At 40.7% G+C, this 72,089-nt stretch overlaps 1 long non-coding RNA gene across 1 annotated transcript; it reads left to right on the plus strand.

Moving 5' to 3' along the window:
• Positions 1-20,462: 20,462 nt before the first annotated feature.
• Positions 20,463-28,845, plus strand: LOC144377992 (uncharacterized). Its single transcript, XR_013439376.1, has 2 exons — positions 20,463-23,000; positions 28,241-28,845. It is a non-coding gene; the product is annotated as an uncharacterized LOC144377992 (long non-coding RNA).
• Positions 28,846-72,089: the final 43,244 nt, after the last annotated feature.

The following is a 72,089-nucleotide window of genomic DNA, read 5'->3' on the forward strand; positions in this document are numbered from 1 at the left end:
TGTGGCAAATAAGGTGTGATCTTCAACTGAAAGCTTTGCTACAATTTTTACATTTGTAGGGCTTCTCTCCAGTGTGAGTTCTACTGTGGAAAATAAGGTCTGCTTTTTGACTAAAAGCTTTGCCACATTCTTTACATTTGTAGGGCTTCTCTCCAGTGTGAGTTCTGCTGTGGCGAATAAGGTGTGATTTTTTACTGAAAGCTTTGCCACAATCTTTACATATGTAGGGCTTCTCTCCAGTGTGTGTTCTGCTGTGGTGATTGAGGTGTGATTTTCAACTGAAAGCTTTGCCACATTCTTTGCATTTGTAGGGTTTCTCTCCAGTGTGTGTTCTGCTATGGTGATTAAGGTGTGATTTTTGACTGAAAGCTTTGCCACATTCTTTACATTTGTAGGGCTTCTCTCCAGTGTGAGTTCTACTATGGGGAATAAGGCTTGATTTTTGACTGAAAGCTTTTCCACATTCTTTACATATGTAGGGCATCTCTCCAGTGTGAGTTCTACTGTGGCGAATAAGGTGTGATTTTTGACTGAAAGCTTTTCCACATTCTTTACATATGTAGGGCATCTCTTCAGTGTGGTTTCTTCTGTGGTGAATAAGACCTATTATTTTACTAAAAGCTTTGCCACATTGTTTATATTTGTAGGGCTTCTCTCCAGTATAAATTCTCTGGTGGTAAACAAGGTCTGAATTTTTGTATGACTTCTGTTGTTCACTCTCACTTGTAGTTTTCCATATTTTCTTTTGTTGTAAATAGTCAATATTACAACTTCTATATTTTACACTTATCACTTTGTGAAATATATGTTTTATGCCATTTTCTGGTGAATATTCTTGGGTATCTTGAGGAGTCAGAGCTGAAATAAACAAAAATTTAAAATAAAACAATATCTTCTAGAGTGAAATATATGTTTTATGCCCTTTTCTGGTAAATATTCTTGGGTATCTTGAGGAGTCAGAGCTGAAATAAACAAAAATTTAAAATAAAACAATATCTACTAGAGTGGGATAAATATACTTTGCATACATAACATGATATTAAGGTAAAATAAATACAGCAGGAGTGTAGCAGATTAGTAGGTTCAAAGTCATCATAAATTCAAAAATTTGAATATCAGTTCAATATCAGTTCAATAAAAATGTACAGACACAATTACCTTGAGAATATTACCCAAATTATTGTAGAAATCACAGTATCCAAGAGGAGTACATCATTAAGAAGAGTAATATAGTAAAGAGAAGGAAAGTATGTTACTTTTATCATCCACAGCCTTTTGTCTTCCATAAGGTAGCATTACATATTTAGGAAATATCTACCAGCTACCTTCTCTCTCTGTAGAATAAAAAAAATGTAAATCATATACAAACATTTATGGCTTTTTCAAAGAGTGTCCAAAAACTAGTTTTTTTCTACCATGACATAGAGATGTGAAAAAAACTAATAGATTTTGAGTGATAATACCACAAATAGTCAACAAGGGTAAAGAGGCTATGGACTCTTAATAAGAAATATGAACAAAAAAATTAATAAGAAATATACACACATATGTCTATAAAATTTTCCATGAAAACATTTCAAAGACTATAAAAACCTTGCATAGTCCATGCCATAATACTTGGGTTAAGTCAACACATGACAATCAAGTATAATAAATTGATTTTCATATTTTTAAATTCATGTGATATGACGATTTCTTTCATTGAGAAATAAAACTTTGTTTATTTACTAAATATATCATGGTATTTTATACTATATATAAAAGGTAAAATGACTAAACAATAAATTAACACAATCATTATTTTATATAATTATTAGTTTTGTTCTTACAAGGTATTGTATTCTTTCTACTAGTATTTATGAAGAACATAATACACTCACCATTTGGTAAAACAAAACTCTTGACCCTCTTATGCTCAATAAAATAAAAATATGGAGACTTTGACTATAATATGAACCCTACACAAAACATAGTACCTGGTGAGCACAATTTTACTCACTAAATTTCTGACTTCCACATGTGAATCAAATGCTCCTGCAACTTAATCTCTGCCTGCCACATTTCACTTGATGCAAACTCCTGCATGTATTTCTTAAAACACTTTATGAGACAAAATATTTTTATAACTAAATAATAATAGTATATAAGTATAATATTTTTACTCATTTGATCATTTATGGGCACATAAATTGAGTCCCTAGCTTTAACCCTGGAAACAATGTTTGCACTAAGTATAAAAGCAGAGGTATCTCTTCAATTTTCTGATTTAATTGTTCATGCATACATATTTAGTACTGGCATTTCTGGATCTTTAGGTCATCCAACTTTTAATTTTTCATGTGTGGTGCTTGAGATTAAGCCCCCAAATTCTATATCACTGAACTGCAACACAATTCTTTTTAAAATTGTTTGAATCATGCTGTTTCAAAATTTCTATGACTTTCTTCAAACATGAAGTACTTTTGCATGACCTTCCAATTATCAAATATTGCAAGGATACAGCACTGTTCTTGCATATTTTTATTTATTTAAAAGTTTTTATACTTTTCCCCCCAAATGGACTATATAATCTACTGTTGGATTCTTTAATGAACAAATAAACAACAGTACAGCAAATATAAACAAAGAGAAGCATGGTTTAATCCAAGTAACAAAAGAAGAAAAAAAAACATTAAGAACTGAACATTAGGATACTGACAGTTACGAATTACTCAAAGAACACTAAATAACTATTTAAAGAAAGTTTAGAGAGTAAAATTGAGGCAAAAAAATATTAATGTATAAGCACAAATTTTGTATGTAAATAGTTTTTTAAAAATAAATTACAGGGGGATTCCTAGTGTGCAAAGCTGAAATTCTACCAATATGGTAGAGGCTTATCAAGCAGGACCAAGGTTAAGACAAGCCTAAGCAACATGTTAAATTCTGTAAAAATTAAAAACTTATAGGATATATAAAGGGAAGATATATATATATATATAAAGGGAAGTGTGAAAAGAATCCAAGCATGCCACAATAAATAGCAATGATCCAGAAATTAAATAATTAATCAAAATAGAAAAAAATTAGAAATATAGAAAACAACTTACAAAGTAGAAGTATAATGAGCTATTCACTTCAAAATATTTATGATTATTAATGCATTATTGCAAGTCACAAAACAAAAAAAAAATGACTAACAGAATTGAATCTAAAAAAAAAAAACTGCCAAGTCAGTTCCAGCAGAGAGCATGGAAAGAAACCAAGCATGATCTTCTCCTAGAAGCCCTATTTATTTAAAAATGAATGATCCCCCTGCCTTTACATCTCATCCTTTTGCACAATTTTTAATCAATGAGATATAGTTTTAAATAATGAAATTTCTCATAATCCTTTTGGACAAGCTTTTGTTGAGTGAGCAAATTGTATCCTTATACTTGCCTTTTATAACAGAGACAAATAAAGATCTAGCATCTCTCATATTAATATACATTAAATATTGTTTTATTTACACTTATTGTGCTCAATATACAACATAAAGTTAATACTCAAAATTGGTCATCTGCATTAAATAGATATTTTATTCTCAAACAGCCATTACCAAAAAAAAGTATGTAATACATACGATTCCACCTGACCAGCATGACAAGATCCTATGCCTTTGATCACCTGGGGAAAAGCATGGACTGCTACACTGATGCCAACATTTCCTGTTTGGACTCTAGCTTGATTTATGAAATATTGCAATTATAAACATACATCAGAGACTTCACAAGCTGATTTGTAAGTTTCATTTAACCCTGGAAGAGAGGAGTCCCTTCAAAGAAAAGAATAATCATTCTCCTCAAAAGAGGAGAAACATTAAAAGAGGAATCCAGGATACTATAATTCCAGTTACTTGGGGGGATATAAAACCATTTACAGCCTCAGCTCGAAAGGTGTTGGCTCAAATAGGTTAGAATGTACTCTGGATAACTTAGTTACTACTTTGATTGATTGCTAAACTCACACAAAACTCTGTAAATGTTTTGGTGTTAATAACAATGTTGCTCTTTTTTTGTACACCAGCTGTGGGAAATTCAGTACTGTAAGATCCTGGACTTCTACAATCCTTTACAATATCTTGACTCACTTGAATGAAATTGTTATATACCTGCAAAAATTTCTCATGGTATTAATTGTTGTCTTAACAGAATAACTGTGTCCTTATCATCCACATAGTATTTAATAGGTCACTGTCCTGTGCAATTTGTTTATAAAAGATCTATTCCTCTTGATAAAAACTGTGATAATTCAGTGAACCTTCTCTCTATGACAGAATTTGATCCTTTGACATTCTCCTTAGAGGGTTTCCCTGGACTAGCTCTATGGGCTTACAAAACTACTATGAATCTCGCCTATGCTATTATAAAAAGTATTAGCCATGCCTCCATGGCTGTTAATATGCTTAAAGAACAAAAACAACATTGTCAAGCCATACTTGACATTCATGCTGCAATTGATTGCCTGATATTGTTACATCATAATGGATACCAGAAGTTTAATAATGTGTTCTTTCAATTTAAGTGATAATAGTAATTTTATTTCAAAAGAGTTAGATTACATTAAAGATATCATTAATAAGGCCCAACAAGATGATTGATGTTTATACTTGTTGGATTGGATAATTTCATGTTTACTTAATTTCATCTGGGTCAAAAAATATTCATACGTGGGTGTTTTGAGATGTTGGCACTTGCTGTTGTCTATGGCTGCCTTATTTTTTGCCCCCACCAGCATTAAGAAGATAAGTAATATTATTTATTCAAAAGACCTTAAAAAAGGAGGGGAGGCTGTAGGTATTCTGACTTGAAAATAGACAGGAAAGTGTGGGGGTGATGATAACTGGCACCCTGAATTCCACAATAGTAATGCCTAGCAGTTTCTTCCTGAAGCCATTAAGACAAATCTACAGGGGCATATCTAGTTTCTGTGGTAATATCCTTAGGGAGAAGGGGCTCTATGTTTGTAGTAACTGTACCTTATCTTGGTTAGCTAGCACTTGGGTTAAAATAACACTAGGATAGAATGTAGTCATGGTAAAAGAAGCTATGTAATTTTGGGGTATACTATGTGCAGCCATGAAGAGGAGTGACCAGTTTTTTTTTTCTTTTTTCCTTTTCACTGTAAGTGTGTCTCTCTCTTCTGTTTGCTTCTTTACAGGTTTCCTCACAAGATTTGTAATAGATCATGCTGGCCCTCAGAAAAAAAGGTAAGTTTTGGTGGTTAATCTGAATTAACTGGGACATTAGTAAAGAAGAAAACAGAGGACTACAAAGAATTTGAAAATGTAATAAATGTAGGGCAGGATGTGTACAATGATTACAATCAAAAGGAATAAAGCTAAGCTCTGAAAATTTTTTCTGCTGAATAACTACTTTGCCAACATTTTTTAGTTTGGTTTTCTCCATTTGAATGTCTCAACTGTGTCCCCTGCTATGTGTAGGCTACAATAGTTTACATCATTAAATTATGCTAGGTACTACTTACCTAAAGTGAAGGATGTATAACACACCAAGAAAGAGAGAGATTAAAGAGCAAAATAATATATATTAAAGAGTGAAATATCTATACTAAAAATGCCCTTTTTCTTTGAAACACAAATCTGAAACTCATTCTTATTGAGAAGTTTCCAGAAAACACAACAGAAGTAAATTAAATAAAAATTATGAATTAAAAATTTTAAAGGGAAATTAAACTTACCGAGGAAGGCAAAGTTTCTATAGTTCTCTAACATCACATCTTTATATAAGTTTTTCTGAGCAGGCTGAAGGCATTCCCACTCCTCTTTAGTAAAATCAATGGCTATATCCTTGAATGTTAGCAGTACCTGAAATAAGAATAGATAAACAAATAACACATTGACCACATGAACATTTGCATAGTCTGTAAGGTATTTGAAGTTGAAATGAGAGTTAGTAGACTATCATGTAGGTGGTGTTTTGGAACACAATGATACTATTGTCTACTTCTACAGATAAAAGAATTTAAGTCCAAAAAAGTAGATATACTCTGCTTTTATGAAACACAATATACAACTCAGCATTACTACAAAAATATATATTTTGTAATTTTTTATATTATGATCTAAATTATACATATTGTTCAGATGAGAAAATTATAGTAATTAAGAAAAGGAATCCTCAAATTTTAATTGTACAACCACTAATCAGAGATTTACTAAAGTGTACAATCTTATTTGTTATTTCTCTGATAGTGCTGGCTGTTCTGAATATGTAGTGATATCTCTAGTAATTCCAATACCAATGGTATAAGAGAAATTTTGAAATATAACAAGGTAGACAGACCACTTAATGGAAATATTTAACAATGAATTTAAGTTCAAATATTTTATGGTATTTATGTATGTTATTAATTAACAAATAGCAAAAACAATCCTGTTTGGATTTTCCTTTTTATAATTTTAACAATTTATAACATACAAAATAATATATACATATATATAAACTTTGATTGATGTATATATTGTATGATGTTTATAATAAAATATTCATATAGCTTTTAAAACAAATGTAATTTGTTTTTATTTTATTGGTTCTTTCTAGTTCTACCTGATAGTAAAATTTTTATGGCATTATGCAAGCATGTGATACATCTTATCCTAATTAAAATCCTTTTCTTGTTGGTGGCTATCATGGTAATATATATATATACATATATATATCCCCTTATCTTTTATTTATTTATTTATTGTTTACCTTTGTGTAACCTGCTGATCTTTTTTCTTACCCTTCCTTGCTTTATGAGCTTTAGGTTTCACATATCAGCAAAAACTTTCAACCTTTGGTTTTAAGGAAATGGTTTGTTTTACTTAGCATAAAATCTTCAGATTCATCCATTTACTGACAAATGACATAAAGCCATTCTTCTTTATGGTTGATTCATAGTTTATTGTGTTCATAAGCAACAATTTTTTATCCTGTCATCACTGAATGGACTCATTCATCATTGAATGGTTGGCTTTATAGCTTAGCTATTGTGAATTGTGCTGCTATAAACATTAATGTGGCTTTGTCAATGTAGTATGCTGATTTTATGTTCTTTGAATATATACTGTACAGTTGAAAAACTGGGTAAAATTGTGGTTCCATTTCTTTAATAATATCCATACAGGTTATTATGTTTCACTTAGATCTCCATACAGCTGCAAGAAAATATTGGAATTCATCCAAACCTGGGGTTGAAATAAAACATACAGAAAAAAAAAATAGTAAGGCATAAAATGACTAGAATTTATTATCAAATCATCCATCAAAATGAAAAGTAAATTTTATAAACTAAAAGTAAAGAAAAATCTTAAGCAAAAGAGCAAAATTAGAAGCTATTAAAGATGAACATAGCACAGAAAGAGTTACCAATATCAATGTAATTGTAATATCAAATGAGCCAGGTCTAGTGATAGACAACTGTAGTTCCAGAGACTGAGGAGGATTAAAAAAAAGAATCATAAATTCTAAGACAATAATATTGTTATATACATTGTATTGAGCAACTTAGTGAGCACTTAGCAACTCAGCAAGACTCTGTCTCTAAATAAAATATAAAAAACGGACTGAGGATGTGGCTTCATGGTTAAGCACCCCTGAGTTCAATCTTCAGTACAAATTAAAAAAAAGCAGATACAATTTAAAAAGCACTAGCAAATTTGAAAATTCAACAAATAAAAGTTATATCAATTATGCAGTATATAATTGCAAATATATGCATATATAATGATTTCTCACTTGATAGAAATACGCTCTGGAAAACTTATCCTAAGAATCTTCTGCAATTTTTCAATTCTCTGAGTGTAATGACAAGAATCTAGAAAGTATAGACTAGTACATGGCTAAGACATTTGCTCTATCCACTGTTGTACATAAAGTCTCCTGCTGACCAAACTACCATTATGCCACATGATTCATGTTATGAAGTTAAATCAATTCTGGTAAACCTCATAATAAAATAAATGGTGGAACTACAGAAAACAACAGAAACAAAATTCTTAATAAGTCTCTTGTTATTTAGGCAGTGATACATAATGAAGATTACAGTGCAGGGAAGAGAAAAAATGGCATTCATTTCAAAGAAAGATGCTAGGGTATTGGGAAAACAGTGTGATAATAAAATGCTATTTTATCCCTTCATGCATAAAACATAACAACATATTTTGACACATTAAATGCTGAATATGTTATTAATAAATAATACTGAAATACATAAGAAAGTACAAAGCTCAAAAGTTTTCATAAAAAAGATAGGGTGCATATGGTGGTGCACACCTGAAACATCTTCTATTCTGGAGTCTAAGGCATGAAGTTGAAAATTTAAGGCCAACTGAAAAAATTAAGCAAACCCCGTCTGGGAATAAAATTTAAAACAGATCTGAGAACATGCTCAGAAATAGGACACAATCCTTAATATCACAAAAGAAAAAAATAGTTTATTTATTTTCAAAATTATACAATATAATAGGTTTAAACTTATGAATTACAAAATATTAATACAAAAAAATCTATTCATTAAATGATTACATTAAAAGGTGAAAAAGTAACAAGGTAAAAAAACTAATTTCCTCACATATAATCAAATGCTTATAAGAAGAAAAAATAAAACATATTGCAAAAGAAAAACAGAATAAATTATTGAAGAGCCACTTTAAAAAGATATATCTACGTGTTCAATAATTATAAAACTCAAAATCTTTAGAAATAAGGTAACATTGAATAAAATCACATCATATAGATGAATTAAATAGTATTGATAAATATGTGGAATAAATACATTTACAAAAGAGAAAAATAATAACTTAAGCTTTTATTATCCATTTATAGAAACTGTTTTATAATCAAATGTATATGATACACTCACACAAGAAACAAAGACTAAAATTACACCAACTGTAAATGAGAATACAGCCATATTCCTCCAGAGTTGAAACCCAGGGGCATAATAAAAGAGGAAGAAATAATTATTAAATTTTATAAAAAGTGAATTCTAGGAGCTAGAATTTTTGTAGATATATTATATCCAGTTTGACAAATAATATAAAATACAATGTATGTTTTTTGCTAATGTCACATGAATATTGCATTTCATATGCAAATATATTTTCAAAAGGAATATGCAGTATTTGAGAAAATTAAAAGTCAGAAAAGCACATAAAAGACTCAAATATTCAACATATTTACAAAGGATAAAACTATTATAAAAATGACCATTTTCCCAAGTTAACCTATAATAATAACTGGTCAAAATTTTATCATGTTTTACTTTTTGTTAAAGAAGAAATCAAAGCAAAAACTTCTAAGATTTTCCTGGAAATTTAAATGTATATAAAATTAGCCAAGAACTCTCTCATATATAAGAGCAAATGTACTAGTGATCATTACCTGACACTAATACATGTTATAATATTACAACAGTGTAGTAATTTTATTTTTTATTTTTTTTATTTTTGAGAGAGAGAGAGAGAGAGAGAGAGAGAATTTTTAATATTTTATTTTTTTAGTTCTCGGCGGACACAACATCTTTGTTTGTACGTGGTGCTGAGGATCAAACCCGGGCTGCACGCATGCCAGGCGAGCGCGCTACTGCTTGAGCCACATCCCCAGCCCAAGTGTAGTAATTTTAAAATAAAGAAATCACAATACAGAAAACAACATAGGGTAATTCATATGTATGCAAATATCTTTTAATGTTAAGTATTATAAGTATATAAATCAAAACATATCAATAAAATATCTAACGTGAGTGAATGCTACAATCCAACCTCAAGGTAGATGTTAGAATCATAGGCACAGATCACAAGTAGGGATTTGTGTGCAGAATGTGTGTGACACTGGAATTATACACAAGCATCCACTAAACAGCAGATATAAAGAGAGAATTAAAAAAATAAAAATAAAAGCAGAATATAAGCCTCCCTCCATTTATGAATACAACAAATAAATATTTACACCTGTTTTGAGTCCTTCTTAAAACTGTAAATGAATTAGAGGCACACACATTGGAAAACTGAAAAAAATATATATACCAAGAATGAGTAGAATGCACTTGAGCATTCTACTGATTTGAGAAATATGCCATATTACTGGAACAAAATGGCCAAATCCAGTGTTAATATGAACAAAGGAAGATTGATTAGGGTTTGAAATATATTATTTAACTCTAAATTGCCTGTAGTTTTAATGCTAATTTATCTGTACACACAGAGGAAGGAATAAGATATACATAAGTATGAACTCCAGGGGGGGAAAAATAAGTGGTTTTCTATGGTCATGAAAGATCCATAGGCTTTATTCCATTAGACCAGAGTGGAAGAGGTGTTAAATCTTAAGGAAATCCCTTAATCTCTTAGAGGGATTTGCCTATATTCTCTAAAAATGCAAATAGCTGTTGCTGACAGTTCAACTTTTATCTAGACAGTACCAAAAAAAATTAACAGGGAAATACAGACCACCACTGAAAGCCAAAGTGGCAGTTTAGCACTTCCTGAGCTCTCTTGCACAGCTCACTTAACTAATAACACCAGGTCTAACCAATTCTTTCTGTAAGTAATTTGTCTCTATATTAACTTTTTCTATTCAATGGACTACATCTGAAACCTCAAAGCATTGAAAGCACTGGCAACTATGCAGGTGCAAATCTCCCTAGATCAAAAAAGAGTGGTTTCACATTGGTATACAAACATTGTAATGGGCTAAAGTCTCAAATATTAGTGAAGAAAAATGGTTACAATCACAGATCCCTCTTTATTTCTAAAATAGGTGTACACCATTTTTTTTCCAGGGAGCATCAGGCACCCTAGAATCTAAAAAGTTTGCATCAGAATTTTAGTCCACCAGCAAAATATAAGATCTTCGGCAGCTTGAGCACAGCTGTTAAAATAGCTACTCTCAAAAAGTGGATTACTAAGTAGTACTCCAATTATATGGATATGGAAGAAAGAAACACTCTGCTAGACTATAAAATTAGTGAAGACACTTAAAAAAATGGAAGTTGAGAGTTCTCTCAGTTACTTCTTTGAGAAACTAAACCCTCTACATCTATACAGCTCTTGAATGAGAAAAGCCCCAAGTACTGGTCTGGAGTTATGAGAGGCATTAGATATGCCAGCTGTGGGATGCTCATATTACATACTTCTGAAACACAATTCCAGGAAAATACCAGAGTAGAGAGTGAGAATGCTCTCATATACATTCCACAAAAGAAACTCTGAGCATAAAGACACTCTGACAGCTTGTCTGCCCTTGGAGACACAAAGAAAGAATAGAAACATAGGATTTTGCCAAGATCAAGGGATTCTTCTTTACTTTTCAATCATGTAAAATGCTCATAAACAACAACAACAACAAAAAATTTTGCTTTTGATTTTTTTTTCTATGGTACTGGGGATTTGAAACAGGAGCATGTTAATTCTGGGATACATACCCAGGCATGTTTTAAAATTTTGAGACAGATTTTTCTAATTATCTAATTGGTCTACCTAAGTTCCTGATGTTTACCTTGAAATTGCAATCTTACTGACTTAGGTACTTGAGTCTCTGGAATTAATATACATGTATCATTGCACCCAGAGATAAAAAAAATGCTTTAAAAGTCTCATCTAGTTTTTTTTTATAACAATTGAAAATACCATGTTCATTTGAAATATAATATGGGTAAAGTAACTGATAATACTGCAAAAAAGTAACTGATAATACTGGGAAAGGGGGAAGTTGTCATTGAACAGGAAGCTAAAATTTTATATATAAATACAACTCACAATAATGGGGAACAAATTTAAAATCACACTTAGCAACTGTCTGAAGACAAAAATAAATAAAAAAGTACCAGGTATGAGGCTAAGTGGTATAGTACCTCAGGCTCAATCCACAATACCACAATCTCCAAAAAGAAGGAGAATGAATTCAGGAGGAAAGAAAAACTGAGATATCTATAGAGTATCTCACCCCCTTCCTGGAGGAAAATTATACATGGAATTCTGATTCTGATGATATCCCCACTCCAGAATACACAACAAAATCTGAGAAGATTCTGAAATGTTGCCACAAATGTTATCAGACAGAACTTAAGGTAGGTGCTGAAGATATTCTATAGGATACTATAGGACTTATTAATATATGCTCCAGTTGACTGGCCAGTGGAGATTCATGGCTGACCTTTCTTAGAAGAAGACACAGGACAGCCGAAACTGAAGATTACATCAGGGTTTCTAGCCAACCATTGCCAGTTCCCACCAGAGTCAGTGCAGCCAGTTTCAACCACACTCACCATCCAGTCTCAGGATTTCTCTGCACACTCATCATTTACTGTATTTGTAGGAACCAAGTGTCCTCCCTATAAATCACAAAGTACCTATACAAAAGATAAAAATCAGGTTCACTGAACATAAGTGAGGGAGCCTAGAAATGGATGCACACACTGGCAGGCTTCACACCAGATGGTCAAAACTTGCTTCTCTTTACTGAATGTGTATGGATTGGACAATGCTTATATAAGGGCTCCTGTTGGACACAGCTTATGTCTTCATATGTTCAATCTGAGCCTAGTGAAGTTTTTTAGTGACTGGAGATAACCTCAAATCCACAAATAAATGATGTCACAAGTTCAGCATCTTGTCTGTACATTTATTTATTTATTTTTTTCTTTTGAGACTCTAGGAATTGAAATCCAGATCCTCAGGCTGCAGCTAATTTAAGGCAAGGTATCCTTGGAGAAGTAAAATCCAGCCAACCCAGAAAAGCATTTGCATTTAATTTTGCATATGAGGCCTTTTGAATTTGTAGATTATATATATAATTCATGGATGAAAATAATACAATGACAATCCTGTAAAATTTCAGTTAACTTATCTTGTATGGAAACAGTTTGAACATTAAAATTATATGATGTAGAAAGATAATTATTTTTTTAGAATACATATAAAATAGTAAAAATTTAATTTTATAGCATAACCCAAAATATCCACTATGAGAAAATTACCATTATGTTACTAAAATATTACTAATGAAGTATATGTATTTTTGAAACAGCGCCATCATAACTATGTCAAGACTCCAGAAAACCTCAGTTCACAGAACCATATTTGAGAGTTATGCTTGTCCTGAGTTCAGGAAGATGAAGGACATGACCACTTCTTTTTATGCTACAGGTGAAAGATACATTTTTTTAACCAATATTTCTCTTGAGTTATTAAAAAAAAAAAAAAACTAGAGAGAAACTGTCCTGAGAGCAGGGAGATTTAACCAGAAAGTGTATGGTGTGTGTGTGTGTGTGTGTGTGTGTGTGTATTTGTTTTTTCCCCAGATCCAAAGATTTGAGTCTATTATTTAAATTGATTAATGGTATATTCCTAATTTTATGACATGGCCTTAGACACAATGGCCTTTCTATAACATTTTCTTTTTATTCCTAGGATGAAAGCCCCTTAAGAAAATGGGCTTGAAATCAAGATGAATTGTTTTGCTATGCATGATGTCATACACCTGTAATTAGGAGATTTGAAATTTTGCTTCTTAAAGAATACTACTAAAACACAAGAAATAGAAAAAAGGGTCACTAAATGGGATGAATTCAAACTTAAAACAGTGAGGCAAAATGTGATACAGGAGAATGGGAACAAATTTTTACCACATGCACATCAGATAGAACCCTAATTTCCAGGATATATAAAGAACTTAAAAAACTTAATACCAAAAAACAAATTTCCCAATCATTAAATAAAATGGGCTAAGGAACTATGATAAACAATCAATCAATAAATAAAAGAATATTCAACATCTCTAACAATTAATGAATTGCAAATCAAAATTACTCTAAAATTTAATCTTACTCTAATCAGAATGACAGTTATTAAAAATACAAGCAAAAATATATGTTGGTGAGGATGTGGGGAAAAAGGCCCACTGTTACACTGTTGGTAGGACTCTAAATTGGTGACACCAATCTGGAAAAGAATAAGGAGATTCTTTAGAAAACTTGGAAAGGAACCAAAACTGACCCAACTATCCCACTTCTCAGTTTAGACCAACAAGAGCTAAAACAGCATAATACAGTGGCATATCCACATCAATGTTCATAACAAAATAATTCATAATAGGTAAATTATAGAACCAATCTACATGCTCTTCAATAGATGAATGGATAAAGAAAATATGGTCCATATACACAGAAAAATATTACTGAGCATTAAAAGAGAATAAAATTATGGAATTGGGAAGTAAATGAATGGAGTTGGAGAATATCATGTTAAGGCAAGTAAACCAATCCACTAAACCAAAGACCTAATGTTTACTCTGCTAAGTGGATGCTGATCCACAATGAGAGAAGTGGGAGGTAGCATGAAAAAAATGAAACTTTAAGACAAAGAGGAGGGAGGTGGTAGGAGATGGTGTAGAGGTAGGTAAGATGGTGGAATGAGATGGAAATCTTTTGTACACAAAGTAGAGTTAACTATACTTTCTGTACAACAAGAGAAATAAAATTTTGTGCTCCATTTGTGAACTATAAAGTGAAATGCATTCTGCTCTAATAACAAGTTAGAACAAATTCATATATAAAGTTTTGAGATGAAATTAAATTTCCCATTTGTTGGGAAAACATATAACAGTGTCAGCACCCCAGAAAAAAAAAAAAAACCCAACATGGGGTCTAACGACCCTCTTTCCCTCTTTGTTTCTTTAACTGGCGTGAAACTTTCCCCGAAGGTGCCAATGTTTAAACCCTGCTGGTAGGAAACCTTAGTCCCAATTAGAATTAACTTCTTGGGCTCTGGAACTGACATATGGAAGAGCTTGCCAATAAACGGGGACCTGTTATCTACCTCAGCCCCTGCTACCTCTCCTTAGACCTATATAAACACACAGCCTTTTGTAATAAAGCAGAAACCTCTTTGTTGATCTGTGTCATGTGTTGTGGTGTCTTCCAGGCTTACACCATTTAACCAATTATCTCTGGGATCTTGTCTTACAAATTTTGAAGAATAAAATCTATGGACACTCAGGGAAGGTAAGAGTAAAAAGAATATGATTTATTTTAGCACTAAGAAATAAAACTCCCAAAATGGGGGACAGGGTGTGGTAGCTGAAAAACCATCTTTGTGTGCCATCTTCAAAGTTTATATATGGTATTTGGAAGAGCATGGAGCAAAATCTATTTAAAATGGGTATTGAAAAGGCATCCTGACGACCATCTGGGTTCATGTTTGTCCTTTCTGTATCCCATCCTCCTTCCAGTGACTTTCATATGGATTTACCCCTAATACAAAAGAATTTTGTAGAAGGTGTTCCCACAAGTGATCCTCAAGGTTTTTTACATTTAAGATCAGCCTTAATGGTGTTTATTAACATATCTATCCATTAGCCTCCAGGTATGGTTGAAAGATGCCCTTTATACTGCTGCCTGGTCATTTACTATTTTATTTTTTTTTCAATCAAGGTGAGCAGGGAACCCTGGCTTTAAGAATGTGAAGGGAGAGCTGGAAATTTAGGGATTTAATCTCATGCCTATGGATAGCTAAACTGAAGTTCTGGATATCAGATAGCCATTCTGGATTTGAGATACTGCTTAGCCTACATTTAGAAAGCTCAGGGGGCATGAGGATGTTTAGTTTAAAGCCAGTCTCAGCAACTTAGTGAGATGCTAAGAAACTCAGTGAGACCCTGTGTCTACATAAAAATATATAAAGGTTGATAATGTGGGTCAGTAGATATTCACCCCTGGGAATAATTCCTGGTCTAAAATAAACAAACATATTGTAAGGGTCCAGTGAAGAGACCACCAAGAGACCGGCTCATACAACAACAAAAGGGGATTTATTGAGGATTCAATTCAGCATGCTTGGGCTTCGCGCTCACTCAAGAAGGGAGAGCAGCCCAGAGCCCCAAACAGGGGTTGAGCAGTGCTTAAGTACACTTTTTTAGGGAGGGCAGGGACTTTGCATACATCCGAGCAAATTATCATGAGGCGCGGGAAAATTGAACAACAATTCCCAAACATGATTAGTACATTCATTGGCGGGAACAGGTCGGGTGGGAGTGATAGGTCAGTCCTAAGAAAGAGGGTACATTCAAACTGATTGGTTGGGCCCTGAATGCCTACATGCCAAATTGCACAGGGTCCAGGTTATTTAACAACTAAATGGTCAGTACTGGGCATTGTCTTAACTGCCTCATGAATTTCAGGTTCTGTGTGAAGTTCAGAAACTTTACAATACCTAGTCCTTTACATTTTAACTCAGGCTTTGCAGCTTAGAAACTTTACCCTTTCAATATAAACAATAACAATAATAAAAATAAAAATAAAAAAACAGAAAGAGCAAAAACAGGGGTCCCTAGCTTCTCTCATGCAGGAAAACAGCTAATGGAGTTGGGGTCCTCTTCTGATGATTATCCCAGTCTTCACCACACAATCTGAGGACATGCTGAGTTAATGGCACACAGATGCCCACATAGGAATTCAGGAAGTCCCTGAAAACACCATACAATATTGGAACAAAAGACCTAGGGTCTCAAATACTGATCTAACCTCCACTAGAGTAGTCAGAGAAAACTGAAGGCCTACGCACCATGTAGAGACCCACTGGCCACCAGACACTGAAGATAATAATGAGGAGTTTCTGGCCAACAATTCCAGTTTCTGCCATTGCCAGTCCCACTGGCTTCAAACAGCCTCCCTACCCAGTCTCAAAATAAGAACACACCCTTACCATTTTCTGGCTTTCAGGATGCTTAGTGTTCCCCCTTAGTGTTCTTCCAGCTCCTGGGTACCACAGAAACCTGGGGCTACTGATGTAGGACTGGAAGCATAGAAATGGATTCAAAGAATGGCAGCCTCCAGAAACAAAGGAACCAAAGATTGTGGAAGCCCGCCCTCTCATCGCTGCGTGTGTGAGGATTGGACAGTTCTCACCTAAGTGTCAGATTGGAAAGGGCTTCAGGCACTTCCTCCAAAATTGAGCCTGGTAGCCTACTGTTTGAGTTACAGTAATTTGCATCCATACCAAAAACAAATAAGGTCACAAAAAACATGTTTGGGGCTGCTCTGTTTTTGTGGATAAAATACTGGAGATCAACCATGTGCAGTGGTACATGCCTGTAATCCTAGCAAGTGGAGAGGCTGAGGCAGGAGGATGGTGGGTTCAAAGCCAGCTTCAGCAATGGCAAGGCACTAAGAAGCTCAGTGAGACACTGTGTCTAAATGAAATACAACAGAACTGTGGATGTGGCTCAGTGGTCGTGTGCCCCTGAGTTCAATTCCCAGTAAGAAAAAACCCAAAACACTGGGTATCAGACCCATGGGTATTCACTACAGAGCCCCACAACCACACATGAATGAATTAATAAATAGATAAAAACATAGAGTTCTGGGACAGGGTCTCAAATTCTCTTGTTGATGGCTTTTCAAGTAACTGATATTACAGGAATGTTCCACAGCCTTGGAATCTTTTTTTTTCCCTGTGAATTGCATTAAGTTCCTCAGGATGGAATTATTCATGGCAAAGTTTTCTCCCAACACATAGATATAGCCCAGACAGTAGTAAATTTATATTTGTCACTGTATAGAAGGTTAAATCAATTTGTGAATGTATTATAAAAATGAAATATCACAATTACTTTAAATTTGTATTTAATATTTCTGTTCTCTGGTCTTATGAGTTAATTTTAACTCATAAGTAATTCCCTGAGGCAGCAATGTCTCCACTCCCCTACAACAAATGAGGCACACGTAAAATTTTAAAGTTTCTAGTAATAACATTTAAAATAAAAAAGAGGTGAAAGGTGCCAGGTCTCTAGATCTCTCAGTATCCCAGAACCTAGAGTATAAGCAATTAAAAAATAACTTACTTGCAATTTTGCGATGAGCCTAATGATATGATTATGATATCTGGTTTTTTTATTTTTGGTATGGGGTACTATGAGAATATTAGTACAAATCACAAGCATATATATCTCTATATATATTTTCTGTAATTCAATGCAGACCATCAACAGAGTCAACTTTAAATTTAAATGAAGAAAAATTAAATTACTATTGCCAGAGTCTAGCCCCAGGAGGGATCCAGTGTTCCTAAATTATGAGTGGCACTGGGTACTGAGGGATAAGAGGTCTCAGTGAAAGAAAAGAAGACAGGATTATGGGTTGCAATTTACATGCAGCCTTCAGAAGGATCTGCTGCCCCTAGAGAGGCCTTTATTTTTTACCTTTTTTATAGGTGTTTACTTTTACAGCAGCAAAGCCCAAAACTTTTTTGATTTACACAATATTCAAGAGCTGCAATTTTTCTGAAATATATTAATTATCTTAGATATTGAACAAATTGTTTAAAGTATTTTCCTATAATCTTTGCCAATCATGATTGGGTGTAAAAGTCCAGCTCTGGCAGGGGGTCTCAGGAGACAAATGGATGGTGAGGAGTAAACAAAAAGCTGCAGCGAAACAACACAGACACAAGAGTGAAGGTGCTGAATCCCAACTTTACTTGTAAAGTTAATCATATGTACTTTTCATTTTGGCAGACTCACAGTATTTTGTGGTTACAAAGCAGGAATCATTATTCAAAGAAAAAAAAATGTTACATAGCTACAATTAGATAAGAAGAATGTATCTTGGATTATGCATAAGCAAACATTTTTACTTTTAGTTCAGGTTTTGCTTTAAGCTGTTTCTTCTTAGTTATCTTTTAATAAGAGTTAGAAATGTCCCAGACTATTGGTCTATATCTTGACTATTCTTTCTTGACTAGAACCGGTGTCGCGGTTATGGCAAGTGGTTAACTTGAAAATAGTAGCTACTAATTTTAACCAAACAAGAGTAAGAGCACTAAACCATTGTGCTCAGGAACAAGAACAAGTTTCCCAATACTGTAAAGGTAAAATTTCCAAGCTGATTCTAAGCCGCAGAGCCTGAGTTAAAGTGTAAAAGACCAGGCATCCTAAAGTTTCCAAAGTGCAGGGATTGGGTTAAAAAGTAAAAGACAATTGTTACAATCATACAAGTCTATTGTTACAATTCCTCTGCTATCCCCGGAACTTGTAATCCCTGTAAAGTTGTTAGAACAATGAGGGAACTGCCTAGTAAATGTCTCCATTGATTCCCTGGTTGATTAATAGCTAAGGGCTCTAGGTAGCATGGCACGTACGCATCTAGGCCCCAGAACCAATCAGTTTAAATGTGTACCCCACTTAGAAATGACCAATCATCTCTGCCCTAATTGTTCCCGCCAATGTATGCACTAATCCTGACTCAGGGTTGTTGTTCAATTTTCCCGCGCCTCATGATGATTTGTTCTGATGTATGCAAAGCCCCCCACCCTCTCCAAAAAGTGTACTTAAGCTCCACCTGACCTCCGCTCTGGGCTCTGGGCTGCTCTCCCTTCTTGAGTGAGCACAGAGTCCCAGCGCGCTGGAACAGGATCCTCAATAAACTTCCCCCCTGCGATTGCATGAAGTGAGTCTCTTGTGTGGTTTCTCCCCTCCGACGCTCTGCTGCACCCCAACAATACCAAGCACTAATCTGTCTTCTTTTTTATAAGAGAGAGAGAGAGAGAGAGAGAGAGAGAGAGAGAGAGAGAATTTATTTATTTATTTATTTTAAAGAGTGAGAGAGAGAGATAGAGAGAAATCTTTCTTTTAAAGTTTTCAGCGGACACATCTTTGTATGTGGTGCTGAGGATCAAACCCGGGCCGCACGCATGCCAGGCGAGCCGGCTACCGCTTGAGCCACATTCCCAGCTCAAAAGAGAATTTTTAATATTTATTTTTTAGTTTTCGGTGTACACAACATTTTTATTTTATTTTTATGTAGTGCTGAGGATCGAACCCAGCACCATGTGCATGCCAGGCGAGTGCACTACTGCTTGAGCCACATCCCTAGCCCTAATCTGTCTTCTTAATGTTAATTTTTCTTCTCTAGGTTTTAATTTAATTTCTCAAAAACTTCCTTGACTGTTTTTCCTACAGTCAAGGAAGTTTTTGAGAAATTAAATAATTTACATTTCACAGCTGAATCATTGCATTTAGGGCAAAAAAATTTATTCTTTATAAGTAGTTGCATGAATTGGGAAAGTCATGTGTTTGTTTTTTTTATATACTTAATGGTCATATTGTTACCGCTGTTGACCAGTGACAAGTCCTTGCTTCCCCGATGTTGAAGAATAACACCAAAGAAGCATGCCAAGGCAAGGTCAGAGTAGAGATTGGAAATTTATTAAAGGACAGAAGAAAAGACTTCTCCAGGGGGAAGAAGGGGACCCAGGAGGTGGAATCCAGTTAGTGGGCAAATATGTTCCCCTTTTTATAGGTTTGGTGATGGAATGTAGGTTGGAGGTTGGAGGGCCCGAAGTGTGGGACACCAGTGGGCCAAAAGGGCAGGAAGGACTTTTGGGATGGGCTTATCACTTCTCTGGGAAGGGCTATCTCCAAATCTGTTGGGGGCTGTTCATTAACACTTCTTTGAGGTGGACTTTGGCCTAGGGCCTTTTCCGGACTTCACTAACATTTCATGAATTGTCCTGAGTTTTCCCTGAGTCATTCCCAGCATGGCCTCCATTTTAGATTTCACTCGATATTAGACCCGATTTACCTAACTACACTGACTATCTAACTTTAAATCTGGCTTCAATATTAGAAGTTGCAATTATACTTATTAACAGGAACACAAAAACAAACCGGCCTATTTCCAGAAACATACTGCATTCCTCCAGAGGATGGACGCCTTGTGCCATCCACCTCAGTAGGGCATTGCCTTAGCCTGAGTCAAGGGAGGGGCACAGCACTTCTGTCTTATAAAAAAAGAATAATTTATGTTTTAAAAATCACAAGGAATTACTGGATGCTGTAACTCTTAAATGGTTCAAATGTCAATTAAACTTTTATGTGATTTTATTATCAATCTAACTAGTCAAGGAGCTCATTATAACTAAAGGATTTAGGGATCTGTAGATTCTGTTTAGTTAGAAGCATTAAAAATGCACTGGGCTCAACTCCCACCACAGAAAAAAATTGGCCATATTTGTATAATTAAATAAAAAAAATAATAATCACTACTTTTAGGAAAACATGTTGAACCTGAAATATAGTTGTGTAAGGGTCTGGCGAAACGTCGGAGGGAGAGACCACCCAAGAGACTGACTCCATGCAATTGGCAGAAGGGGATATTTATTGAGGATCCATTCCAGCGCGCTGGGGCTCCCTGCTTACTCAAGAAGGGAGAGCAGCCCAGAGCCTGAGCCAAGGTCAAGCAGAGCTTAAGTACACTTTTTGGAGAGGGCGGTGGGCTTTGCATACATCAGAACAAATCATCATGAGGCACGGGGAAATTGAACAACAACTCTGAGACGTGATTGGCACATTTGGGTGGGGGTGATTGGTCATTCCTAAGCGGGTTACACATTCAAACTGATTGGTTCTGGCCCTGTGATAAACTGCACAGGGCCCTAGGCTAAATGGCCAGTAGGGCATTGTTTTAACTATCTCAGGAATCTGGGTGTAACAGAGGAACTTAATACCTGATCTTTTACATTCAAGCTTTCCAGCTTAGAAACTTTACCCTTTCATTTGACATTATCAGAATCAAAATACTTTCCTCACATTGAATTGCATAGCTATACTATAAGGAATGGCAGTGTAACATTGTAGAGTATGTTTACATTAATAGCATACCACCAAAACAACCAAAAAAGCTTTATTGACTTCTGGGAAATAAAAAAATAGGCATAATATAGCTTAGAAAATTATTAATACACTAGGAACAGGATACTGACATAAATCCTCCAGGACAAACCAGGAACTTTGACACTGTCTTGTCATCCCAGATACTTGGGAGGCCAAGGAATAAAGATCAAAAATTTGTGAACTACCTGGGGAATTTATTAATACTATGTCTCAAAATACACCTTATAAGAGGATTGGGGACATATGTAGTTCAGTGCTTGCCTAGCATGTGAAAGGCCTAGGGTCCAATCAAAAAATTTTCAAGCTGATATATCTGATCACAGACAACCAGGGAAGAAGTAGAATAGGGCAGAGGCCATTATGTCAACTTCCAAAACATTTATTAAACTATACCAGCACTTTGTTCAGCTCACATTTAACTTGTCTAAATGCTGCTTTCACTAATTCAAAAAAGATAATCTTTTAAATATTATAAAAATATATGTTGAGGCTGGGGTTGTGAATAACTGGTAGAACACTCACCTAGCATCTGTGAGGCACTGGATTCAATCCTCAGCACCAAATAAAAAATGAATAAATAAAATAAAGGTATTGTGTCCAACTACAACTATTAAAAAAACTGTATGTGCTTTTCTAATGAATCCACCAAATACTATGTATGTATACTCAACTCTTCTCTAAAGCTACCTTCTAAGCACATGGAGGCACCAGCATAAGGATAAAATGTTATCATGGAACTTTCATGAGAAATAATCCTAATGAAGCCAGATTTAAAGTTAGGTAGTTAGGTAAATCGGGTCTAAAATCGAGTGAAATCTAAAATGGAGGCCATGCTGGGAATGACTCAGGGAAAATACAGGACAACTCATGGAATGTTAATGAAGTCCTGAAAAGGCCCTAGGCCAAAGTCCACCTGGAAGAAGTGTTAATGAACAGCCCCCAACAGATTTGGAGATAGCCCATTCCAGAGAAGTGATAAGCCCATCTCAAAAGTCCTTCCTGCTCAGACTACTTCTTTGGCCCACCTGTGTCCCACCCCTCAGGCCTTCCAACCTACATTCCATCACTGAAAGAACTATAAAAAGGGGAGACAACTGCACTTCCACGGATTCCACCTTTTGGGTCCCCTTCTTCCTCCGGGAGAAGTCTTTTTCTTCTGTCCTTTAATAAATTTCTAATTTCTACTCTGACCTTGCCTCGGCGTGCTTCTTTGGTGTTATTCTTCAACATCGGGGAGCAAGAACTCGTCACCGGTCAACAGCACTAACATATTGGAGGTCCCATACCGAGATATTCTACACCGAGGTAAGCGCCTCTCTACGCGCCCCATGTCTGTTTGAGGTGCATCTTTCTCTCTTTCTTTCTGGAGGTAAGGTGGGCACCCGACGGCTACTTAAACGCAACTAGTGCAGCCGCCACTCTACAAGACTCGGGTGAGAGGTTTCTCGGCCTAAGCAGCTCTCAATCACCTGTTCGGTACAGAGCAGGCATGTTGGGTTCTGCCAAAGCCGTTTCCAACTTTTCTGTCTGGGCCTGGAGAGCAATTGGCGTGAGTACACAGTGTCCCGAATCCCGATCTGCTTCGGATGCGTGGAGGTGGAGGAAAGAGTTTGGAACAACTGCGGAATCCCGGTCTGGGCTACTCTCAGACGTTTCCAAAGGTTCCTTTCTCTTGATCCCTCTCCCGACAGCCCTCAGGGGTATCTAGGGTGATCGGTAGATGAATGACACTGAGGGAAAGCTCCAATCACATTTGCCTCCGTATGGGCCATGCAACACTCCCAACCCCGCATCCATTCCTCCTGGATGCCTCCCTTCCTTCATAGGTCAGAAACATTAGCAATTCAGGTTGTAGGACTGAGAAAAAGGCATGGGATAATTAGTAAGATCTGCCCAGGTTCCCTAAGGTGCATAGGTAACTTTCAATAGTCTGTTTTACCACCCAATGTTTAAAATGAGCTGTGTTCCTTAAGCTGCTAAGAGAAGCATTTTTTAGAATCAACTCTGGTAATCTGCTAGTCTACAGAGCAAAGGCGACAAAGAGCACACGATTCAATGGGTATTTAGTGGTCGGGAGGAAAGCAGTAAGGCCCTTAAGTCTGAGTCCTCCCAGGGTCTTTGGCACAGGGCAAACTGAGACCCTAGCACTTTGCTAAAGGGGACCAGAAACCCCTTGGCAAAGCCAGGTGAGAGACGGGTTTTCTGGACCGTTTAGGAAGCTCAAGGTTAGGGAGACGTCCCTAAGGAGAACAGTTTTCTCTGGCGCAGCGTGGGCGCCTGAGTCCTGTTTTCTTCTCACTCAGACAGGAGCTTCTCTCTCCAATACGCCAGGTGCACCACTAGCCTGCGTATTGAAAAATTGGGATAAATTTGAACCTCAGATGCTCAAGGAAAAAGCGCCTCATTTTCTTGGCCTGGCCTCAATACAAACTCTCTGATGGAGAGACCTGGCCACCAGAGGGAAATATCAATTTTAAGTTTTACAGTTTGATAAAGTTTACAAAAAAGGAAATGGTGTGAGGTGCTGTATATTCAGATTTTCTTTGCTCTAAGGGAAAATCCTAAATTATGCCAACAGTGTAAAGTAGACTTAGCTATGATATCTGCCATGGAGAGAAAAAATCTTGGACTCACTGAGGAAAAAGAATCAGAGAAAAATTTGGGCTGATCAAAGTACATACCCCCTCCCCCTTCAAGACCTAAGGCAGATAAAAACTGACTATACTGGAAGGTTAGGAGATAAGCCAGATTGCCTGGGATTGGATCTATGCAAAGGAGCTAATCTTGCAAATGAAGGGGAAACTGAGGAATCCCAGCAGCTGCCAAAGCCATTTTCGCTTTGGGGAAATTTCCTCATAATTTCCCTGCACTGTAAGAATTACTCCACCTAAATGCAGTAAAGTCAGTCACACTGAGACCCTCTGTGAAAACATCTGGTCCACTCATGGGGAAATCTAAGGTGCCACTGATAGGAGTCATAATTAAATGAAGTTAAAAACCTGGAGAGATTTTTTTCTTATCTGGTCTGTTTTAAAGGTTATTATAGATTGTTTCTTAGGGATAATCTAGGCTAAATGTGTGTCTAAAAGATGTTTCATTGTAACATCTGGTATCTAAATGAGTTTGAAGCATTGCATAATCTTGCAGTTAAAAGTTAGGGTTAGGTAATTGTTAAGTTTGTGATTTCAGATAATTCATGCCAGAGAACTTAAATACTTAGGATAGAAAATTAAAAGAACTCTACTTCCAAGTTGGCAAGTAACTCCCAATCATTGTTTTATTTTTACATCAATTTTGAACTGGGTAGCCTAAGGAGATTTCACTAGGTATACAGTGCATTGATTTGGGCAAGGATAGTAAATTATGATTTGGTATCTGTTTCTCTCAGTGTGTAGGATTTAGGAAAAGTGTTGAATTAAAACATTGGTCTGGCTTACTAAAATGACATTAATTAGCAACAGTCTTGGGAATTTTCAAAGCTTAATTTTAGATATACATGGTAGTGTGTGGATTTTTTCCAGGTGATTTAATGTAACTTTAGGAACTTCAGAACAAAGAAAGTAGCTTAATGATCCTGAAGGAACTTCTTCTGATGGTGTCTTTTATATTATCAAAAAAGATCCTATTTTCAGTTTTGTGTGAGCAAGTTTTTCTAGTGTAGGAAGATATAAAGATGAAATTTTGTAAATTGTATCTTATTTCTATTTCCAAACCTGAAAATTGTGACTTATGGTTAAAATGCCTTAGGCATGAAATTTCTGCTCAGAATTCCGGTTTTCCAGGTCCTTCCAGACCTCAGCCAGGGCTTACGCTGATATGCAAACAGAAGCAGCCTGGAGCTCAGGCCCCAAAAAAAAAAAAAAAAAAAAAAAAAAAAAAAAAAAAAAAAAGAGTAAAAGTGTCTTTTTATGGGAACTCAAACTGGATTAAACCAAAGAGTAAATTGTATGGCATTTACTAACTACTGCTGGTCAATTTTTTTCTAGGACTTTTGCCTTTTCTTAGATTCTATATTTTTTTTGAGCTCATGATTTTGTTCCTACAGACAAGTTAATGTTTTTCTGATAAGTTCTATTTTTGATCAACTGGAGTATTTTTTAAACATTGCAATGAGATTTCACCTGAGAAATCTACAAGGCCTTTTGTGTTACACTTGTGTTACGTGTTGTGTGTCGGTATGTCTGTGTGTATGTCCATATATCATGCAGTGATATGACAATTGACAGATGAGGAGCGCTCAAAAAAATTAAAAATGGATCCAAATATCTTTGATTCATGTGATTCAAATGGCTCAATTTAAATCTGGTAAACAAATTAAAAAAGGAGATCTTAAGCTTATAAGTTATTCTAGGTGTTAAAAAAAAGGCCCTAATAAATGTCTATGAAATAATCTGCTCAGATTCAAAGGTTTACAAATATTGTTTCAAGATGTGAACAGAAGGAGTAATTAAGAGGGTTTAAGTAAGTGATAAAGAAGGTCTGTGCAAGTTGGTTATAAGTGTAAGTTTTTGAGCAAAGTAATCTTAAAGAAATTAAACAGCTGGTTAAACAAGTGCTGTTTTAGAGAATTGTGCTATGTTATTCCTTTAAAAGCTAAACTTGATTAATATAAAAACATCAATGTGCCATTAATGTGTTCATATCTTCCAAATATACAAGTCTGTAAGGTAGAAGCTTTAGAAAGAGCATTATATCAAGCAGGTATTCTCAAATTGTATGGTAATTTTAGGCTTAAAAGAAAAACATGTTGGAAGTTTATCATTTGTGTTCTATAACTGGACTTGTTATCAATAAGTTATGTAAAGTTCCATGTTACTTTTTACATTGAGATACAATTTAAATGTATTTTTAAGTTAATGAAAGCTTAATGAGAGCCTAATCTATGTGAAGGTTTTATTGCAAAACACAAAAGTACTTTGCTACTTTTCTACAAAAGGTTAAAAGCTTTCGGCCTTTCTTTAATTCTTGTTTTAGATGTGACATTATGTTGTGTTTGCTCAAGTTCACAACAATTTATGTAGGCTTTGTAAAATGATGTCCAAAAAGCAAAGATCAGCTTCAGAACTATAGTATTTAAGACTGTTTCTGTCAAGTATGTCTGTATCTGCCAAGAGAGACTGCATGAAGAGCCCCACCTTGAGATAAGGCTCTATGTCCCATCTCACTGTATGTGAAAGTGACTATGAAAGAAGTAGGCCAGATTTCAGTACATTTAAAGTTGTGTCCAAAAGTTTTTTTTTTGTCACGATTGCCAGGATCTCAAACAAGGGATTATAATGTATAACTCTGCCAGAATTCAAGGTAGCTATTACATAAACTAAATATGTTTTTATCCTAGTTAGTTTTGTTTTGTAGTTTGCTTTTAGATGGTCTAAGGATTGCCTGTTAATGTTTTAAAGAGGTACTGCTTTAAGAACTCACAACCTGGGTTAACTTAAGATAAGGAGTTATCACCTACAAGATAGAGAGATAGGTACTAAAGCCCAGTACTTAGTATAAGGCTGTTGAAACTTATTTGCTGGATGTTTAAGATTAAGTTTTAAAGTTAAAGTTAAAAGGGGCCAAGAAAACCAATGTTTGGCTCTTGCCCTCTGAGTCAGTCTGAATCAGGGGATAGGGTCTTCTCCAAAGGGCTCTGCAACTCTAGGCCACATAACCTCCTGATCAGGGAGATTAATGAGACCAGTGGAGGACAGAAAGCCAATCAGTGCATTTGCTGTGAAGAGGAGGGTCATCAGAAAAGGGAGACATTCCTGATGCTCCCGAGGGAAGACACATGGTCAAGCAAGGCCTGGACCCATCCTAGCGCAAATGGCACTAGCAGAACTGAGAAGCTGCTGTGAAGTTCCCAAGGACTCCCAGAGACTCAGCTGACTCTTAACAATAGATGGGAACAAAGTCAGTTTGACTTGCTTCATCTTAAACACTTAGCAAAGATAGTCAAAGCCAAAACATAGCTATTCCTGGACATTTTAAATAATAATAGTTAAATGTAACCTCCAACAATAAGTAAACTGAAGGCTGCAAAAGAGATTCTTAGGTAGGAATGCCTGGTAACTATCAAAAGGAACTGCCAGAGTAGTTTTTAGTTTTAAGGCCCACAGATATTCCTAACCTACACAGGTAGGCTTGGTGTTTGCTAGTATGATTATCCAGCCCTAAGTAACAGAATTAAAGATTTCTCTTAGACACAGAAGTCATACTAGTAAAAGGATTTTGCAAGATCAGATGATATTAAATTATTAAACTATATCTTAAGGGAAGGATAACTATAACCCTAAAAGTTAAATGTTGTGTTTACATCGCTGACATTTCTGGCAATGTGACAAATATCCTTAAAGATTTACATGCTCAGACAGAAGTCATGTCCTCAACAACTTTGTCATGGAAACAATATCTTAGCTTCTGGTTCTTGGTACTTCCTGGTGGAAAACATTGTTAGTCTCTGTCTTTGCCACCATACTCATTGGCATATTCCTGTGCTATGGCATTTATTGCTGCATCAATATGGTTCCAGTACTAATGAATTCTTGTTTCTCTTATAGACCACCCATCACTCAAATGGCCCTCCAGCCTATCATGGACCACTCGATAGACCCGATTTTTAAAGGGGGACTCCAAACTGCTTGCCCCACATCGTCCCTTTTCAGCCTGAAGAAGCCAGAAAGATCTTTTTCGCCCCCTTTCCTTACAGCAGTAAGGAGTTCCCAAATTAGAGGGGGGAATGAAGCCAGATTTAAAGTTAGGTAGTTAGGTAAATCGGGTCTAAAATCGAGTGAAATCTAAAATGGAGGCCATGCTGGGAATGACTCAGGGAAAATACAGGACAACTCATGGAATGTTAATGAAGTCCTGAAAAGGCCCTAGGCCAAAGTCCACCTGGAAGAAGTGTTAATGAACAGCCCCCAACAGATTTGGAGATAGCCCATTCCAGAGAAGTGATAAGCCCATCTCAAAAGTCCTTCCTGCTCAGACTACTTCTTTGGCCCACCTGTGTCCCACCCCTCAGGCCTTCCAACCTACATTCCATCACTGAAAGAACTATAAAAAGGGGAGACAACTGCACTTCCACGGATTCCACCTTTTGGGTCCCCTTCTTCCTCCGGGAGAAGTCTTTTTCTTCTGTCCTTTAATAAATTTCTAATTTCTACTCTGACCTTGCCTCGGCGTGCTTCTTTGGTGTTATTCTTCAACATCGGGGAGCAAGAACTCGTCACCAGTCAACAGCGGTAACACTAAGACTAATAAACACACGGTCTCAAAGAAGAAATTCAAACTTCTGACACCAAAAGTACATTGGTACATTTTTAAAATAATACTTTGAACAGAAATGAAGCATAATAGAGTTCTCTAACAATAATTCCTGATGTCAATAACGTTTGATGCTTATCAGAAAGCCTGTCCCCTTACTTGTAAGCAATAAATAATTAACTTTCTGATGAATGTAGATTTTAATAATATATAAGAATTGAAATGGTAAAGTTTCTAAGCTGGAAAGCTTGAATGTAAAAGATCAGGTATTATTAAGTTCCTCTGTTACACCCAGATTCCTGAGATAGTTAAAACAATGCCCTACTGGCCATTTAGCCTAGGGCCCTGTGCAGTTCATCACAGGGCCCGAACCAATCAGTTTGAATGTGTAGCCTGCTTAGGAATAACCAATCACTACCGCCCGACCGGTTCCCGCCAATGAATGTGCCAATCACGTCTCAGAGTTGTTGTTCAATTTCCCCGTGCCTCATGATGATTTGTTCTGATGTATGCAAAGCCCACCGCCCTCTCCAAAAAGTGTACTTAAGCTCTGCTTGACCTTGGCTCTGGGCTCTGGGCTGCTCTCCCTTCTTGAGTGAGCACAGAGTCCCAGCGTGCTGGAATAGATCCCTAATAAATATCCCCTTTTGCCAATTGCATGGAGTCAGTCTCTTGGGTGGTCTCTCCCTCCGACGTTTCGCCAGACCCTTACAGAAAACACTTTTAAATTTGAAAATAAGAAAAAAAAATTTTTAAGATTATTTAGAAAATATATGTAAATTACAAAATACAGATAGTGACTTATCTCTTACATATTATAATAGTTTGAGTCCTGAGGAAATTTAATCTATAGTGGTTTTAAGTATCATGCATTATAATAGTTGACATGAAAAATATCACCATCCTAGGTAGGAAAGTTGGTGGAATGAAATGGATATCATTAACGTAGGTACATGTATGATAGCATGAATGTCATTATCATAGCTTGTGTACAACCATAGAAGTTAAAAAGTATGCTCCATTTGGGTACAATCAATTGAAGAGCAATCTGCTATCATGTATCACTGATTAGAACACATAAATAAAATTTAAAAAAAAATTAAAAAAAAAAATCATCCTGCTTCTATCTTCTAATAGTGATATGAAAATTTTGCTTAGAATAATTTCACCCAAATATGCAAAATATATTGTGGATTATGAGCATATGTATAAGTACATGATTTTTTTAACCATACCTGTGGATACCTCTGATGCTTGAGTCCTTTCAAAGCTATATTCTGTGTGAGTGAGTGGTGGTGGGGTTCAACCCAGAACCTCTCACATTTTAGGCAAGAGCTTTGCCATGAGCTGCATGCCCAGCCCTCAAATATGTCTTAATAAGCACAACTTAATTAAAATAAGTCAATAGTACCATAAGAATTTCCCCCCCAAAAAAATTCCTTCAATCAAATATAAAGTAAATTAAAAGTATGTTTTAAAAATGTTATTGATGAAAAACAGCAGAAGTTCACAGGATTCTGTTGAAAACTAGAAAGAGAAGAAAATGTTGACTACAATCCTGTTGGACATGGGAAATCTCTGAGTAAAAACATACATTGCAAAATGACTCTAAAATGAGGAAACCATAAACTGACCAATTAGCAAAGAAAACCTGGACTTAAGCTAAAAGATCTCCCACTGAAAAAGACCACAGGATCATCAGGGATCAGAGACGAGTGTTACCGGACTCTTGAAAAATTCTGATATTATTTTTTGTAAAATATACGTTTTTTAGCTGTTGATGGACTTTTATTTTATTTATGTTTATTGCAATGCTGAGAATTGAACCCAGTTCCTCAAACATGCTAGGCAAGCACTTCGCCACTGAGTCACAACCTCAACTGATTTTATTTTAATATCTGTGATCAACCAAGTGGCTATGTAAGGGTCCAGTGGAACGTCGGAGAAAGAGACCACACAAGAGACTGGCTCCATGCAATTGGCAAAAGGGGATTTACTGGGGATCCATTCCAGCGCGCTGGGGCCCCGTGCTCACTCAAGAAGGGAGAGCAGCCCAGAGCCCAGAGCAGAGGTTCAAACAGAGCTTAAGTACACTTTTTCGGGAGGGCAGAAGGCTTTGCATACATCAGAACAAATCATCATGAGATGCAGGAAAATTGAACAACAACTCTGAGACGTGATTGGCACATTCATTGGTGGGAACAAGTCGGGCGGGGGTGATTGGTCATTCCTAAGCGGGTTACACATTCAAACTGATTGGTTCAGGCCCTGAGATAAACTGCACAGGGCCCTAGGCTAAATGACCAGTAGGGCATTGTTTTAACTATCTCAGGAATCTGGGTGTAACAGAGGAATTTAATAATACCTAATCTTTTACATTCAAGCTTTCCAGCTTAGAAACTTTACCCTTTCAGCTTGAAGCCTAAGGCAGGAGAATAAGGAGTTCAAAGCCAGCCTCATCAAATTTGCAAGATCTTCTCTCAAAATTTTTAAAAACAAATAAATAAATAAGTAAAAATCGCTGAGTCAGGGGCTCAATAGATAAGTATCCCTGAGTTCTATCACAGGTACAAAAATAAATAAATAAATATTTAAAAAGAGAAAAAGTGGATTTTCTTAAATTTGGTTTAATGCATATGAAAGCCTGAAATACTTCATCCAATGCAGGATAGATGTGAAAGAAAAGTGACCACAACACTCGGAGCAACTGATAGACTCAACCTGATCTTTTCTTAAAATTGGGCATCTCGCCATAAAACAGGAAAAGATAATTTCAGCTTTAGTATAAATTACTGCAAATTCTGAACCTACTTGGAATGCCTGCCTGTGCCCTAAACTCACCCATGTGCAGTTTTCCCTGACCAGATAACAACCCTTTCCTAAACCTTAGTGATGCCTCATAAATTCTGGCCTTCCCTGGCCGGATAACGACCCTCTCTGAGTCTCTAAGATCTCCATAAATTCTGATGCCAGGGCCAGCAAAAATGTAAACTTGTGTTATGCTCCTCAGAGTGTTGTTATCTGTAACCCCCCTTTGTGTAAATTTTTGGGCTATAAAACTGGGCCACAAAGAAGCCTCGGGGCTGTCTTGTTCCCACCGTTTTGGGAGGGAGAGGCAGCCTGGCTGGTTGAAATAATAAGCTTGCTTTAATTTAATTTTAATTGGAGTCAGTGGTCTTTTCTTGCTTCCTGGTCTAACACAACCAAGAGATCTTTATTGCAGCAGTGCAGAAAGGAAAGAAGGAAAGAAGTAGGAGGGGGCAGCTGGGGAAGGCTTTTATAGCCCTTCTGCTGTGCTGCCTAAATCTAACAGGGTCTCTGGGTTTTCAAGCTGCCTTGTTGGCACACAAGGGGGTTAAGTGCTTGGCCTTGAGCAGCGGGCTATGTGTTCTGCCTTGAGCAGGGGGACAAAGCGCTCAGCCTTGAGCTGAGGCTTTGGCCTTTGGGCTTGAAGCAAACAGGTGATAAAGAATCAGACAGAGGGTTTGAGCGGCCAGGTCATCCTTCAACTAACTTTGTTTGGCATGCACTGCAGACAGCTTACTCAGCCTGTCCTGCACCTAACAAGATGTTCATTAAATAGGCATTATTTTGTGTACCATTGAAAAAACTTCCAATTAGTGCATTGAGGCAACACATCCTGAAGCTGCTCCACCTGGCCCAGCAGGGGTGGTGCCTGGAGCAGGGTGGGACCTGGAGGGAAGGCAGAGTCAGGAGGATTCTGGGTCTAGAGGAGAGGTGGGCCTGGGAAGGGGTGGATTCTGAAGGAGACTAGAATCTGGCGGAGTGAGGAGGGGGGTGCATCTGAAGGAGAGGTCTCTAGATATGCCAGGGCCTGGAAAAGGGTGGGGTCTGAAGTAGAGGCAGAGTCTAGAGGAGGGCAAGGCATGGGAGAGTTGGGGTCTGTAGGAAGGGACATGTCCAGAGAAGGGGTGTAGGGTAGAGAGAAATAGGCTCGATCTGGGTGGGGTCTGGATGGCGGGATCTGGAAAAGGGCTTGATCCTGAAACAGGAAATTTCTCTGGAGGTGGTTTAAGAAATTGAGGAGGGCTGGGGTCTGGGAGAAGAACAGGGACTTAAAATTTGACAAGATCATAATAAAAGGTGAATATGAAAGAGTGGGGGGGATCAGCAGAAGAGGTGGGGTATAAAGAAGTGGTAGGGCTTGGAGAATGGGGTCGGGGTCTGTAGGAGGAACAATATACGGAGAAAGGTGGAGAATTGGGGAGAGGATCTGAAAGATCGGGAAAGGGTCTGATGGGGGTGCGAGATCTGGAGGAAGTTTTGGGTTCCTGGAGCTGGGAGCAAGAGGGGGAAGGAGGTGATGATGAGTAGAGGCCTTGGTGGTCACTAACTTTCAGAGCATCTCAATCTTCAAACTTCCATTCTGAAATCCCACCCTGGGTTAAGCTGTGGCTGAAGCTGGGCAGAGACAGTGAGAGTATGCCATACCCACCACCTGCCATAGCACTAGGCATCTGTAGCCACACTGAATCCAGGGGCAGTTTTCCCTGAGCCACCAATAAAAACTACCTATACTGTTCTAGCTGCCTAAAGATGCGAAGGAAGTGACAGGTGTTCATTGCATAATGTTAACAGTAGAGGATGCAGGCATGGTGACAAATGCCTGTTATCCACCTAATAGGGAGGGTGAGGCAGGAAGATTGCAAGTTTGAGACAAGCGTGGAAAATTTAGCAAGATTATGTCTCCAAATAAAAAAGAACTGGGAATGTTGCTCAGTAGAGTAGCACCTACCTAGGATACATGAGGTCCTGAACTCACTCACCTTTACTGAAAATAAACAAACAAACAAACAAATAAGTAAATGGAAAAAAGAAAAAAGGCGGGGAGGGGGGAGAGGAATGCTTGGCTATTTTAAAGTCATTTTTTATTTTTCTTTTTCTTCATCCTTTTCATGCATTTTAATACTCATGGACAATGAACTATTTGGGAGCAGCTGTAGAGCATTTGAAAAGCAAAATCTAAGATGCTATTTACTCTGTGTGATTCAATTCAAAATAAAGGTCTTCTAAAAATGAATGTGAAAGTTTAAAAAAAAAAAGCCAGATTGGGCTCATAAAAAACTGATAGTTCAATATATTGTCACAGGCTCCAACTTTCTTGAAAATACCCATAAAGATCAAGCAATAAAATTAAGAATAAATAAGTGTCATGACTTTAAAGTAACACGATTTTTGCACAGCAAAAGTAATAGAAGTATGAATAAAGTCTACAGAATTGGAGATCTTTTTCAGCTTCTCCTCTAACCACATATTAATATCCAGATAAAAGAAGAACTCAAAATACTTAACATCAGTAACAAAAAACTCAATGCAAATGGGCAAAAGAAAGAAATAGTCATTTCTCAAAAGAATAAGTAAAAATGGCCAAAAAATACATAAAAAATTTTCGGTAAACACATGAATGAAAATTAAAGCTACACAGAAATTTCATATTTGTTTAGTTATAATGGCAAACATAAAGAATACAAATAATACTAGATGCAGGTGAGGATTGGGTAGACACACTTATATGTTGGTGGTGGAAATGCAAATTAGCACAACTCTGGAAAGCTGTATTGAGAATACAAAAAAAAAAAAAGCTAGGAATGAGGGCTGGGCTTCTCCTGGCCCTGAGACCTGAGGGGAAACTAGCTGTGATCCCAGCTCTCTCCTTCAATATTTTATACAGTATCACTGTACAGAAGTACCTTTTCTTGAGGCTGTGACTCTCATCATTTTAACACAATGACCTCACATGGTTTCTGTGAACCTGGCAGGGAATAAGTAGGAATGCTGAGGGAGGGTCCTGAGCCTGAGGGGATGGAGCCCAAGTGCACTTCATTACCTGTTTTCTTTGATGTTTTAATGGTTCTTTTTTTTTCAATATTAAAGTATTAAAAAAAATTTAAAAAATGTATTTAGACCACTAAGTTATTTGTTACATTGTGATGGCAAAAATAGACTTGATTGGGAAATAAAATTGTAAAAATACTATGGTAAGAAATTTACTCCTAGGGAAGGGGTCAATTCCATTCCCATCTCTCAGTCTTTCTCCAGGAAGCCTGATTGACTGTAGGTCCCAAACTTTTGGATTGTAGATACTTCTCTTGGGAGTCTGAGTATTCTCCTTTGAAGTGTAAATGAACCTGTGGAAGCTTCAGGCCCAAGGCCAGATGTTTATCAAAGTCCTGAAAGAATGGCCAGTTTTTCTCCTAATCATACTCTGTTTCTCTAAACAAGTTTCCCATTAGAAACACTGTGCACAATCATATATTGGGTGGACTAGAAAATTTATGATGCTTGATAGCCAATAAATCTTGTGAGAAAGTGTGAATGGGTACTCACAAATTAGAGTTTTGTTTACTTTTGGGACCCTCTAGAGTAAAATAAAATTTGGAGTTCTTCTTCTCTCTGAGTGCTGCTTGCTGTTTCTCCACTAATGTGGTTCCCCACCCCCACATCCCCCAAAATTTATTCTTAATAAAATCAGAATTTATTTAAAAATTATTTTATAGCTTTTATGGAACTATGCACATCAATTACATTATTCTTTGGTTGAGAAAGTCCCAGTTAATTGGCAGTGTATGTATATTTTTTCTAATTTCAAAATATTTTATTAGAGCATATTAATTATACATAATAGTGAGGTCCATTTTGACATGCATACATGCATGGGATATAATTTGCTACATTTCATTCCTAGTGAAAGGGTAAAGTTTCTAAGCTGCAAAGCCTGAGTTAAAAAGTAAAGGACTAGGTATTGTAATTAAAGGGTAAAGTTTCTAAACTGCAAAGCCTGAATTAAAATGTAAAAGACTAGGTATTGTTAAGTTCCTCTGCTACACCCAGAACCTGAAATTCCTGAGATAGTTAAGACAACGCCCTACTGGCCATTCAGCCTAGGGCCCTGTGTAGTTTGTCACAGGGCTGGAACCAATCAGTTTGAATGTGTACCCCGCTTAGGAATGACCAATCACCCCCGCCCAACCTGTTCCCGCCAATGAATGTGCTAATCATGTCTCAGAGTTGTTGTTCAATTTTCCCGTGCCTCATGATGATTTGTTCTGATGTATGCAAAGCCCCCCCCCCACCGCCCTCCCCAAAAAGTGTACTTAAGCTCTGCTTGAGCTCTGCTATGGGCTCTGGGCTTCTCTCCCTTCCTGAGTGAGCCTTGAGCCCCAGCATGCTGGTTCAATAAACTCCCTCCTGCCAATTGCATGAAGCCAGTCTCCTGTGTGGTCTCTTCCTCCGATGTTTCGCCAGACCCTTACCTTAAAGTTTCTGAACTGCACACAGAATCTGAAATTCCTGAGGCAGTTAAGACAATGCCCAGTACTGACCACTTAGTTGTTTAATATCCTAGGCACTTAGGCATTCAGGACCTGAACCAATCAGTTTTAATGTATCCCCTCCTTAGAAATGATGTATCACTCCAGCCCGACCTGTTCCGGCCAATGAATGTGCTAATCATGTATGAAAGTTGTTGTTCAATTTTCCTGCGCCTCATGATGATTTGTTCTGATGTATGCAAAGCCCCCACCCTCCCCAAAAAGTGTACTTAAGCACTGCTTAACTTCTGCTCTGGGCTCTGGGCTGCTCTCCCTTCTTGAATGAGTACGGATTGGATCTTCAATAAATCCCCTTTTGCTGATTGCATGAGCCAGTCTCTTGGTGGTCTTTTCCACTGAAGTTCGCAGGACCTTTACACTAGTACTTTTACTTTGCTTTTTTTCCTTCTTCCCTCTACTACTTGCCTCTTATTTTTCTTCTTAACATGTATTTATTATTTTATCAAATTAGTGCTTTATAGATATATGTGGAGGTGGAATTTACTTGGGGTCTATTCATACATGTACATATATCATTTGGTCAGCCTTGTCCCTCAGTTCCTCCTTTTTCCATCCCTCCTCACTCTTTTTGTAATTATGCTGCATCCTATTTTGCCAAGGACATAGTCTGACTGGTACTGTCACTGATTTACTGACAAACATAAAAAATGTCAAAATTGAAGACTTGAAGTGATAAGTACTGTTATGCCAGATTTGTGGGACCACCAATAGACCTCCAGGAGCTGAATCTGATGCAATCACACAAGAGTCTTTATTACAAGCTCGACCCTGGACTCACAACCATTCCCAATGCAGTGGTCCCAGAGAGTGAGTCTCGGGGCTGTGTTCAGTGAGATTTTATAGATTTTGGGGGGATACTCTATGCATCACAACATCACACAGCAAATCATTCAATACCATGGGAAAATCAAACAACAATTCTTAACATTGATTAGCACATTCAATGGCAGGAACAAGTTGGGTAGGGCTGATTGGTTAGTACAATAGGGGGATTCCTTTGAACTGATTGGTTTAAGCCATGAGGGGTGTATGTGCTAAACTACATGGTTTCCCAACATGTCATCAACCACCATAAACTACTTGGGGGTCATCTGGCAGTCCAAGTATTTTCACTGTCTCATGCTGATTGGAGGTTGCTAGGGGGTTGCTATGGGTCCTCACTTAGCCTAACTGAGTCAGGGACACCTGGAGGCTGGTTTCTCAAAAATGGGGTCACCATAGTTTCTCAGTACAACTGCATGGGAGTCTCCCTGAGGATTGTCTATATTCTGAGTTCACATGCTTCTATTGTATAATTGTTTTTAACATTTGTTTTAGTTGTAGTGGACACACAGTATCTTTATTTTATTTTTATGTTGTACTGAGGGTGAAATGTAGTGCCTCACACATGCTGGTGAGTACTATACCACTGAGCCACAAACCTATCTCTAGTGGGTAATTTTTAAGTTTCTGTGTATTATAGCTGACTGTGAGTACCAGGGCAAATAATATGGACTAACTACTTGTAAATTTTAGATTTTCAACAAACAAATGTGTATGTCAATCCACATCATTAAGTCTAAATCCATAATGAAATAAGGCCAAGACTAAAATACATCTTTCTACACAGTCACATTTTCTATTCTGCAATGAAAACAAAATTGCTATCTATCAGTCATATAAAAGCTATTGTGTTTAGCTTGTTATTTTATTCAGTTGATTATACATAGTATAAATAACTGTGATAAATCTTGAATTAAGTGATATATATAAAATATGAATTACCTACAGGAAGAGATAGAGGCATTACAGTAAACGTCAAAATTATTTTATCTCAGTTTTTATTAGAATTATATTCCAATAAATTATATTCATATCCTTATATCTTACATAAAGTTTATAAAGTCTCTGATAATCCTAGTTCATTTATAACATATCCAAACCAGACATGATTCTCACCAAAACAAAAATGTAGTTACTCCAGTGATATAAAGAATAACAAAGAGAATTATTCAAATACTGAGATTTTTTAAAAACTAACTATATTACTTATAAAACACTAAAATTCCTTCAAGTGGGTCCCTGAAAGCCAAGACAGTATATTCTAGCCAGTGTGATGTCTGTCTGTCTGTGTTTCTTATATCATAAGTTCTGCATTTTAATTTTTCTTCTTTGAGAGCAAACACATGGCCAAATATTCCCCATAACCCATCATGTACAAGTTTAGGAAATATTTCCCAGCAATCATCTGTTACATAATAATAGTCAAAGGACAGATATACTACCAAAAATAAAGTCAAAATTTAGAATTGGAGACAAAAATAATCTTTAGTGATAAGAATCCCTTAATTTGATACTTTAAAAATAGTGAGGGGACAAAATTGTGACTTATGCAGTTGGGAGAGAAATAAAGAATGTCCACACACTTCTGCCCCTTTCAATGCTTTATTCACTCAAATTACACAATATAATTTCACTCTATAAGTTCTTAATAAAAAAACAGCAATTCTTATTGCTAGGCACTGCAATAGACATAATCAATTCACAGCAAAAAAATTAGATTAATTAATCACAGCAAACAATTCTAGATTATTTTGCAGTTTTATTCTAAGAACTTCAAAACACACTTAATCATGACAGGCTAGTGACAGACATTTCTCTGCATGCTAAGTTCAAGAGTCTTAAGCCTAAGGCTTTATGTCTAGCAAATGCACACTCACTCAAACCACAATAATCAGGTCCAGAACCAAGGCAGGATTTCCTAGCATGGAGTGGATGCCCTGTTGAGTAGAGGGTCATAGGAAGAAGTTGAGGCTCTCACTAAGGTCCAGATGAGGTTATAGAGTTTGAGAGAAATGATGATCTCACAGAGGGTCAGGAGAATGATGACAAGTAATTAGATGTCAGTCCAGTTTCTCATCAGGCTCTCCATCTTGAGTGCATCCTTGTTTCAGTTGGCTTAATCCCTGTTCATTAGCTCTATTTTTTCCACTAAATTTTGGGGCTTTATGACTCCCCTTGCAATCCCTGTCAGCTACTACCAGATTTCTTCAGGACATCATTTACTCTGGGGTCAGAAACATCTGGTCTGGTGGTCTCCACCCTTATCTTCTCACTTTATCCTTTTTTTCAGGAGAGGACAGCCCACCAGAAGCTTCACTCTGTTTATCAGAGTAAGGGGAAGTAACTGACTGAGGCCATACTGGAGGGATCTGTGGGTATGCCTGGTGAGACTGCAAGTTTCAAACTGGAGTTTTTAAAATGGAGTTGCTTAGGTGCGCAGGTGACAGGGTCCTACTGCCTCCCCATGCCCAGGTGTGGGCAAGAACAGAGTTGTATACTCTGAGTAGACTTTATGATCTGATTGTTATACCTTATATACACATGCTAAGATGTCATACTGTAACAAATGTATAATTGCTTTGTGTCAGTTAAAACAGATTTTAAAAATTTTAAAAATGAGGATTTTTCATAATCTGGTGAGTAGTTCCCCCATTGCATCATATGTCAAAGTGGGAAAAGTAGGATCTATAACTTTTGTATTAACCTCTGGAATAGCTAAAGTCCCTAGGTGGCTAAGACTTTGTAAACAAAAGGACCAGCTGAAAACACAGTAAGTTCTTCCTATGGTAACATAAGAGAGTCTAGGGGTAGCATCTTATACCTTGAGATTTTGGGTGGCTCCCAAAAGCATAGCCAAATGAGTGAGTAGCCAGATGAGAATGAAGATGACCAGGGACAGCTCTCAGTCAGATACCACTATAACAACTCTGCATTGCAGGTGGCCCAGCACACGGCTGGTCTTGGTTTTCTCTGTGCTGGCTCTGGAAAGGATGAGAGGAAACAGGGTAAAGACTGGAGATGTCTTTACCAGGGGCCTCACATCTTAACAATTAGTTCCCAGTATTTTTGTTTGCTTATGTTTTTGGTATGGGAGATTTAACCCAGGAGCTCAACCACTGAGCCACATTCCCAGTCCCCATTTTTTATTTTTTTATTTTGAGACATTCTGCTGAGTATGGCTTTGAACTTGTGATCCTCCTGCCTCAGCCTCTGGAGCCAGTGGAATAAGAGGTATGCACCACCATATCCAGCTACATTTCCAGTTTTGAAGAAAACACCAAAAGTACTGATTATTCCAAGCCTACACCACCTGACCCCAAGTCCTTATCTTCAGACCCTTCCTGCTGGCTGGCCAAACCCTGAAACATTCTCAGTGTTAAGTGGCTGTAGTGGGCCTGTACACTCCAAGTAGAGTTTATGATCTGTTTGTTACAGATCACTAATGTGGCCATTAGTGCAAGGTGTCAGGATGGAGGCCAACACTTCTCTCAGAACAGTGAGTTTGGAGCGTCTTTAATACACATGGGGGTTGTCCACATTATTCTCAATTTTCCCAAATCAAAAACTGGGATACACAGTCTGGCAACAATTTTTGAGATTCAAGGACATTGATGGCTTATGGAGATAACAAGCTAGATTATTTTAAGCTTTGTAATAGAAGAGTCAGATGTGTGATGACAGTAGAAAGTCCTGGCATATTAAGGGAGCACTGCTAGCCACAGTCATCTCAGGATCAAGCATGGGATTATGAGATCAGATTTTTATTTCTGGTTTTTTTTTTCAGTTCTGGAATTGAGCTGAAATGTTCTCAATTCTGGGAATTGAGTTGGGTCCTCATATGTGCTAAGAAAGCATTCCATCTCTGAAATATACCCCAAATCCTTTGTATTTTTACTTTGAGACAGAGTCTCACAAAGTTTCCCAGGCTGGCTTCAAATTTTCCATTCTCAGAATGTACTTCTGTCTCCCAGAAAGGTTGAGACCTCCTTCCCCAGGCCCTCCCTCCCACCCCAGATGGGAATGCACAGTTTGAACCTCCCCAAACACCAAGACTCACCTCTCCCACAGAACACGGATGAACATTGGAACAAACTATTCAAAGAACAACAGGACACATGTTAGTTAACAAGTCCACCAAATGACAATTTCCCTATGTGGGAAGAGAAATTTCTGCCCTCCTCTCTGGTCCTGACTAACAGGACACACAGCCCACATCCTCAGCACCTCACCCAAAGCTCCGAGTCATGCCATCAGCTAAATTACTTGACATGTTCCTGGAGCTAACTGAACACATGCCACCAGTGAAAAGAGTCTGAATTTGGCTTTACATAGCAGACAGAGGTTATATTCCAGACACATACCAGGGATAACTTGGTGGCAGGAGGGATAGTGTTTTATATCTTTCTATTGTCTTGGATTTATACTTTTTTCTTTTTTTGGCAAGAGCATGTTTTAGAACAACTTTAAAAACTAGTTTTAGAATATTATTTACTCAAGGCAACAGCACATATAGTCATGGGTTATATGGCTGTCTCCAAGGTTTAGACTATAGGACCTCTCTCTGGGTCCCAAAATCTATGGATTGTGACTGGCCTTTAAATGAGCCTCAGCATGATCCCCAGTGACATATTCTGCAGAGCAACAGCGCAGCCCAAAGGGTCTTGTCCCATGATTACACAGTGAAATGATTTCATCATTTAGCCAGCAAAGTATGTGGCCCTCGAGCCATCTGGCTCTGCCAACTGCCAAAGGCCGGGAGAGGCAGGTGACATGAGCCTTCAGTAGAACCCTGTGAAGCCCAGGTCCAACCCCAGGTCTGGCATGGCCGGAGGATGACCTTCCAAGCTGAAAGGAGTGCAACCCCTCCCTTTACACCCATACTCACTATACCAGTGGATGCCTTCTAGACCCTCCCACTTCTGAGCTTGAGCCAGGAAGTCTTCAGGCATTGTTGGAAGAAAAGCATTCTGAAAGACCAAGAGAAGAAGTGGCACTGCTGAGTGGGCCTGTGGGCTGTGACTGCTGCCCAGCAAGAGGCACAGAGTGTGGAAGTTTCTTCTCAGCTGGAGAGCTATTTATAGAGGATGTACAATGCCTCTGTGTGAAACTGCAAAAGGCAGGGCGCGTTTTCACCAGGACTGTGCTGAAGAATCAAATGGGGCAATGGGGCAGAGAATCTAGAAGGTGGACAAATTTAAGAGTTCCCACAGCCATAGGCCAGGTCTCAACATGAAAAATCACTAAAGTTTCACTGCAAAAACAAAGTTATCCTAGTGCAACTTTCTGCCATGCTGGCAGGGGAGAAGGCCAAGTTCCTCAGGGGCACCAAGACTTCACTCTGTCCACACAGAAGGATAGCTGCAGTGTGAATGGCCATTTCTGTCACTGTTCCTTCAAGACTGTCAGCACCAGGGCCAATGCTCAGCAAAGGCAGAGTGTTGGCCATGAAGGATGCTTCGAAAGGCCTGACCCCCCGGAGGAGACAGGATCCTGCTGAATTCAAGTAACCTGCTCACAGCCTCGCATTGCTGGCACAAAAGACGTTTTTCATGTTAGGATATTTCAAAAAGGAATACTATGTGAATTTAGAGTTTTCTCTTTGAAAGTCACACATTTCGATACTGAGTACACATCAAATGTCAAGGTAAATATAATTAAATGATCACCAATGGAGGGGAAATGCTTCAGGAAATAGAATTTTTATATAGAAATACAACACCCACATTCCTGAGTATAGATCTTGATACTCTGTTTTGGTAAACATTAGGTAACATTCCTGAATCTGTAAGGTTTGGGTTAAACAGAAAACAGTGCTTCCATATTACAAGGGTACACCCTCTATCCTAGATAGGAAATTATGGAAGGTCATAATTCCTATTATCCTGATAGGAAATAAAAGTTTATGACTTCTACTGTGCTCAGCAAGTCCCTCTCAATAATAAGACTGAACAAGCCCCAATGTGTCACTCACCTCTGGCTTAGGGTGGAGGCTCGCATTGTGGGAGTAGTGGAGAGCAGCCACTTCTCTGAGCAGTGCCAGCAGCAGGTAGATGGCCTGTTGAGCTTCAGGGCTTCTGCAAGCCTGCAAGCGGAGTGTGGAGTGGGCATTCAGAAGCTACATAGCACTACTGGAGCAACCCTCCCTGGGCCATACACTATGGGCCTCCACGCATATGACTGGGGCTATAAGTTCATGAGACATGCTCAGGTTAACCTCAGTGCACAGGGGTCAGGCAGCCATGATGGAGAAACAGAAGTCAGAACCTGTTCTTCTCTGACTACTTCACTAGTCTTAGAAATGTTTCCTGAGAAGAGTCAGGATTTTTCATTTCCTCTTTCCAGATAACCTGGGACTCAAAAAGGAAGCAAGACCAGAACAATTTAAAGATCAGAATCCTGAAGCTGGGGTTGTAGCTCAGTGCCTAGCATATGTGAGGCACTGGGTTTGATCCTCAAAACCACTTAAAAAATAATTAATTAAATTAAGGTATTATGTCCCTCTACAACTAAAAATATTTTTAAAAAAGATTAGAATACTAAAACCCTGTATCAACATCAAAATAAGCATATATGTGGATTGTGAATTACATAGTTATAAATTTTGCTAATTGTGCGGACATATTTCATTCACAAAGGACGCCATGGGAATCTGCCTCATGGCACGTAGTGTCACTCTAGGGGCTATTCAGAGGCTCTCTCCACAACACCTGTATCCTTTGAAATATCAGGGAAGATGCAGGTGTGAGAGGTGCCACCTGGCATCAGGGAGAATCTTTGAGCCCATCCTACCATCAAAGCAGTCTTGAGGCCGGAGGTCTTGCACTCAAGCATGGCTTTGCCCACTGCATCACGAAGTGCCTTGTACTCGTCCCCATGCACCAGGTATCAATCCATCTGGCCTGTGTGGTCCTTCTGCAGCACAGAAGAAGAGGGTTAGTCATGGTGGGGTGGGGTGGAGTGTTCTGCAAAGACCCTTCTCCTTAAGTGAAGAAAGACAGCAGACACCATTGGAAGCTAGAGGCACCTGAGCTGGGACTCCCTGTGGGGCCCTGGGGGGTCTTCAAGAGCATAGCCTCAACAAGGATGGAGAGCCCAGGGAGCAGGGAGGCTGACCCTGGAGCTGCTTGCTTTCTCTATACATGGCACCACACTAAGCAAGGTGACAAACATATGTCAGCTCTGGGTCTCAGTGGTCATCTTAAAAATGCCAGGATTTTAAGTGCCATTTTTTAAACCTCAGGACAGTAAGAATTTACCAGTTTCAGAGCACTGGGAATGTAGAAGCCTGAAAGCCAAACTCATTGGACTTGTCTCAATTCTTACCTGCCTCTGCCTGGCAGAGATGCCAAGACACAGCCTGCAAGCTGTTACCTTTCAATTTGCTGGAAGCAAATATTGAAAGAAATAATACTCATTCACTTTCCCTGTGTCCAAGTCAATTAGAAGTGAAGCCTAAATAAAATGCAGGTAAACAACAAACCAGGCACACATGTGAGTATGCACACACATGTGTCCATGCTAACCTTTGCCCTATGGCAGGTGGCCTAAACTCACCCTGAAGCAGAGACCAAGGGCCATATGCCTGCCTGTGTCCTGCATGTAATGAGGGCTGTCAGGGATCTGTGTCTCACCTGCTGTGCAACCCCCTTGGGAAACACCCACTGGCATCGATGGCCCTGCCTGGAGAGGCTCTGCACAAATTCCAACCCTCGCGGGCTCGCAAGCCTCTGGACCAGGTACACGCGGTGCCAGTCGTTCCCTGCCTGGGTGCAGAACTGCTCGACACATCACAGGTAGTACTGCTCCTCCACAGCCAGCTCTGACAGTGCAAGGAGAAAGCTAGTCAGTGACTGGGGACTAAGAGCCTAATTCTGGGAAACTCAGTAAAAAACATCCAGAACAGGGGAACATGGTAAGGGCCAGAAAGACCCTAAGGAGAGTTCCTGTCCTTCTGAACCTGTATCTAACTTCTCCAAGGTAGAGAAGACCTGCATTGAGCCCTCCTGAGGCTTCAAGAGGAGGTCAGAAGCTCTGATAAGACACAGGTGGGTCCTGGACACTTCCTGCAGGTACTTGACCAAGGCCACAAAGACTCCCTGAGGAGCAGGTCTGTAGAAAATGGCATTCGTCCCTCGGGCTGTCGAGTTCACTCCTTGTACAGTAAGTACAGGTTTTCTCATGAATTGAATCCTAAGGAACAAAGAACAAGAAAGAAAAGAATATTATTATTTGTACCAGGCAAGTCCCCAACCTTCTAAAACTGCCAGTGAGAAAATAAAGGGAAAATAAAGGCCATCATTGTAAATCTGATTATAAATTTTTTGAATCATAGAAAACAACTGGGAAAAACAAATCTATAAGGAAAAAAATGTGAATAACCTTAAAATTTTGGAAGTAAAAATATGAAGACATTAAAAATAAAAAGGATTCATCATCTTGCCAGCTGGGAATGACCATTGCTAACCCTGTGGTGTACGCATCCAGGCTGTGGTTTCTTCTGCTTTGCACTTACCTGCACATGACTGTCAAGATAGTCACACACTGCTTAACAACAGGGGCTCCTGCAAGAATGCATCCTTAGGGAATTTCACTGTCATGCAAATTTCAGACAGCTTCAGATGCTAGGTGAGTATCTCATGAGACCACCACCAGACATGCAGTGATGGAAAGAAACATCACCAAGAGGCTTGTGACTATGTGCGTGACATATAAGGGCAAAGCAATGTCTTTGAAACTTCTTTCTTTTCCACATGGAAAAGAAGCATCTGTTAATTGCACTGAATAAAGCAGCATTCTGCCAGTTTTCAGAAACTTTGCCACTGCCTAAACTGTATGGTTCAGATGGTTTGCAGAAGAAAGCAACAAAGAGGCAGCCAGCTTACTTCTAGGCAGTTGGTGAAGAGTTTGGTCTTATCTTTAATGATAAACACCTTCTTCTCTAACAGGGACAAGTAGGCCTGGATGTAATCTTTTACTGCATGGAAACTGTGGAAAGAGAAATATTATTCCTGGTGATGTCAGGATGGCAGAATCACCCTACACAAAAGAACATCTATTAACCAATCATCTGTCCATATATTTCTCTCTGTGTATAAAGGTATAATACAAACATATTTAGGTATATAGATTTAACACTTTTTATTAAAAATATGTTTTCACAGTCTTGAAAGAATATGAAATTCCATATTGCAGACCAGCTGTTCTCAAACATTTTGGTTTCAGGTCCTATTACAGGCTTGAAACCTATTGAGAACTGCAGAGACTTTTTGTTTATGTGGATCAAATCTACACAAGCCAGAAAACAAAGACAAATGCTGAACAATTCCATTTATGTGAGGTATCTGTGGCAGTCAGAGTGACAGACAAAAAGTAGAGTGGGGGTCTCCCAGGGTTGGGGAGTCTGTGTTGGGTGGGGAAGGTGCGGAGCAGGATCTGGTGGTGGCGCAGCACCCAGTGTTTGATGCTGACAACTACACATTTAAAAGTGGTTACACAATGCATTTTGTGTTATGTATATTTTAGCACACTTTAAAAAAAGCCCAATGGCCCAGTGGTGGGGTGCTGGTTAGGGACATTAGGGATAGGACAGAAGGAAAAGCCAGTTCCCTGTGACCTGTGGAAAAACACGCATGACAGATATAAGCCACGAGAATTGGCCTCCCTAGTCTCTGTATCTTCCCTACCTGTTTAACACCTCTGGTTGCTATGTCTAACCCTCTTGTCAGACCTGACAAGAAGACTCAAATATCCATCATATACTGACTACTTTCATCTTTTACCAATATCCAGGGAGTGTAGGCTAACTGTAGAAGGCAGCTCTGAAGTGGCAGCCTGCAGGAGGTATGTCTTGAGGCCCCTGGCATCCCCTGAAGTTGCACTTAAGCTTCCAAATACAGGAGGAGAGAAGCAAAGATCAATGTAGGGCAGCAACCTTCTGAGGCATCATAGCCAATGAATGGCCCTGGGGCTTCCCTGGAGCTGGAAGGGGTGCACAGAACAGAGATCAGTGTATTGCACAGGCTTCAAGCCTGGGAACTAATTGGGTAGCATCTGTGGCTGTGGTTACTTGCACAGGGATCTGATTAGAAGGAAAGGAACCAGAAACCTGTGAAATTTTTGAGGTCATTACATTGGGGAAAAAGTCTCCCACCACCTACAAACATGCCCATGCCAGCTTGCAGGGCCAGAAAACCAATCTCTCAGCTAGCAAGCTACCTGACCACTGGAGACAACACTGGACCTGGCTGAGGGGCCAGTATATCCCTAGAGGTTTGAGGGTCCTGGATGGGACAGGAAAGACTTGGAGAGAGCTGTGTCCAGCCCATGTGGGAAGGTGGTCCAGGATGCCTGTGATCACAGAGACACATATTCCTTTCCACCATTTTTTCTCTACTTTTTCTTAAAAAACCTCTGTAACATTGGTCCACTTCATGCTTTGAATATAGCTTTGCTGCTCTAAAGCAGACCTGTTTTTCTCTCCTCCCTGATCTCCCTAATTTCTCTTTCCTAATCTCTGGGAAAATAGGATTCCCCTGAATCACCAATTTAAAAATTCTCTGTCCCCCCTTGATAGGGGAATCACAGCCTCTGGGACAGAGTCTCTTGTGTTTCTCCTTTGCTAGCAAAGCAAAAAACTTCTTTTTCCTTTTTCTAAAACAACAACAACAAAACCCCTCTAAGTTCCATGGCACATAAGCACACTCTGTGAAAGTTTTCCCACTGTCTTTCAACTAAAATAAGGCCAAGGGACTTAGTTTAGGGCAATGAAATATGAGCTGGTGTGTGTGTGTGTGTTTGTGTGTGTGTGTGTGTGTGTGTGTATGTGTATGTGTGTATGTGTGAAAACTGGGAACTGAACTCAGGGTCCCTCAACCACTAAACCTCAAACCCAGCCCTATTTTGTATTTTATTTAGTGACAGGGTCTCACTGAGTTGCTCAGTGCTTTGCTATTGCTGAGGCTGGTTTTACATTTGCAATCCTTCTGCCTCAGCCTCTCAAGCTACTGGGATTATAGGCATATGTCACCAGCCTGGGATGTGTTCTTAAAAGTATTGTGTGCAGGGGCTGAGGTGCGGCTCAATGTCAGAGTGCCAGCCTAGCATACATGAGGCCCTAGGGTCCATCCCTGGCACTGCCACCTCCTTCTTTTGCTCCCTAGGCTGTGATAGCAGGGATAGACTTTGAAGACAAGTAGTTGAAAGGTGGTTGTTGAAGAGGACAGAAGGTCAAGTGAGAAGCAGTGTGGGTACCAGGCCCCTGGGAGCTATGAGCAAGCCCTGGCCTGTATAGACCATCCTGCACAAGGCCTCTGATATTCTAGTCAAGTCTGGATACACTGGCATCTGGTATCTATGTCAATCTCTGTCTGGTGTGGATGCCTGCATTTCAAAGGCTGCATACCTGTCTACAGTGGCCTTTCTTAAATACCCTGACAGTGGGCACTTTGGAGGCCAATGGCCTTCTACCCACAGGATGTGCTTATATGATAGTCACCCTAGCCCAAGGTCACAGGATGAAATAGGTGGGAATGGTGTTGTGCTGAGTGGCTATTTTTGCTGGACATCCTGGCCACAGAGATGGTGGCTTTCTCTGAGGGAACTAGTTGTACTGTCATCAGCTTTATCTGGTGTTGAGGGCAGAGGCTCAGTGGTTTTCTGTTCCTGTGGTCCCACGTATAGCATATATTTTGAAGTCCCCGGCTTCAGTGGCACTCTCTTGCATCACTGTCATCCTGCCTAGGGTGGTGGTGACTTTGCCTCTGAGGGCTAGGCTGCTGGCCTGTTCTAGGTCATCCTAGAGGTGGGTGGAGCCCACTCCTCCAGCCCTTGAAAAGCATCCATAAGCAAGTTCCCTGCAGAAGTCCCATTGTGTACAGTCATTACTATCCCTAAGTGACATGCCTTGACTCAGCAATCAGGGAGGGCAAACTCTTATTAAACAACTGAGCTTATCCATGCTATGGCTGGCCAATGAGCCACATTCCCCTGTGTGACTGGGTGAAAGCTCAGCACTGACCTACAGGTGAGGGTGGAGTGGGCTCTTGGACTCTGTGTCCCAGTGCTTACCTTGTCTAGTGAAAAGACGTACTTGGTCACCAGCTGGCATAGCTCAAGAATCTGGCTCTTGGTCCCCAGGAACACGTGCTCCACAAAGAGTGCAATGGAGAAAACCCAATTCCACTGGGTTCTTTCAAAGGAGGGTGTCAGGAACTCAGCTCTGACAAAGGAGTCTGAGAAAGGATGAAGAGGGCATGTGCAAGGCAGCATAGGAAGGTGAGGTGACAGAAGGAGTTATCCACCAGCCCTGTCCTTGGCACTCCCCAAGCTTTCCATACAGGTAGGACCCAGGGTCTCACTTTGATGACTCACTATGCACTGCCATTGTGCCCACTCTGCCACTGTGCCCACTCTGTCACTGTGCCCACTCTCACAATCCTGCACACAGTGAGTCCCTCTTGACCCTCATAGCCCAGCATAGGTTGGGACCCTCCTGAGGCCCGAAAGCCTGCCTCTCTGCTTGCTCTGACCATCCCCATCCTTTCTAGTGACTCTTTGCCACCACAGAGTTTCTCAAGGTGCAGCTTAAAAACCTGCCTGCCTTTCTGTGGCCCTGGGGCACCATGGCCTCCCTTCATGTGGTTTTCTTCTTTCTCCTGCATCTAACAAGATGCCTGGCACTTTACAGGGTTCATCAAGTGCAGAGTGAGTGCACAAAGAGCCCCTCCCATGGCGGGAGCACCTGCTCATACTGCTGCCAGGTGGGCCACGACCTGGAGTCCACTGATGAGAACAGGCCGAGCATGCCAGGGAGAGCCAGCTTTGAATCTCACCTGACCTCTGCAGTGACAGCTCTGGCTGTGCTCCTGCTGTCTTGCAAGTACCCTTTTGAGCAGAAGAGCTCCAGCGGTGTAGACATCTTCTTAATCAGCTGCAGCCAGGCCTGGGGACTCGGCATCAGGGTGTCTCTTGTCAGCATTTTAGCACAGGCCATTGCAGCCAACACATCTAGTGTCTGGGAATAGGAGAGTGATCATATGACCCCATAGGTTCTTTGCCCCTTCATCCTCCCTCTTCATTGGCTATGGCTCCCTTAGGCCAGAGGTCCTGGTAGAGGCATTGTGTCCTTATATTCCAAGCTTGTAACCTGCTCCTTTGGGTCTTGGGATACAGGAAGCACTAGCCAGCTGTTCCCAACACCTCTGGGTATGCTAGCTCCCATCCCCCTGAAGAGGGTCTCCTCTGAGGGCAGGGCAGGGCCTGGGCTTCCCGAGGGGCTGAACCATCTCACTGCCAGCCATGGTGTACTTCTGTACAGCTTCAGTGAGGCTCTGCAGAAATTGTGGGTGGATGGTCAAGATTCTGGAGAAGTTGTGCAGCTGGTCCTAAAATGCTGATAGGCCAGGTGCACCCACAGCAAGCAGAGTCCATGCTTGGGCCTCCCTGAGGCTGCTCACAGCTCAGACACAGGACCACAGGGCCATTTGTAGAAACTGGGGTTTTTAGTATGTATTTTGAATCATAAAGAGATATTTTCCTGTGGGAATTCAGAACTACTCAAAAACCACACAAAAAAATTTCAAATTAGACTTCATATCTCCCAACTACTTTTCAGTGGAGCCTCTAGATATTTTTCTAGCCATGCCTTTCCTCAGAATCATCCTCAAATCAGGACCACTGTGTTCCTGATTTTTTCCACTCAAGATTAGATTATGAGTATTCCTTTATCACTCATTATCTGTGAAAATATTGTTTTCAATGGCTGCAAGCAACCATTTTAAAATAGTCACACTTTGTCCCTTTTTCATTTATTTGGACACTTAAATTGTTTCTAATTCTTTGTGATCAGAAACAAAGCTGGAAAACCTTGTTATGAACATCTGCCCAGCACTCACAGTATGGTCAGCGGCTATGGGGGCAGGCTCTTCAACCACCCTGCCATGTGACTGCTGCTCAACACTTGCCCAGGAGGCCTATGAGCCTGCCCTTCTTTTTGAAAACTTGGTTTTGCCAGATGAGCAGATAAAAGTGGCATCTGAAGACTGTTTACATTCTCTTGACTTACTGGTGGGGCTGAGCATGTGAGCAAAGTTTTTTAGATGCCCACACAATTATGCCCTGTGTAGCTGGCTTATAATTTCTACCCACTTTTAACATCAAGGTAAATTCTGCTCTTTCCTAAAAACACTTCTCTAACCTTCTGTCTGGCTAGAGTATGTTCTCACACATTTGTCACCTTCTTTTTCTGTGCTGTGTTTGACTATCAGGCAGCTGAGTTTCCATTTTGGGCTGGGCTGCAGCTCTATTGACAATACTAGCCTAGCGTGTCTGAGACTCTTGGTTTTCTCCCCAGCTCCAGAAACAAAAAGTATCAACCTTTCCACTGAATTTCACTTATTATTCTTACCTTAAGAGGTCAGCTTCATATTTACCTTAATTTTGTCAAGAGAAACTCAACCGGGGCTGGGGATGTGGCTCAAGCGGTAGCAAGCTTGCCTGGCATGTGTGGGGCGCTGGGTTCGATCCTCAGCACCACATAAAAATAAAATAAAGATGTTGTGTGCGCCGAAAACTAAAAAATAAATATTAAAAAATTCTCTCTCTCTTTCTCTTAAAAAAAAAAAAAAGGAAAACTCAACCATTTAGAAGGTGCTACAAGGAACCTGGAGAGCTTCTCAAGATAGTAGAAATGTCCCATTCAAGGAGGCATTGGGGAGAAGAGGATTGGCCCTGTGTTCTAAGCAGCTTGGAGGATGTTCTTAGCCTAGCGTCCTTTGTGGCCTCATTCTGTTACCCACAGCAGGACCAGCTCTTAGAACCTGAGTTCCCATGTGTGCCTCCAGTCCATACTGCACAATTTCCACATTTGACCTTAAGTGGATACCTACCTTCAGCTCCTCCCAGGTGGAAACTCTCATGGTCAAGAGCAGGAAGTCCCTCAAGTAGCACTGAACAAGCTCATGCTGCTGATCTCCAGGGAGCGGGGCAAGAAGCATGCCCAGGGAAGTTAGCTGGATGATTACCACTAACTTCTCTGACCGTCCTGCAGGGAGAAAGCCAGAGTGGCTTGAGACCCATGAAGCCACAGCTGAGAGAATCTCACTTCTTTTTTTTTTTTTTTTAAAGAGAGAGTGAGAGAGGAGAGAGAGAGTGAGAGAGAGAGAATTTTTAACATTTATTTTTTAGTTCTTGGCGGACACAACATCTTTGTTGGTATGTGGTGCTGAGGATCGAACCGGGCCACACGCAAGCGCGCTACCGCTTGAGCCACATCCCCAGCCCATAAAGCTCACTTCTTTGAAAGGAGCCACAGGCTAGTGCAGCACCCTAGGGTGTCTCGGAGACAAAGTGCCATTGGCTGTCTTCTGGGAATAGAGATTGGTGGGTGTATAGACTAGGGGACATGGAAAAGAAGGCAGGATCAACATTCAATTTAGATCACAAAAGCCACACTAGCCCAAGTTTAGCCTGAGTTTTTTGCTATACTTCTGTTTGGTGTAATAAGCCCCAGTAACCCTGGGTTCCCAGGAATCAGGACTGAGTGGGCTGCTCTTTAGGGCTGGAGTCAGAGACTATGCCAACCAGAGAGATTTGCCTTCCAGCAGATGGGGAGTGGGCTCCTAGCTGCATATTCTTCTGGACAAGCAGGGCCAGGCAGGGCGTAGCCCCAGGTGAAGAAACACCTTCTCAGCAGGAGACAGACTGCTTCATTTTTGTTTTAGGACAAGTGGCAGAATGCAGACCCAGGAAAACAGGTTTACTTTGAACATTGGTTCTCTAAGCAAATGTTGAAAAGATGATTTCACATGTACATGAAAGATGACTTCCTAAAACACAGCACTGCAGCTGGCTTTTCTGGAATGACTATGGCCAAACCCCACCCCTAGCATATGATAGCAGAGCACACACTGTCTAGCTTGTGTGACTCAGGAGGGACCAATGGCTCAGTGTAGAAGAAGGAGACACACTCCTTTTGTTGCTAGAATTTGCTGAGAAAGCTTAAAGGGCATGTTTCCTGAGTCTGAGCCTCAAGATGGGGATAGTTAACTTGTAGCAGGAAGCAATCTCTGTCCTTGCTGGAATATGTTCCAGTTCACCAGCCTGCTGTCCAGTGTGACACCAAAAATCACCTCATAGTCTCGCTTCACGGTGTGACTTAAAGGCTTCTGACTTCCTGGAGAATCTCACTCCTTCAGCAAAAATTTCAAAATGAAGGCAGGACATGAGTTTGAGCTTATTCACAGCAAAGTGTGAAAAATACATGTTCCAGAATTTACCAGGTACTAGCTGCTGTCTGCCTGCTGATGGTCAGGCAGTGTCTTTGTGGGTAAAGGCTGCTTCACCAGGGCTGAATTGGGCCCATCTTGAGAAGGGCTTATCTTTTGAATCCATGATGTACTGTGCCTGGACCCAGAGCTCTTCCATATAGTCCTTGATTCTCCAGCTGAAGGGGACACTGTTGCAAACACCCTCAGGAAGGCTCATATGGTTCTCACCACAATGGAGAACATCTCACTCTTGGATCTGCAGTGAGGTGAGGTGAACTGAGAATCAGTTCCTGATATGGTGCTCCGAACACCAGAGGACATGTGCTCAGAAGGTGCTGTGGACCAGGAGTGGCTCTGCAGTAAGGTGCTTGCCTGACATGAGGCCATGGATTTCATCATCTGTACCACATCAATGTTTATAGCAGCACAATTCACAATAGCCAAACCTTGGAAGCAACCTAGATTCCCTTCAATAGATAAATGGATAAAGAAACTGTGGTACATATACACAATGGAATATTACTCAGCATTAAAAGAGAGTAAAATTATAGCATTTTTAGATGGAGGGAGTTGGAGAATATTATGCTAAGTGAAGTAAGCTCATCCAAAAAACCAAAGGCTGAAAGTTCTCAGGCTGAAAGTTCTCTCTGATAAGTGGATGCTAATCCATAATGCAGGGGCATAGGATGAGTGGAGGAAATCTAGATTGGGCAAAGGGGAAGGAGGAGAGGGGAGGGGGCTTGAGAGTAGGAAAAATAGACACATTACCCTAGATAAATGTATGATTGCATGAAATGGTGTGACCCTACTTTGTGTAAAGCCAGAGAAGTGGAAAAATTGTGCTCCACAGTAAACAATGAATAGAAGAACATTCGGCTGTCATGTACAACTGATTAGAACAAAGAAAAACAAAAGAAGAATACAAGGTGCTGAAGCTGCACAGTCAGCTGCTATCTGCCTTCCTGGCTAGGGCTCCTGCGTACAGGAACTTGAGGGCCCAAGTCTTAGACAGAACCAAGTCTCAAGAAAAACAAAAGAAGAAGACAAGGTGCTGAAGCTGCACAATCAGCTGCTATCTGCCTTCCTGGCTAGGGCTCCTGCGTACAGGAACTTGAGGGCCCAAGTCTTAGACAGAACCAAGTCTCCAGTGCCTGCACCTGACCCTTATTGGCCTATGTTCCAGAACTGAAGTCCCTGAAATCTGCACAGGAAGCCTGGGGAGGCCCCCATAGAACTGGGAACAGCATCAGGGAATATGAGCATGCTTAAGGACACGTTCTCTCCAAAGGGCAGTGTTCCCACTGCACATGGAGTCCAAACTGGCTTTCTGAACTATAACAGGTGCCCTGAGAGAAGGAAATGAGGAGAAAGGAGGTAGAACAAAGGCCTGCCAGGATGCCACAACCTCTAGGCTATAGAAGGAGGTGGCACAAACATTTCTTGGAAAGCAGAGTCTATGTTCTCAAGCATAGGAGAGCTACTAAGGGTGCCATATGGACTTTCTTTTACCTTATGTTATTTGTCACAAGTGGAATGTTCAGCAACTTGGTGTCACTGAAAATAAACATCAAAAGGTCCTAAGCCCAGGCTGGTGAGTCTGGTCTGATCAGAAGCTCAAGGTTGCCATCTCTATCAATGAGAGAGATCATGTTTGCCAGCAGAGCACCTTGGACCCACTTCCAAATGGTGTGCCTGCAGCAGGGGTGGGACAGGGGACACGAGACAGTGGCTCAACAGCACAGCCAGTGCCTCAAGGTCTCGACACCTCCTTTCTCTCTGTCAACAAGCCTTCTAGCCTATAAGCCAATGATGTAAATTGAAGTTTTCATCACTTTTAAGTATAAGAGACTCACAAATGCAATTGACTTAAGATTAGAAGCAGGACTGGAGGAACTTAATTCTACATCTGGTAATAGTAACTAGTGCCTTGAAAAGAAGAAGAAATATTCACTGTTTTGTATATAATGTTTTTTTTTTCAGAACAAGCCATCTAGGTTCAATGAACAAATCAAATAGTAATCAACTTCACTAAAATAAATAAATAAATATTGTAAGAAAAAAATCAGCTGTAGATACAATATAATAAAGATGAAGAGACCAAAGTTAATTTGATCTAGATAAAGTTAAATAAGAAAACATTTTGGGGCTGGGGATGTGGCTCAAACGGTAGTATGGTTTCCTAGCATGTGTGCGGCCCGGGTTTGATTTTCAGCACCACATACAAACAAAGATGTTGTGTCCGCCGAAAACTAAAAATTAATAGATAATTAAATAAATAAATATTAAAAAATTTTCTCTCTCTCTCTCTTAAAAAAAAGAAAACAAAACATCTTTATTTATGGGGCTGTGGTTTTGGCTCAGGAGTAGAGCACTTGCATAGCATGTGCAAGGTACTGGGTTCGATTCTTTGTACCACATAAAAATGAATAAGTAAAATAAAGGTATAAAAAGCATTGTATCTGCTAAAAAAAAATCACATGTTTATCTAGAGTTCAGCTTTTGTTGTTGGTGTTCCTATAAGTAACCTTGAGAACTTCAGACTGACAGTGGTTAATTGGTTGAATTAACTACATTTCACTTTCATGTTAAAATGATATATTTTTATATAATAACAAAATTCTACAATTTCTTGTGGCAAAGGACAAGAATTACTAAGTATTTTTTTTAGTTTTATTGATTTTATTTTTTTTAAATACACAATTGTGGAATGCATTATAATTTTTATTACACTTACAATTTTTCATCTTTGTTTATAGAATATGTTCACGCCAAGTCATGCCTTTACCCATACATGTACTTTGTGTTTTTTTTGCATTACAATTCTTAATATATACCACATTTTTTCATATATCTATTTATATATAAAGTATGTTGATGCTCAATTCGAGTCTTCATACATTATGGAGTTGGAGGCTCTGCTGTGCTGCTTGACCAGTTTCCCCACAGAGGGAAGCCACAAGTCCTTTGGCTAAGCCAACTCTAGAGCAGAATTCAAGAGATGTCCTTAGATTTGCACTATGCCAGCTGCATCTGCCAAGCCACAGAAACCAGAAGGGCAGCTTGCCACACTCAGCCACCTAATCCCCACTGCTCAGGAAGGGCCTCCTGGGGTAGGATGAGAAGCAGGGACATGACTCTTACCACTGCACACACTGTCCTCATTCAACAGGCTGAGGAAGACAGTGACTCTCCTCATGTTGGTGTGTGCAACTCTCCTGGTACCTGAGCATCCTCATGGCACTTTTCACACAGCTCCTCAGCAATCTGGTGGTGTCCAGGACCTGTGCTTGCCAAGGGAGACAGCACGTCATCTGCTGCTGCCATGTCCATGGTGGGTAAAAGCTATATTACACATAGGAGAAGATGGCCTCATGTCCACATGCACAAAGTAACAGTGGCCAGTCCCCATGGTGAAGCTGACCTACTGACCTCCCCTGGCTGGGCCTGTGTGCTGCCCAACCCCCAGACTACCACTGGCAAGGTGGTGGCTAACAACAGGGATTTGGCCAGTGGTCAAGAAAAGGGGCAGAACTAACTAGGAGCCTTCATAAAGAAGGGAATGGCATATCTTGTTCTGATAAATCCCTCACATTTCAATATAAGGAGAAGGCAGGGCTCAGCCTGACCCTGGCACAGCTGCCTGCGCTTCTCCAGCTCAGCCACCTGCAGCCAACGGGGAGCAGAGGACCGGAATTCACATCACTGCCTTCGGGACCATGGCCTCCTGTTCCATCTCCTAGGGACCTTCCTCTTCAAATTCTTCTTTGGCTATCTCCCCTGACTTGCTGGTCTCTGCCTTCATCCCCTCTTCCTGGTTGTCTTTTGATACAAGCAAAGGAAACACAATCATGTCACCACTTTGAGAAAGAAGGGGTGGGTAGCACCAGGTCTGTGCTTAATCTGGACCTCGCCAGGGTTTCCTGTCCCAAGTTTCAGTGGCAGCTCCAGTCAAGAGGACATCTTTCATACAGATCAGCACAAAATTCACTGGTCAGGTGCCCCCACAGCCAGGGCTGAGGGCTGGCACATGACCCACAGCAAACCAGCTGATATACTGGGTTCTGCTCCTTGACCTTCCCATGGCCCTGGTGATCTTGACTGTGAGCCAGGCAGTTTAGTGCCATATCCTGAGTTCCTGCTGAGGGTAGGTGCTGAGATTCAAAGGTGACTCAAGTGTGGTAGCCCTGACTCCAGCCCCACAGGAGGCTGCCTAACTCGGCACCTTCCACCTGCCTCTGTGCCCATACCTCCCCAGACTGCCACCTCACAACTCATGCTCAGAGCTGTCTCCTGGCATAAACAGCTGGCTGATGGTGACACTCTGCAGCTTAGTCACAACAGAGGACACGACTGTGGATCTCTGCAGGTCATCAACATGCACAGACCAACACAGCCCTGTGAAGAACAAAGCTACCAAGTCTTCTCAAGTCTTTTCTGCTTTCTTCTTGTCAGTCATGAGCAGGAACATACCTTTGTCCAGATGTTTAATCACACTACTGTCATAGGGATATCGGTACCTCAAAGTCTATGCCCCTGAATATACCAAAACCCATCAGACCCACTATATCACATCAGCACGCTCACCATCAATGTGGGTGTTAAGGCTGATTAACTGGCATGCAAAGGCTACATGGATCCTGACTACGATTCTTTCCACACATCTTACCATACTTACTGTACCATAATAAGAAAGTGCTGCGAGATGCTAACAGGTTGACTTTCCATCTGTGAAATTATTAAACTTATTTCCCTCTTTTCAGAATTCCAATTTTATTACATAATCCAGCTGGTTACCATTCCACAGAAAAAAAGTTGGACTGATGTGAAGATAGCATTTCCCTGAGGAACAGGCACAAGAAGACAGCACTAGGGCTGGTGTGCAAGGGGAAGATCTCTTGAGTTATTTGTACAATGAATAGTGGGAGCAGGAGTGCATCCTGTGCACTCCTGAGGCAGGCCAGGCCATACTGACACAGCAGCCAATCCCAGGCTGTGAATGGTGAACTTGTGTGAGAAGCCCAGAGACAGTTGGGGTTGGTGACTGACCTAGACATGGGCAGCAGGGAACCCTGAGAAGCAGCCAGACATACTTAAAGATGGTCACTCATCTTTTGGCCCTACCTCCATGGAATCCCACATAGGATGCTCCACTTCCCATCCGGGACAGTTTTGTGATGAAATAGACGAAGACACAGTCCTGAGTTTCTTGTATTTTGTTGATTTCATTGTTAGCACAATACCCATTGAAAACAAAATAAAAACAAAGCAAGCAACTGAGAAAAAGCCAATGCATGAAATGGATGTCCACATAATGCCAGGGGCCACGACATTAATTGTGAGAAGAGGAGGGTAGCTTCCTATTGGCAGGCTCACTTTCTACCTCTCACTGCTTACCAGAATCACTACTGTAGTGGCACCTCCTCTTCCACGGAAAATCTTGATTAAGCTTCTCCAGAAATCCTCACCATAATTGAGCCTAAGCTATCAGCAAAAAAATTTGTGCAAAAGGGTTCAATGTAGTTAAGCTTCCTATTTCCTGTTACTCTATCTTACAATAACTAAAATTGGCTTGAAGCAGATCAAAACTAAGCACCCCTTTACTAGTTTTTCACAACATTTATGGGCTATCTAGTGTTGTAGATTCTCTAGTCCAGAACATAATAATAGTTTGTAAAGGTGTTTGAGCAGAAAGTGTGTTTACAAATGCAGAGTGTGATAAGGAAGACAGATTCTTTTTACAAGGTCTCTGTCCTCAGATCAGCAAGCTTTACAGGGATATTTACATTTCAAAGATAAGAGGAGATGTTGGTAATTGGGTTCCATGGAAACAGCCCCAGTGGTTAATTTTCCCAGAACAGTGAAAGAAAAACCTGTTGTCATGGGAACTTTTGTAGATGGTGAACCTCTGAGTTCCTCCCCCTATACACTAGATATAAAATTCTAAAATTTTCTGAACTTGGAGTTCAGGGGGGATTGATTGATTATAGTGAAAGCTTTTCCCTGTGAACCTGGTTGCAACCAACAAATAAATAAACCCGCTTCCTATTTTCCTTTTCAGTGATTTTCTTCATCTGTTCCCTACAACATTACCCTGCACTTCTCAGTGACCCTGCTGTAGTGTAGGGCTTGCTAGCCTTTCCATTTTGAGAGAGGGTGGTGTGGTACAGTGCTCCTTGCACACCAGTGATAGAAGACCACATCCCAGTGCTTTAAGGGGGCAGATATTATATTACATGAGGTAACAGAACATAGCTAATTCTGAAAGTATCAGATTTATGGACACCACAAAAATATCCAATAAATATTAGTTTATTTATATAGTCTTACTGCCCTTAAACCTATAAGTTATTTTCTTTTTTATGCAGTGCTGGGAATCAAACCCAGGGCCTCAGACATGCTAGGTGAGTGCTCTACTACCAGGCTACACCTCAGACTGAACTTTAGTTCTAATTACGCAATTCAAAATCAAAATACCAACAAAATGACTGCAAACACAAGCTTTAATGCATTCTTCTAATGCATTCTTTCATTATTGACACTTCTTGCATTTCATAACTCTGTGCCATTACTGGCCTTTTCCTTCATCATTTCCTCTCTATTTCTCTACCCCATGTCAGGAGCTGGGAGAGTCATTCTTATTTCCACACTGTTTTTAGGGAAGAAATTCTTCAGATGTCCTGGGTAGCTTTGACTTCCTATGTTTTCTGAGAAAACTACTGAGAACATACTTAGCTGATGCAATGAGCTGAGCACTCTGAGTGCCATCATTAAAAACCATCTGGACAATGAGGATTTTACATCTGGCTGTCTTCATTAAGGGGCTTCTGAAAGAAAAAGGGAATCACCCAAGTGAGTTCTCTGTCCTAAAACATGGGCAGCCACAGCTCAGGAGGCTAAGGTAGGAGAGCTGTAAGTTCCAGGATAGTCTCAGCAACTCAGCAAGACCCTGTCTCAAAATTAATAATAATAAAAATTAGGGCTGGGGTTGTGGCTCAGTGGTAGAGGAGCTCTGGGTTCAATCCCCAGCATCACAAAAGAAACAAAAATGTAAATAATAACACTCCACAAAGTGAAAGGAAACACAGGCCATGCAGAGCCCAGCATCCAGTGGGGTCTACCTCCATAAGATGAGGAGGCAATCCACTGGAGAAGGAAAGGGCCATGTGATGCTCAGGAGACAGATGGATATGGCTGTGGAGAAGGTCACTTACAACGGGCGCCAGAGGGGCATTCCAGGAGGCTGAGCAATGACCCTCTCACAGTGCTCAGAGTTCCTCACACGTGGTTACCATGCCCCAGCATACAACACATGTACCCAGGGTGGAGTCTGATGGTGATGGTAGGCAGGGCACCTCACCTGACTTCCTTCAGGAATGAGTACTCAGTGTTGAACTGCTGCAGTGTCAGTTCACAGGCCTTGGGGCCAAGCCCTTCACCTCTTCTCCTGTAGTCATGGCTTGTTAGCAGTCTGGAGAAGGTGGTGACTTGCAACATGGTTGCACAAGCAAGAGCACAGAGCACTGGTTAATACCCAGGGATAGTGGACAGAAAAAAACCTGACCCAGAACAGCTTTTACATAGAATGGCTGAGGTAAGCAGAACCTCCAGGGTCAACAGATGGTAGATAGAAGACTTGCCCTGATCTAAAGATGCCTTGACTCCTTCTGAGATGCCAATGTCTCTCTTTCTGCTTTGGTTCCTGAGAGCATGCTGATCCTTTAAGGCTCAACACAAATGCCATTTCTTCTTGTAACATGCCTTTATGCTATCAGATAGAGTGAGCCACTGGCAACTCTCCCTCCCCTAAGTAGTTCTCCATTCTCTGCCATGGACCACACCCCATGGTGTAAATCCAGATGTTCCTGGCATGTAGGATATGTAGGATCTCAGCTCTCCAGAAATCTTCTCCTTCTCCTTCTTCTTCTTCTTCTTCTTCTTCTTCTTCTTCTTCTTCTTCTTCTTCTTCTTCTTCTTCTTCTTCTTTTTGTACCAGGGATTGAATGCAGAGGTGTTTAACCACTAAGCGACATCCTCAGTCCTTTTAACTTTTATTTTGAGACAGGGTCTCGCTAAGTTACTTAGGGCCTCCATAAGTTGCTGAGGCTGGCTTTAAACTCTCAATCCTCCTGCCTCAACCTCCAAAGTCACTGGGATTACAGGCATGTATCACTGCACTTGGCTGCAGACCACTTCTCTGGGCCTGTCCTTATTGACAAGCTCCCAATTCCCACATCCAGCCACACAACAGACATCCAAACCTATCCCAAACAGATGTCACCACTGGTTCCCAAACCCATTGCTCCTTCCTGGGTCTTCATGATGACTGCACAAAGATGCAGTGAGCTCAGAAAAGCTGTCCTCCACCTCCTGCCACCTATTTATGGAGTCACTGATCAGCCCAGCCATGCAATTTGCACCATGCCAGTAGCTTCTTGACAGGTCTGTGCTCTCAATGTCAGTCTCTTCCTCCACTGTCTTTCCATTGCCCAGGAGTGGGGTATGTCCACATACACTTTCCTCCATAGCTCTTCTCTGTGCAGGCAAGACCAAGCTCAAGGCTGCTGACAAGGCCCTCCACATGTCTCTCCACTTAACCCATCCCCATAACCCAGCTCTCACAGCCTGAACTTCACACTCTTCTGGTCTCCTGCACAGATGCAGATTTAGGTTCAACCCCTGTGCCCCAAAAAGCTCTCTGCTCTGATGCCTACCAGCCAGCCCTCTCAACTAGTCCAAGAGGCCTCTCTTAAGGAGAACCACCTGTTGGATATGGAAAATGAAAAACCTCAAAATAGTGAGGCCTGGAAAAGGGAATAAAAAAGAAAGTCATACATTGATAGCATTGATCTGTTCCCGATACATTCTTTCCCACTGACAAGACAAGCCTGGGGAGAAAATATTCATCCAAGCCTAGACTGGCAGTCTCTGGGAAGAAGCCAAAGTATTGACCCTTCTCAAAATAAGTCCTTCCTCAGTGATAGTACAATAAGAAAGTAGAGGGAAAGAGATAAATACTGACCACAGACATCCAACCCTCCATCTGGTCCACTGACTGCAAACCCCAGAACCACCATTAGACACACTCTGGTAATAATTAGGTTACCTCTCATTATAACCTATATAAGCACAAACTTCCTCTTTGGCTGGTGGCTCATTTTCCACCAGGAGAGTGGATCCATCAGAGGCGTCACCCGGTTTCTGCATGAAACTTCATTCCTGAATAAAGAACTGATCTGATCTGTGAAGTTTGTACCTAGCCAGGTTCTTTTGTGCTAACACCACCTATGATCCGTGCCCCTACCTGGCTGCACAGCTTTCACCTAAAACACTAAGGGCACCTGCTTGGGAGGCATCCTCGTTCATTACTCTTACATCGTCCAAGGATGAGAAGAAGGCCAATTCACTTACTAGGGAAGTGAACACTGTGCTCAGTGCTGCTCTCAGAACAAAGCTCTGTTCACAAACAGGCAAGAGAAACCTAACTGAACTTATTCTCCTTGTGCCTAACATGGAGGGGACACACGCATTTCCCAGACTGCACACTGGCTTGAACAGAGTTGAGACCTCCTCGCCCCAAGGATCAGGGCTCTTGGGTAAAAGAGGAGACAGAAAGGCTGTGAGGGCAGTCACCTCTGTGAAGATGGCGTGGGGCTCCGAGTCCATGTTGCAAAGTTGGGCCTGGAGGAAATCTGCAAATGAGTGATGCTGCTGCTTGTAACAGTATTCCTGTGAAAGAGCCTGCGTGGCAAACGAGCCCAGCATGGAGGTGCTCAGATGCACCACAACATCTGGTGGGGCACAGTCCAACAGGATCCAGCTTGGCTTCCTCAGACACCTTGTGGTACAGCTTCTCCACCAGCTCCTTGTGGCCCTGCCTCTCCACGGCCTACAGCACCACAGAGGCACAGGCATCAGTGTGGTAGCCAATGAAGATGTCAGCAGGGCTGTACTTGTGCCCAGTAGGAACTGATGGGCCTTCACATCAGTGAACTCTTCTGCCCACCATGAGAGCTCCTGCACAATGCTCTTCTGCCATCCCTGCAGCACCAGGCAGTATTTCTCCAGCTGGTTAATGAGTGGCACAGGGAACTTCTCATACACCACATTTTTCTCCTTGATAACAATAAGGCAGAAGTTCAGGTGGACCCAACACTTGACGCAATGGGTGCTGAGCCCAAGGTCTACATACTTCTGGCCCCCGAGGCAGATGTAGTACTGGTTGAGCACATTGTACAGACTCTCATAGAGGTGCTGCAGGTGCAGCAGCAGCACCATCTTGAAGGTCTCCATGCAAATCTTCACCCAGTTGATGTTTCTGCAGATCTGGGTGTACTCCTGGTCCAGTGGAAAACTGGAACCAAAGATGATCTCGGGCTGCTGGTCCTCACTGAGGAATGACTGCTGCAGGATCTGCAGGGTCATGTAGTTTCTGGTCAGTATAAGCAAGTAGCAGAATTCAGCTTCATCCATCTTCCCTACTGCTACCCTCTTCATATTTCTGCAATTGTTGTCCTTGATGAGCTCCAGGATCCTGAATTCTCCTATGCACCTGGCCTCAGGTAAACTGACCATGAAGATGTCCAAAATGGGGATGTCATCTTTGCCACTGAAATTCCGAAGGACTGCCCACACAATATTCTGAAATGAAGGTTTATTGTTAGATGCTCTGGCACCGGCAAAGACCATCTTGATGAGGCTATAATAGTCGCAAAGCCCAAAGAATTTCTTGTTCTGTATGTGACACACCATTTCATAGGCTTCAGTGAAGGGAGAAAAGTACCCTTGGACCCTGTCCTGCACCAGGCTGTCTGAAGAGTAGATCCCTCTGATACTTTCTATGAGCTCCTTCTCACTGGGGCTGCCATGGGACAAAAAGATGCCCCTGTTCATCTTGGCAGGGTCGAGGGCACAGTTGGAAATACCTATGAAGCTGACTATTTTGTGGGGGGCAGGATCACTTTCAATGCACCCATCTTCCAGCAGTGGGTGCAGAGCCTTCAGGGGCATTTTGGGGGAATCTTCTGCCAAGCCGACCTCATCCAACACCACCACAGACAAGTACTGCTGCAGGTCCTTCCCCTGCTGGAAGCGAGCATACTGCTTGAAGGTGTTTATGATGCCCTGTGGGGTGCAGTGGGGGCTACTGGAATGACACCAGGTGGACTTGCTTCAGGCTGCGGAAGAGAGTGGAGTGTGCAGCCTGGCCCTGCATTGCATCTGCCACGATGGTCTTGGCAAGAGATTTGGAGCTGCCAGGCTTTCCCACCAATCAATGCAGATGATCATCATGAAGACATTCTCCTTCAGAGCCAAGTTCCTGGCTTTGGTTTTCCTCAGAGGCATCCCACTCAGGAAAAGATCCTGTGCATGTGTGATCTCGTCCAGGATGACCCTGCTGTCATTGTATGGTTCTGGAAAATACCTGCAAATGGTTCTGTGGTAAGACTCCTTCTGCTTTAGGAGGCATGGTAATAGCACCAGGGACCAGAGAACGGGGTCTCTTTTGAAGTTATTTTTGCTGACACTGGTCTCACAGAGAAAGATGTTCCGCCTCACCAAGAGCATCTCGCTGTGGCCATGAAACCATGTGAACACCTTCACACAGCACTCCACATCTTGGAGGCTGACAAAACTGCACTCACTTTCAGTGTTCCTCATGAACCTCTGAGAGGCAGAGAGCACTTCCATGATCACACGAGTCTCTTCCTCACTGATCCTAACATGGTCCACCAGTCTCTGTACAATCTGGTGGATGTAGAGCTTTTCAGCAGTGTCATTCAGCTGCCTGAAGTCCCACACTAGAGGAATTAGGCTCGGGGGCAGGGCGTGGACATGGTACACCAGCTGCCTGAGGGGAATGGAGCCCAGCCTGTCTGCTGTTTCCTCTGCACTGACCCTGTACCCCTAACCAGCTGACTCCAAACAGCAGATGGTCTCCTGGGAGTGAATCCTGTAAGGGTTGCAGGCAGCTATGATGTGCAAGCCTGAGTCTTCCTCCAGGGGCTGGCCATTCATGGTCTGGTCACACAAGACTTCCTTAATACAGCTTATGGCTTCTGTTGTGTTAGCTTCATCAAAGAACAAGATGGTGTCCAACTGGTGTTGGTCCTTATTAGATAAGGCAGTTTTTTCAGCCTCCAAGACTTTGAAGTGGATCATGGCTGTGGTTGTTCCTCCATGAACCTTGACCAACTTCATGGTCTCAGCCTGGGTACCAGCACGCCACAGATCACTACAGAATTTAATGAATCTGGTTTTCCCACAGCCAGTTTCTCCTATGATGGTAAATGGGATCCCATTTTGGAACTGCATCTCAATGGCCAGAATCTTGATCATGTTGTCTGTTGTAAGCTCATATGTTTCATCAGGGTCAAGGGTCTGAGGAATTCCTAGTGGCAGCAGAGTCTCAAGATTTTCTCGTGTCTGGGCAAGTTATCAAAGTCAACATTGAAGGGCACCCCCTGAAGCAACAGCCCTCTGTACAGTTCTTCTGTCATGACATCTTTCTTGATTATCTTCCTATTGAGATGGTTGATGGTGTCAACACTGCCATTCTCATTGGGCTGAAGATGGAAGCCTATGAATGTCATGGTCTTGTGGTCCCCACTGAAGAACACATACAGGTGAGGCTCTGACTCCCACCTCCTCTGGAGAGTGAAGGGGGCGAGCTCTTCCTCATCAACCCCATCCATGGTTACTGTGTGCTTCCCTGGGCTCTGATGAGAAGTTGAATATTGATGTGGCAGAGTTTCTTGCCATGAAAATCATGAAGGTGACCATGAAGTTTTGAAGCCCCATAGAGTGTCTCCATTACATCCTGGATTACAGAATGAAGAGGCCTCACAGTCCTTGAACTGACAGTTGAGGAACAGAGCAAAAATCTGGAGTTCTGACCAGGAAGGGTTGATAATCCCACAATATATGAGGAGCTGCTGAATGCGCTCCCCTGGGTTGCCTTCATCACAGCCTTCTTGGTATTGAAATGTGTCTAGGTTTTGTTTTTGATAGAATTGTTTTTAAATATTGGTAAGGTCTTTGGAAAGTGGCACTGCAGAACTCTCTCTCGTCCATTCCAGGCTCTATGAAGCTCCTCTTGGGGCTCAGCTCCATGGCTATCACTTCTTTGGGAGGTTTGCAAGCGACTTTGGGAAAGATGTTAAGAAAACTGAACTGGGGGGCATGTGGATTCTCCAAAGGAGAGACATAAATAGAAGTTAGAATTTGATTTCCTGAAAGATGCCTGTGTGTGTTAACACCCCACGGTCTACTGTGCATAGGCTTTTATGAAAACAGTCACTTGAATGCACTTGGCTTTTTGAAGTCTCTTGTTTATAGAGGCTAGCATCTGCATGGTTAGGGTATTACAGAAGCTCAACTATGGCAGCTGCATTATAACCCAGGAAGCCATTTCTAATCCTGTGGCTCCATCTCTCTACCAAGCACGAACACGCATATAACAATAGAACTACCACCAGCTAATGCGTTTTCATGTGTGAAGTCTCCCTGCCATCTTCACTGGCAATGAGGGAGACTGGCCATCAACAGAAGACTCTCCCACACTCAGCATGGCTGGGACTCAATCCAAATACACAGCACTGATCTGTTGGATCCAGACAAATTTAAGATGCTACCAATCAACATGAGAACATTCTCATCCCAGACATCATTAAGATCTAAGTCCAAGCATGCATTTCATATACTCACTGCTCCTCTAAGGCAAAAGTGCGAAACAACTAAGATGTGTCACCCCAGGCCACAGAATCAAAGGGGTGCCATGATCACCTGCAAATGCCCCGTATGCATACTAGCTTTGAAGACCTCTTTGGCAGTACTTAATTTCCTTCTGGAATTTCAATGATACATAAGTGGCAATGGTTCCAAAGCCATATTTTCTCACTTATATCCATTAAGTATTGTAAAATGAGGAGTTTGAAAAAAAATACCCAAGTTCCAGTTTGTACCTAAAGACAGAGAAGCATGGATTTGAAACCATTTGCCAACCATTCCTCCCAACCCCCAGGACCCTCCTTCTTCTTCTACCAGGTCCCAACACAGACCCTGTCTTGAGAGAAGGAGGATCCTGGGGGTTGGGTGGACCCTGTCTTCTTTCTTGAGAAAAGAGTACTGACCACAGGTAGGCATAGAAGGGAGAAATAGGTGGGGCCCTAGAAATTATGCCTTCTGATGTGGCCATTCGGTTGCCATATGGGAACTTACCGAGGCAGTTACATCAAAGTGGAATATCATAGGTAGGTTCTGATACTGAGCATCCTAAAAAGACAGGTAGGAGCCCAGGTTACAGCCCTCATCCACCTGAGCATTAGTCAACCGAACAATCTTTAAAGGCACTTTTTCACTGTTTAACTTCTTTTTCAGTTTTTTATGCACTCTCTTCATTTAGAGAGATTTCCCTGTAATGTTAAAATGAGGAAATTAGATCCCAAGCCTATGGACCAAGAGGAACAGAATTCAGAAAGATTAGAAGTGGTGGTGCATGCCTGTAATCCCAGCAGCTTGGATGGCTGAGGCAGGAGGATCATAAGTTCATGGCCAGCCTCAGCAACTTAGTGAGGCCCTAAATAACTTTATTTTTTGTTTTGACCATGTCTCAAAACAAAAAATATAAAAGGATAGGGATATGGCTCAGTGATAGGGAACCCCTGGGATAAATCCTCAGTTTTTTTTTTTTTTAAATAGTTAATTCTGTGTAGAAGTCAAAACTGATGCAATGAAACATCAGATTAGAGCACAACTCCATCATGAAGCCACAGTCCTCACCTATTCAGATTCCTGGCATTCTCCGTGATGAGAGCAGTGGAAGTGTAATAAAGTAAAAGCAGAGGTGTGTCCCTTGGGGGGAGTGGAGGCCAGGTTTTGTTCTGACAGAGCAGAGTGCTGCTCATGGGATGAAGTCAACAGAATGGAAGTCACCACCGTTTTCCAAGGAAACATGACAGTGAGTGAAGGGAGGGTGCAAAGGTGGTGAAGGCGATCCCCCACTCACTGTCTTCACAGGGTCACAGTGAGGATGAATGCTGGCAAAGCTGCGCTAGTTGATGGGAAACCCAAACCATGAGACCTTTTTTTTATATAATTGTGACTTTGCATTTTCGTGCTTCTGTTTCTGACAGGAGGCATGAGTATGTTAAATGCCAAACAAATTAAATTTCAGATGGCTAGAACATAACAGGTAGTTCATGCCTTGAAGGCTGTTGTACTACCCCTCAGCATATCAAGGACAAAGTAGAAGGCTGTTCTTTTATCTCAGTACATTGAGGACAAATCTGATAATGGACAACAATCATTTTCTGAAAGGTCATGAGAATTTTAGGCACCACATTGATTATATCAACTAGAACCCAAGACCATATTTCCGGCCTCTTAAAAAACCTAATTATTATGCTTATTTTACAAAGCCCACCATATGTACCCTCATTCTTGATTGAGGAAAGTTATATTATACACTTAGGAAAATAAAAACATATAAAGATATATTCTTCTCTTTTTATAAACTCTTTTTTACTTTACATAAGGATCATGTTGAGCATAGTAAATATTGGTGGAAAGTGGACTAATGTTTAGAACTTACTTTCTATTGAGAAAAATTATAAAGATATGAGAACTAGTGCACCTTGACTGAGAAACAGAGAAACTCTTTGAGAAAGCAGCTCAAACAGTTTTATGAGAATAAATTTAGGAATTAATTAAAGTAGCTTTATAAGATATATTTTTAGAATAATGCTAGAAATATTATCCTATTTAGATTTTTGGTTTAGAAATTCTTAAGTTATTAGTTGTATGGGTTTATGATATGTTTTAAGAATGATTTATAAATTTTAGGATATTTTAAGTATAAGATTTAAGGGGACTTTTTTAGATGGGGATTTTAGATTAGAAATAAAGTAAAGGTATACTTTAAACTTAAAGGTTAATGATAGGTTAGGAGACTTAGAGTCTGGTTACATAGTTTGGCATTAGTTAATAAGAAAATAGCATATCTTGGGGAAAATAGTAAATCTTGGAAAAATCTGAAAAATGTAAATTAGTGACGCGTTTTATTAATGATTCTGTACTCTTAATAATTAAATAACTAAAGGTCATATCCTGGAAAAATGTAAATTAATGTTACATTTTTGTACCCCTAATTATGGTTAAGGAAATGTCATGTCTTGGCAAAGTTTTAAATTGTATAATCAATGACGTATTCTGAATTTCTAATGATGAAAAAAATTGTAATAAAAGATGATCAAGAGAAAGCTGCAATAGAGCTCTCTCTCTGGAGATTGCTCCAACGCAACAACTCCTGTCTCATCTTTTCGCCGATGCCACTCATCCTTCAGGACTCCCTGGACCCAGCTAGGGCAGGACTCAAGCACAAAGGCACTTTTCTCCTGGAGTCAGAGCAGCTACACCTCCTCTGCTCATACCAACATGTCCCAGAGGAGGTAAAGGGAGTTTACACAAGAAAAAAGTGACCTACAGAGAAGTCCATGCAGGTGGAGGAGCAGGGCTCCCAGGAACTGCAACCTGGGTGGAAAGGGGGCTCCCTTCTAGGGGAAGCACTGACTGCAGGGATTCAGACCCTCCTGAGACTCACTTTTCCACCTGCAGAAGGGTGTCATCTGAGGTGCCCACTGCTACAGAGGCAGGGGTCACTGGGAAGCCCTCAAAGACTGCCTGCATCCCCATGCTCTCATTACCAAGTCCTGCTCTTTTCAAGGCTATGATTCCCATACACATCTGGTCTCTGAACACAGCTACCGCTGACAGGGTCTGTGCTCGGACCTGGTAGTGATGTGCCAGGTAAGCCTGGATGGCATGGAGGGGTGCCTAGGGTATGAGGTGAACTTTGTGCTGGCTGAAGGCTGAGGACAGGATAGTACCAGCTGGTGATCCTCCCAGGGTCACTGTGTGTACAGGCTGCAGAAAAGGGCCTCTGCCTGTCAGGTCACCTCGTAGCTCAGCTGATCTGTGAACAGCAAGCTGTAGACCTTGTGCCCCTTGGAAACTGGGGCCAGGCAGCAGTGCAAGAGCAGGGCCACCTCCTCAAATGTGGTTCCTGAGGTGCAGAGTAGCACCTCACTAAAGGGAGGCAGGGGCTGGCCCATGGCCTGCATGTAGATGAGGGTAACTAACATCTACAAGCAGCACCTCAGAGTGGCCACACATGACCAGGTTGGGCTGGCCAGCCTGTGGCCCTCAGGGAGAGACTGCTCCACAGGAGGCCTGCCCATCCTGGCCAAGTGAGCCAGACATTGGTCCAGGACCTCCAGGCCCAGGCAGCCAGGAAGAAAGAGATTCATCCTCTCCAGGGACTGTTCCATGATGGCCCTCAACTTGGTCACCAGGCTGATCTCAGCAGATTACAATGGTGGTAATTTTTCTATCACTGTCTTCACGTAGTGTCTGGTGGCCTTCTTGAACTTCTTGGTGGCCCTTAACATGTCAGCTGGGGTGCACTTGTCTTTGATGAAGGACAGCATCATGAGAGCAGCTTTGCTGGGACTCTGCTTCCTGAGCTTGGGGCTCAGGAGGATCAGCTGCTTGGCCGTGTAGAAGATGAGGTAGAAGTGCTCCCTGCACTTCCTGCTTACTAGTTCCTTCCAGTCAGCCAGGTAGTGCTCCATCTGCCTGCAGAGGGCTTCCAGGAGCTGGGTGATGTCCCCACTCTCTGTCAGCTGGCTTACCAACTCCAAGTGGAAGTCCATGCAGATGGAGATGCTGTTTCTGGGGCAGCAGTAGACCTCAGCAGTCCAGGTCCGGAACAGCATGTTTCCCGCCGAGTACAGGTTCAGGAAGGCTTGCACGAGCCGCTGCACATGGCAGAATAACTGGGAGAAACAGGGGCCTAAGGCAGATGTCACAGTGAACTACTGAAGAAGGATGTGCCAATTAGGTGGTGAATTTCAGATCAGAACCAGGTTCTAATTCAAGGGTCTTGGGTTCATTTTTCCCCACTGGGTCACTGAGAAACATGTTCAGCCTAAGGAGTGGGCTCCCATCTTTGGGAAGTGATCAGTGGCAGATAGGAATGTCGGCTGTGGGCTGAGCTGTGCTCAATGGTAAAGCACTTGTTTCTTATGTGTCAGGCCCTGGCTCTATGCCCAGCACAGGGGGAAAAATGTCAATTTTTTTTTTTTTTAAAGAAATAGTGAGAGAGAGTGAGAAAGAGGGCGAGAGAAAGAGAACTTTAATATTTATTTTTCAGTATTTGGCGGACACAGCATCTTTGTCTGTATGTGGTGCTGAGGATCGAACCCGGGCCGCACGCATGCCAGGCAAGCGCGCTACCACTTGAGCCACATCCCCAGCCCGAAAAATGTCAATTTTGAAGTGCAAATAAATTGTGAGGAAGAAACATATAACACAAGAGAGAGACTATTACATAAACCAACAACCTGTGTCAACAATTATTTCAGTTTTTTTTTTTTTTTTGGTACTGGGGATTGAAACCAGTCATACCATTGAGCTATGTCCCCAGCCCTTTTTATTTTGAGATAGAATCTCACTAAGTTGCTGAGGCTGGCCTCTAACTTGCAATCTTTCTGCCTTAGTCTCCTGACTTGATGGTGTTACAGGCATGTGCCACCACACCTGGCTTGATTACTTTAATTTTGATTAAGAGTGCCCATTAGAATCTTGAGGTGTTTGTCTTTGCTAGTTTACAGAGTAAATAAAGACATTGGTGCTTCTTCCTAAGAGCT

The sequence above is a fragment of the Ictidomys tridecemlineatus genome, chromosome 5, assembly GCF_052094955.1.
Source record: "Ictidomys tridecemlineatus isolate mIctTri1 chromosome 5, mIctTri1.hap1, whole genome shotgun sequence".
In the NCBI taxonomy this organism is placed as follows: Eukaryota; Metazoa; Chordata; class Mammalia; order Rodentia; family Sciuridae; genus Ictidomys; species Ictidomys tridecemlineatus.